We start from the raw sequence: 70,468 nt of genomic DNA on the forward strand, positions 1-70,468 counted from the left end.
CTTAACGACTGAGCCATCACTCCAACCCACTGTTATATTTCTTTCTAGTCATTCCCATAGCAACTGTCAGCTGTCATAGCACCAGGTAGGGGGATCAGGAAGAATGGGACCTGCGCAATGCCTGGAGTCCTCGCTTTTTTGAACCTAGGACCTCTGGAAGGGCAGTCAGTGCTCTTGATGATCGATCTGCCTTTTCCGGCTCTGGAAAGTACATCTTTGTGAAAAGCAATTCCTAGAGTTTTGTTTCCAACCAACTTAAAATTCTGTGTTCCTTTAGCCTGTCATCCCTCACATTCTATTGTTCCCAGTGCACTGGATCCTGATTTGTACTTGTCTTTCAGAAGAGTGACTTTTGGGTAAAAAAGAAACCAGGGTGGGTCAGATGGCTTAGCAGGTAGATGCTGGCTGCCAAGCCTGAGAACCTGAGTTTGATCCCTGGTAGGAAACAGCTGGAAAGTTGTCTTCTAACCTCTTCAGGTCCACTGTGGGATGGCGTGCTGTGCACAGACACACACACACACACACACACAAAGCTAAAATGTAACAAAAATAAATAAACCCAAGGTTTAAAAAGAAAGATGAACTCTTTCTTTGTTGTTTCTTTTGATACAGGGTCTCACTATATGTAGCCCTGGCTGGCCGGAAACTCGCTGAGGGACTTTGGCGACCCAGTACCGCTCTCCTCCCACCTCCCCCACTGCTTCTCAGCCTTTTATTCTCCTTGGGTGATACAGGATGACTGTGGTCTAGAGACACATTGCTTTCTCACGCTTGGAAGGCCAGAACTCTGGTGGCATGAGTTCTACTAGAACCCCACAGACAAACAGTCTCTCCTGGAGGAGATCTTGTGAGGAACAGAATGTTCTGGAATCTTCCAATTCCCACCCAGAAGCAGGAGGGGAGTTTTCACAGATACATGAGGCAAGGACTTGATGGAGTGGGGGGTCAGCTCTGAGGGGTCTCGGAAGCTGTTTCCAGCCTCTCCCACCCCAGCCTCGAGCAGATGATGACTGCATTTCCTGTTTTCACCACCAGCTGCTCCTTCTTTCTTCCCGGATTCTGGATTCTTTGTATCCCATGCTTTCTTTGCTACTTTTCTTTCTTTTTTTTTAATATTTATTTATTATGTATACAATATTCTTTCTGTGCCAGAAGAAGGCACCAGACCTTGTTACAGATGGTTGTGAGCCACCATGTGGTTGCTGGGAATTGAACTCAGGTCCTTTAGAAGAGCAGGCAATGCTCTTAACTGCTGAGCCATCTCTCCAGCCCTCTCTGCTACTTTTCAATTTTCAGTCAGTTCAATTTTTGACATCTTAGGGTGAGGGGTAAATTGCCAGCTTCTTAACTGCTGGGAGAGAAACTTCCAGAACCAGCTGGCTTTGCCCATTCTTTCTGGGAAAATTTGACAGTTTGTCGTTTCCGGGGCATTTCTTTGGTTTTGTTTTTTTTTTTTTTTTTTTTTTTTTTTGTTTTTTTTTTTTGGTTTTTCGAGACAGGGTTTCTCTGTGGCTTTGGAGCCTGTCCTGGAACTAGCTCTTGTAGACCAGGCTGGTCTCGAACTCACAGAGATCAGCCTGCCTCTGCCTCCCGAGTGCTGGGATTAAAGGCGTGCGCCACCATCGCCAGGCTCCGGGGCATTTCTTAATTTTTCTAAATGTTCAAGTTTATGGGTATATGTTTATAGTATTCCTTATCCTTTTGTGGTCTTTGGGATATGTAACAGGGCCTTCTCTTTCTTGTCAATCATAATTTTTGTCTTTTTTTTTCTTGGACAGTTTTGCTTACCAGTTTCCCCCCAAAGAACTGTTTTTTAATTTTATTGATTAAATCATTGATCTTTCTAAAAACCTTGCCTTTTGGTTTCAGCTATTTCGGTTCTGTTTTTCTTACTGTGTGTGTGTGTGTGTGAAAGGTCTCAATATGTATTCCTAGCTGGCTGGCTTCAACTCACAGAGATCCATCTGTCTCTGCTTTGCAAGTGCTGGATTAAAGATGTGTGCCATCTTTTCAGATTTATTATGCCGATGTGCATGCGTGTGTGTTCATGTGCTTGCTTGAAACAAGTCTCACTAAATCGCTCTGACTAGTTTACAACTCACTATATAGACCAGCTTGTCCTCAAATGTATGGATGGTAGTGCGCGCCTTTAATCCCAGCACTCAGGAAGAAGAGGCCAACCAGGGGAGCCAGGGCTGTTACATAGGGATACCCTGTCTTGAATTTAAAAAAAAAAAATTGCAATCTTCTTCCCAAATGCCAGATAGATGCTTTGTTTGTTGTTTGTTTGTTTGGTTGTTTCCAGACAAGGTTTCTCTATAGTTTGGGGACTTGTCCTGGAACTAGCTCTTGTAGACCAGGCTGGCCTCAAACTCACAGAGATCCTCTTGCCTCTGCCTCCCAAGTGCTGGGATTAAAGGCCTGCGTAGCCACCACCCAGTTAAAGTCTTAAAAGTTTAAAGGACATATGACCATGAACGTGTCCCCTAGTTGGCAAGGCATCCTCTAGTCCATTTTGGAACGCTGTCCACTAAACACTCCTCTTGACTCTATCCTTCCAAGCTCCTACCCAGCCAGCATCTCCCAACCCCTGCATCTGTGGCTCACCAGCCCTTCCTTCCTCACCTCCTCTCAGCTGGCTGTCGGCCCGGGGACCTGGGAATGAAACAGCGTTCTGAGGTCACCATGTGGATTGCCAGCCCAGCAGGCTTTCCATGATGTCACTTGACTTTGCTGAACAAATGTCACTGCTTTTTTATGTTCCGGATGTTTCTCGATGAGTTCTAGTTTTCTGGTTTTGTTTTTTTTTTGTTTTGTTTTGCTTCGTTTTGTTTTTTGCTTGTATTTTATTTTGAGACAAGATATCATATAGCACAGACTAGCCTAAAACCCAGTTTTATAACAGAAGAAGGCCTTGAAGTGCTGGGATTGTAAGTGTGTCCCAGGGTCTGGTTTTTGTTTTTGTTTGTTTATTTGTTTGATTTTTTGAGACAGGGTTTCTCTGTGTTGCCCTGACTGTCCTGGAACTCTTCTGTAGACCATGCTGGCTTTGAATTTAGAGATCTGCCTGCCTCTACCCCCTGAGTGCTGGGACTAAAGGCGTGCATCATAGTGCCCATCCCAGGTCTGGTTTTTATGTCGTGCTGGGGATTGAACTCGAGGCTTTGTGTCAGAGAGACAAGTACTTTGTCAGCTACAACACGTCCCTAGTCTTGGGGTATTTCTGTTGTAGTTTTAGTATGCAGTTTTTTGAGACAGGGTTTATGTAGCCTAGCCTGTCGTTAAGTTTGCTACGTGGCAGAAGAGGACTTTGAGCTGATCCTTCTGCTACACACTGGGAATACCAGCTTGCATCATGAATTCTCTTTTCAGATCCTTACTCACGGCAGACTTTCCACGTCTGTCATTACTAGCCCAACTCCTACGTGTCCCTCGGATGACAGATTAAATGTCTCTGCTGCCAAGGAGCCTGGCCTAATGCCAGCTTTCTGTGCTGTTACTCCCTCCCTCTCCTGTGTCGAGCACCTGACCCTCCTGCTCACCGCAGGTGCTGTGAGGGCCTGGGCCTTGCCTGTCGGCCTCTGCGTGAGCTCCTGGGCTTGCTAATGTGCTGTGGTCCACAGTTGGTCTCCTCCATGCATCTCTGATCTCATCGTGTCACTGCCATAGCAGCAAGAATCTGCAGCGAAGGCTCAGGGGTAAATTTCTTGCCCCGAGAACCCAAGGGCTTGTGTTTAATCTCCAGAACATAGAGGAGGTCAAAAGAGGGCATTGGATCCCCCTGAAAGTGGAGTTACAGATGGTCGTGAGCTGCCCTATGGGTGCTGGGATTTGAACCTAGGTCCTTGGAAGAGGGCCCAGTGTCCCTAACTGCTGAGCCATCTGCCCAGTGCCTCTTGCCATTCTTGATATTCTGGTTTCTTCAAACCTGACCTTGCTTTCCAAATCTTATATTAACTTCTCCAAGTAGGGTTTGCTTCTCCAGCCGAATCTTTTCTGTGCTTTCCTCTTTCTGCCCTTAGTTGAGCCATTTTCCTCTCTACCTGGCAGGGTACCCACCATCTGCTCTCCCTGACCCTTAAGACGAAACTCTTGTCAATATCCAGAATCTCTTCTTGACAAAGTCTCCCATTTCTGGACCTGGTGTACTTCAAGGATGTCTTAGTTGGTAACTAAGACAAAGTAGTCACTGTGATGAGACTCCTAGCAGAGGCAGAAAGTGTTTGTGGCTGCGTGGACCCATGCCCTAAGGTGGAACATCATGGTGACGGTATTGTGTGGCCAAAGAGTTTATTCACTATAGACACAAAGCAGAGAGCTGAGGAGAGACCTGGGGACCGAGTATAACCTTTGAAGCCCTCCTGCCCTCAAGAGACCCACTTCCCCCTTCTGGAGGTCACCTCCCAAAGTTTTCACAGCCTTTCAAGAGAGTGCCGCCCAAATAAGTATAAGCCAGTAGCTGGTAGCGTCAGACTAAAGAATTTCGTGATGTTCATGGTGATAATGGTAATGATGATGATGATGATGACAATGATAAAGGCTGCCACTGGTTTGGGGATGCACACCTGTAATCTCAGCATTCAGGAGGCAGAGGCAGGAGAACTGCCCCAAGTTTGAAGCCAACCTAGAATACATAGCAAGTTCCAGTCGGCTACATTGTGAGACACTGTTTCAAAAAGAGAAGCCTCATTGAAGATCTCATGACTGGTCTGGGACACAGAAAAATTGCGGCTTGGGTGCCCCACAGAACAACATGGATGTTGACAGAGCAATGGGACTGCTTTCAGAGTTGAGCTGAGAGCCCAAAGGTCGGACCGAGAGGCACAGCCTGTAACGTCAGTGCTTGGGAAACCGAAACAGCAGGAGTGCTGAGATTCTGAGGCCAGTCTGGACTATACGGTGACTTCCAGACCAGTCTGGGGGTACAAAGTGAGACCCTGTCTCAAGGAAACACCCGGAAGGCAGGCTTGGGGTATAGTTGGGAGGCAGAGCACGCTGGAGCCCCCTGCTTAAATCCCCAGCACTGCCTAAAAGAACAAAGCCACACAGAGACAGGAATTTGTGCCTGCTTATTCCCTGTGCTCAGCTAGAGGCTCTGGGCACGTTTGTGTCACGTCGACCCTCTCAGCTGCATGAGGTGATGAGGCTTAGCGTCTATCTCTCCTTTGCAGATGCTTTGACTGCGCTCAGAGAGAGGATGCATGTTCCAGCTCCCATTGGGTCACTAGGACCAGAGCATGATTGCTCCAATCTGATTTGATGGCGGTGTCCTCATTATGCCTTGACGGCCTGCCTCGTGGTCCACTTTACTGTTGTGGGATAATTCTTTGTAATTTACTAACTGCTGTTTCTGGGTCTTAGGTCTCTCTCAGGTTCGCTGCTTTCACGGAAAGCTCTGGAAAGTAGCCTTACGCCAAGAGCTCTTTTAACGTTTTATTCTGCACAGCGATACCGTTCCTAGGTGGAGTTATTTTGTGCTCACACCTCATTGCTATTGAGGTGGTGTTTATGAAAGGGCTAAGAAGATCAGCAGGACTGTGAGCTGGGGTTGTGGGTGAGGAACAGCTCGGGCAGAGAGCACTGGCCTTGTGTGGGTGAGGGCCCAGCTCTATCCCCAGCACTGTAAAACACACCACATAGGGATGTATATAGGGATATGAGCGCTGGAGGGATGGTTCAGGGGTCAGGAGCACTTGTGCTTTTCCAGAAGACGCAGGTTTGGCTCACAACACTCGCTCACAACTGTAATGAGTCTTTTTCTGTCCCTCCAGGCAGCTCCCAAATAATAGCAAGGATACTTAGTAATAATGGAAGACCAATATGTAGCTTAGACTTGTTCCTACCTAGTGCTTATAACTTAAATTAACTCATTTATATTCATCTATGCTCTACCATGTAGCATTAATTCTCTTCCGTCTTGTACCCTTGGTTTCCTCTCCGTGTCTCCTGGAGCTTCCTCCCAGAGTTCTCTCTCTACCCAGAAGTCCTGCCTATACCTCCTGCCTAGCTATTAGTTGTTCAACCTCTTTTTTTCCCCCTTTTGGTTTTTTGAGACTGGGTTTCTCTGTGTAACAGCTCTGGCTGTCCTTGAACTCATTTTGTAGATCACACTGGCCTTGAACCCACAGAGATCTGCCTGCCTCTGCCTCCTGAAAGTTGGAATTAAAGGCATGCATCACCACCACCCGGCTTGCTGTTCAGCTTTTTATTACACCAATCACAACAGTACATTTTCACAAAGTGTACAATTACCACACATTTCCTCCTTTCATTTAAATAAAAAGAAAAGGCTTTAACTCCAATACAGTAAAATTATGTAAAATAAGAACAATTATCAAGGGACTGGAGAGATGGCTCAGTGGTTAAGAGCAATTCCCAGCACCCACATGGCAACTAACAACTGTCTGTAATTCCAAGATCTGACACTCTCAAAAAGACCTATATTCAAGCAAAACACCAATGTATATGAAATAAGAATAAATAAATTAAAAAAGAAAAGAACAATTATCAAGTAAGAATTACATTCATAATATCTAGTCCATTTATATTTGTCAAATTTGGAGAAATTACTCTATTATCTTGATGAATCCAAAGTTTTTGGTTTTTTTTTTTTTTTTTTTTTCGAGACAGGGTTTCTCTGTAGCTTTGGTGTCTGTCCCGGAACTAGCTCTTGTAGACCAGGCTGGCCTCAAACTCCCAGAGATCCGCCTGCCTCTGCCTCACAAGTGCTGGGATTAAAGGCGTGCGCCACCACCGCCCAGCAAATCCAAAGTTTTATACCTAAACCATTTTCTGTCACAACTTGTATTATCGTCCTAAAAATATCTTTTTAGATCTTAAAATATCTTTTCTTAAGTAAGCAACTTAAGCTTTTGTGTTTCTCAACCTTATAAATTTTAAATCTCTTATGTAAGTTTTTTTTTAAATTTTGGTAACAAGAAAAACTATATATTATCTAGTCTTCTAGTCTTCAATCCCCATCAGTGATCCAAGAAGGATACGTTACCTGAGTAAGGAGGAAGGGCAGAACAAACAACTTCCAAATCTATAGAAATGGCAGGAACATCTATCTGCCTGGGCAGTCACCTCAGTGTTTCTCTGCATCACTGGGGCATCCATCTTTAGCCTATAAGCCTAGAATATCTGACAGACTTTTCCATGAAGTGGTACTTTTGAAGGACTGTCTTATCTTGTCTTGGGCAAAATTTGGCAGTTGCCTTCTTTTGTGTCCTACTTGTCCAGTTTGGACAGCATGCTGTCAACTGTCAAGGCAAGGGCAGTTTCTTGACCAGTGGCTACCTTTGCCACAAAGAAAGCAAACTCCAGGGCTGGAGAGATGGCTCAGAGGTTAAGAGCATTGCCTGCTCTTCCAAAGGTCCTGAGCTCAATTCCCAGCAACCACAAGGTCGCCCATAACCTTCTGTAGTGGGATCTGGTGCCCTCTTCTGGCCTACGAGCATACACACAGACAGAATATTGTATACATAATAAATAAATATTTAAAAAAAATAAAAAATAATTTAAAAAAAAGAAAGCAAACTCCAAGCTGGGTGGTGGCTTTAATCCCAGCACTTGGGAGGCAGAGGCAGGAGGATCTCTGTGAGTTCAAGGCCAACCTGGTCAACAAGAGCTAGTTCCAGGACAGGCTCCAAAGCTACAGAGAGGGCTGGAGAGATGGCTCAGAGGTTAAGAGCATTGCCTGCTCTTCCAAAGGTCCTGAGTTCAATTCCCAGCAACCACATGGTGGCTCACAACCATCTGTAATGAGGTCTGGTGCCCTCTTCTGGCCTGCAGACATACACACAGACAGAATATTGTATACATAATAAATAAATAAAAAAAAAAAAGCTACAGAGAAATCCTGTCTCAAAAAAAAAAAAAAAAAAGGCAAACTCCATGCGGAGGTTCTTCAATGCCAGGAGCAGATGTTTCTCACTATCATGAAAAGTTTTATGTTATTAAAACATTATAAATGCCATAATTTGTAGGTATCTGAAGTGTTTGAAGACCATCTTGATGTGGGTTCTCCTCTGTATGCTGTGAATATCATTGGTTAATAAAGGAACTGCTTTAGGCCTGTAGCAGAGCTATAGGGGAACAGAGCTAGGTGGGGAAAGCTAAATGAAATGCTGGGAGAAAGGAGGCAGAGTCAGGGAGAAAGGAGGCAGAGTCAGGGAGAAAGGAGGCAGAGTCAGGGAGAAAGGAGGCAGAGTCAGGGAGAAAGGAGGCAGAGTCAGGGAGAAGCCATGGAGCCCCGCTGGAGCCAGACAGAACTTTACCCAGTAAGTCACAGCCATGTGGTGATATACAGATTACTAGAAATGGGTCAAATTAAAATGTAAGAGCTTGCCGATAAGAAGTTAGAGCTAATAGGCCAAGCAGTGTTTTAAATAATATAGTTTCTGTGTGTTTATTTCAGTTCTGGGCAGCTGAGACAAACAAGCAGCCTTCCTCCAACAAATTGGTACCCAAAGTGGTGGACTAAATCTGTGTAAAACCTGAGAAAGCTTAAAAAGGAATTCTAGACACAAAAGAACAGAGTTAAACATGATTTGGTAGTGGCATTTGCTTGGGTAGGTGATGGAGGAAGGTCATTGGTTAATTAATAAAGAAACTGCTTGGCCCTGATAGGTTAAAACATAGGTGGGTGGAGTAAACAGAATAGAATGCTGGGAGGAAGAGGAAGTGAGGTAAGACGCCTCAGACAGACGCCATTTCCTCTTCTCTCTGGGGCAGACGTGATGAAGCAAGCGGCCAGGTCAGACATGCTAAATCTTTCCTGGTAAGACTGGTGCTACACAGATTATTAGGGATGGGTTGATCGGGATATGAGAATTAGCCAGCAATGGCTAGAGCTAATGGGCCAAGCAGTGTTTAAATGAATACAGTTTGTGTGTTGTTATTATGGGCATAAGCTAGCCAGGCGGCTGGGAGCAGGGCGGCAGGAACCCATCCTGCAGCTCATTCAACAGGTAGGCTCTGTTTGCTAGCAGAGGCATGGTTCCTTTAAAAGAGGTCTTCCTGATTCAGTGGTAGCCGGGAAAAAAAGCCACACTGTTTAAAAATGCTGGTCTTCTGGGCTGTGCTGTCAGCAAGAACTCTGGCTCTTTCAGGAGGCCGAGCATTAAATGAGTTTTGTAAGCAGTGTGTTACAAACTGCTTAGTGGCTCAAAATAGACTCGCTGCATGCTTGGAACTGGCACGGTGTGGGTAGCTCAGATGCACTGAATGGACTTCCTCCACCACGTCGGACTGGATGGAACAAGCAGGCCAGCCACATATACCCTACTACTAATGGTGCAGCTTAAGTTTTTAAGAAGTGCTTAGCATTTTAAGAAACACTTCTGGTCAGAAAATAATTACAGATATGCAATAAAGACAAATCCATATTTTTAAAAAAAGGCCTCTAAATGGGTCACAGTGTTAGATAAATGTACATAGGCTCGAGAAAGAGAAGAAAAAGAGTATAGAGAGTTGGAAAAGAAGTAAATGGTTTAAAAAAATGCTGGGCGGTGGTGGCACACACCTTTAATCCTAGCACTTTGTAGGCAAAGGCAGGCAAATCGCTGTGAGTTTGAGGCCAGCCTGGTCTACAAGAGCTAGATCTAGGACAGGCTCCAAAACTACAGAGAAACCCTGTCTCTAAATACCCAAAATAAATGAATAAATAAATAAATAAATAATAAATCAAAGTCTTTAAAGAGACAGGGTACAGATAGTCATAGATTAAAGAAAGAAATAATAATAAACCACATAAAGATGGAAAATACACAGAGAATCTGGATTATGTATATTATTGTGTTGTCTTTGAATTTTTTGACTGTGAAGGAGCTAAATAACCAACATATATATTTTAAAGGTATCTTGATTTCAGAATTTGAGTCTAAGGATATGTTGCTTTGGAAAAGAGGTTCTTCTTTTGTTTCTACAGAAGATAAGAACTTGTGGATTAATTTCAGACTAATATGCTTTGATGAACTAAGATACCCTGAAAGGTTCCTGTGAACACCCCAAAAATTACTTTTCTCACCAAACAGCAGGAAGCAGTTTGAAGAAAACTATGCCCATATTCCCAAATATTGTTTATAAATGTTTACATTTAATGGGGGTTATACCATAGAGATTTGCATTGGTATGGATCTTGTTTTATTGATACAAAATAAGGTCAATTTTTTTTTTTTTTGGTTTTTCGAGACAGGGTTTCTCTGTGGCTTTGGAGCCTGTCCTGGAACTAGCTCTGTAGACCAGGCTGGTCTTGAACTCAGAGATCTGCCTGTCTCTGCCTCCCGAGTGCTGGGATTAAAGGCATGCACCACCATCGCCCGGCTGAGGTCAATTTTGTTATACTGTGTATATATACTGTGTATATATAGTTCTGCTCTTGATTAAGGTATTGTGTTTGTCCAGTTCATTTAAAAATGTAATATAGAATTAAGAAATATAGGTTAATAGATAGTCATCTATAATAGTCAAAGCTTGTGGTCATGTTAGATTTTCTAGATATATAGAGATATAGTTCACTTAGGTATTTTTCAAATCTTTCAGAGCCCTTCAGAATATAGCATTTAAAATGCTTAAATTATTAACTTAAGACTTTTCATGACAATGAGACACATCTGCTTCTGGCAGCAGCAATTACTTCAAGAGGAAGATGGGCATCGAAGAGGCTCCTTATGGAGTCTGTTAGCCATTTGAGCAAGAAACTGTTCTTGCCTGGACTGTTTGATGAACTGGACATGCAAAACCCACAGAGAACTGAACTTTCCTAAAGAAGGTAAGACATCCTTTGGGGTTCCTGCTTCATAAGCGTCTGCCAGACATTCTGCAGGACATAGAAGAAAGTGACTGACAAGCCGGGCGATGGTGGCACACGCCTTTAATCCCAGAACTCGGAAGGCAGAGGCAGGCGGATCTCTGGGAGTTCGAGACCAGCCTGGTCTACAGAGCTAGTTCCAGGATAAGCTCCAAAGCCACAGAGAAACCCTGTCTCAAAAAACAAAAAACAAACAAAAAAAAATAGTGACTGACAAACTGCCAATATAAGTGGAACTATCTTTGAAATTTCCTGCTTCAATGAAAAGTCTGGGATACTATGGGCCTGTAGGCTGAAGATGGATGTCCCAACGGTATAGAAGAACTTTGAGTGACTGTCCAGGAAGTGAGATGTCTCTGTTAATTCTAGAGTTTTAGAAGTTTCTTACAATCCACTTCCTGTTTACTTAGGTAATATTATATACTTCTGGAGTCTTTGACAGAGTTGAAAATTTTATAGTTATAGTTTACCTTAGTTATGATAAAAGATAAAGTAGATATAAATATTGTAATTCTTGCTTGATACCTATTTTGTTATATGTAATTTTACTATGTTAAAGTTAAAGCCTTTTTTTTTTCACTTAAACAGAAAAGGGGAGGTGATGTGGAATTCCCCTCTGTATGCTGTGAATAACATTGGTTAATAAAGAAACTGCTTTGGGCCTATAGCAGAGCTATAGGGGAACAGAGCTAGGTGGGGAAAGCTAAACAGAATGCTGGGAGAAAGGAGGAGGAATCAGAGAGAAGCCATATAGCCCAGCCAGAGACAGATGGAACTTTACCCTGTAAGCCACAGCCATGTGGCAATACATAGATTACTAGAAATGGGTTAAATTCAGATATAAAAGTTAGCAAATAAGAAGCTAGAGCTAATGGGCCAACGAGTGATTTAATTAATACAGTTTCTGTTTGATTATTTCGGTTCTGGCTGGCTGGGACAAACAAGCGGCCCTTCTCCAACACCACCTATTTAAAATATATCTCTGAATGACCTTGAAAATATATCTAACATAAATACAAGTTTGATTGTTATATATGACTAACTACTATCCTGCTTTTCTTATTTATCCTAAACAGTTTTTAATAATAGTTTCAAAGGACTACAACTTTACATTACATTTTAAAATGGGCTGCATAGATACAATAGCTTAACCAAAAATAGAAACACATATACAGTTTTGTCATATATAACAAAAATAACCTTAAATTTGTATCAATATACAAAAATCTATACCTACATCCATACAATATATAAAAGTAGTCGCACACACCTTTAATCCCAGCTCTTGGGAAGCAAAGGCAGGTGAATTTCTGTGAGTTTGAGGCCAGCCTGGTCTACAGAAAGAGTTCCAGGATAGGCTCCAAATCTACACAGAGAAATCCTTGGAAAACAAAACAAAACAAAAATTCATACTAATATAAAATATTTGAGACTAGTAGTTGTTTAGTTCAAAAGTAGACTCAATAATCTACCCTTTATTATTTCTATACTGTATCCCCTTCTTTTCCCCTCAGAAAGCAATCCCTGAATTTAATTTCCCTTGCTCAGCTTTTTTCCTGACCATGACCAACAACTTGTAATCAACACCCCTAAACGATGATAAACATCTACAACCCCCCAAATGACCAAAACCACCCATCCAACCTCTTGGGGATGTGGGAATTGTGTTCTTTAAATTGCTTCCTGCTGTCTGAGGGTGACAACATCTTTAGGGGACCCTGAGAAGGTTGGAATAATGGTCAAGTCATGGGAGAGCTAGCTGTATTATTTTTTTGTTTGGTCTCTGTGTGACAGGAAAGTGTAGAGTTTATCTGAAGTCTTGGCTGGTTAGTCTGAGGCTGACCCATCTTAGCTGGCAGCTGTGAAGTTGTTCCGGATGCAGAATTTAGAGGGAACTGCAATAGAAGCATTCGGAGAGGTTGAATCACTTGGGCTACTTGTGTTTTACTGGCCACTGGTCCTGTTTTTCTGAAAACACAAATTTAAAGGTAAAACATATATCTGCAACACAAGTATGGAATATTTGGTATGCATAAGTCAGTTAAAGATTATTTTTTTTTATTCTGTGTTTGAGCAGGTAAAAGGCACCTGTTAACTTTATCAATCCATTTGGATTTCATAACCAAACTGGAATATAAATCTCTATCCATATCCATCCATGAAAGGATGGCATGTGTTAATAAGTCATGAGGACTCTGTAGATTTATCATGTCTCATCCAGTCTCAGAGCTGTTCCCATGTAGAGAGATCATCATACACATCACCTGTCCTATAGTCTTTCGGGGCTTTTCCCCCCACATCTGCAGCCAAGATCTTCAGCAGGTCTCCCCTGACTAAATCTTATTTAATTTCGAAGAGAATCATAATGTTCTGTTTCCTGTGAAAATAAAGGCATAACCTCTCCCTCAATGCAACATATTTCTGACCTCCACTCTGAAGTTAAGACATTCTGAAACTATATAGGTTGGGTGGCTTCAGCAGCTCCTTTCATAGCCCAGTGTCTCCTAGAAGCTGCTGTTTGCTCATCAGCATTCAAAAACATTCAGTCAATAAAGCAACATACAGGATCCAGATGCCCTGTGTATTTTCCATCTTTGTATAGCTTTTTTCTTTTATATTATCTGCTCTCTCTCTCTCTCTTTCTCTCTCTCTCTCTCTCTCTCTTTTTACAGGGTGGCTTTGGTGCCTCTCCGGGAGCTAGCTCTTGTAAACCAGGTTGGCCTCGAACTCACAGAGATCCACTTGCCTCTGCCTCCCAAGTACTGGGATTAAAGGTGTGTGCCAACACTGCCCGGCTTTTTTGCTTTTTTTTTTCTTTTCTTTTCTTTTTTTTTTTCTTTTTTCTTTTTCAAGACAGGGTTTCTCTGTAGCTTTGGAACCTGTCCTGGAACTAGCTCTGTAGACCTGGCTGGCCTCCACTTGCTCTCTCTCTTTAAAGACTTTAGTTTATTATTCTTAAACTATTTTTTATGACTGTTTATACCCATTTTTTCACTACATTTGTCTAAAGGATTTCTCAGTCTGAACCGTTTTACTGCGCATGTGCATCCTTTTCTGACCACGTGAGTCAAGCCTTAAACCTGCTCTCGCCAGCACGCGGTGCTGCCTGGGTTAATCCCTAACACCTGCATAAAAAGATGGGCATGGTTCGAGACCAGCCTGGTCTACAAGTGCTAGTTCCAGGACAGGCTCCAAAACCACAGAGAAACCCTGTCTCGAAAAACCAAAAAAAAAAAAAAAAAAAAAAAAAAAAGATGGGCATGGTGGCACATGCCACATGCTTGTAATCCCAGCATACACTGGGGCTTGGGGTGCGGGAGAGAAAAAGGCAGGTAGACCCTGGAGCTCACTGGCTAATCAGCTTAGCAGAATTGGTGAGCTCTGGGTCCTAGTGAGAGTCTCTGACTCAGAAGCCACGACACAGCCTTTTTGTTTGTGTGTGTTCCTGCACAGACACACAGACTGTACACTCCCATCCTAGACACAGCAAAAACAAAAAATGAGAGGCCAGCTCCTGAGGAGCAGCACCTAAGGCCGCCACCTTTGCAGGTGTGCACTCCCCAGCACCATCACACACAATTGCACAACCACACACAGGCAAATAGAAAAAATAAGATGAATTGAAAGGTAAAGAAAAATGGTAGTGATTTATTTGAGGAAGGGAAGGGCTGGGCAGGGCGGGGCAGGGTGGGGGATGTGGGAGAGGCAGGAAATGAAAGTTCACAGGTCCCTAGGGCCTGTGCCAACCTTGGAAATCAATCTCAGAGGATTCTCAGGGCCTTTGAGATTTCCCTGGGCTGGCAAGACACCGAGCCTGATGACCCTAGGTCAATGCCCAGAAGCCACAGAGTGAACGGAAAGAGCTGACTCTGACTCCTACTGATGCTCACTGGACTCCACTGGTCTTCTGTCCTCCATCCACTCTTGGACCATGGCACCTGCGCAGTGACAACCCTACCATCATCTCGGGCCCAAATAAATAAAGAAATCAGTGTAATACTGCTTCTGAGATGGGATCTCAGTATGTAGACCAGTCTGGCCTTGAACTCTGAGATCTGACTCCCTCTGCCTTCTGAGTGAATAAATGTATTATTATTATTATTTTATTATTTATTATTATTTTTTAAAGCACTCTGAAGCTGAGGCCAACCTGGTCTTCAGAGTGAGTTCCAGGACAGCCAGGGCTGTTACACAGAGAAACCCTGTACTGAAAAAAATGAAAGAAAGGAAGGAAGGAAGGAAGGAAGGAAGGAAGGAAAAGGTTTTCTAGTATCAGGTCATGTGTGAGGGTCAAGGTAGAAGAGGGAGTGAACTGGCTGTGGCCCAGCATCTCCCAATTTGATGACGCTCGCCATTCCAAATGCCCCATCTGCTTTCAAGAAAGGCTGGTAATTAATTAAAGCAAGCAATTAGCTAAAACAAGCTTTTTAATTGGTGTACATAGACTTCCTCCCGGTAAGGTGGGGTTCTAGAGGTCAGCGTCTGATGTGAGGAAAACAAGGTTTTTATAGCTCAGGGGTGGGGGTTCCTGAATGGGGGAATGGAAGGCAGAATAGGCAGGGTTTCAGGAGCAGAACATAGGAGTAACAAGTTAGCTATAAGGACCTCCTGGAACAAAGACCTGGGTTTGTAACAACAGGTAGACTCATGGCAAAGTAGCCATAACAACCCTTTTGAAACAAAGGTAGGCTTGTAAAATGGTTATTAACTTTTTCAAACAAAGACATGGTTGCCATTCCTGGAACAGGCAATATAGAACCATTTGTAGTTAAGATTACAGATGGGGCATAGCCTAATCCTTGGGAAATAGGTTTTATCTATTATTTACGTTTTAATAAATAAAGCTTGCCTGAAGATCAGAGGGCAAAGCAGTCACACTAGACAGCCATATAAGACAGAGAGTGGTGGCACACACCTTTAATCCCAGGACTCAGAGACAGAGACAGACGGATCTCTGTGAGTTCAAGGCCACCCTGGGCTACACAAGATTGAATCTGTTTAAAAGAGAAACAGAGCTCACACAAAGGTGATCCCAGCACTTGCAGCACTAGGGAAGTAGAGACAGAAGTGATATGGCTGGGCAGAGAGAGGAATATAAGGGGAAAGAGACAGGAACTCAGTGGAGTGTGGAGTCTGAGGTTGGAGCAGAGCATTGCCGGATCTCCCCTTTGTTTGTCTGAGCCTTGGTAGAGGTAAGGTCTCTCTAGTGGCTTGGCTGCTTTGCTTTTCTAATCTTCAGCTTGAACCCCAGTCTCTCTCTCTCTGGGTTTTTATTGTTTGTGCCATAAGGTTTTATCATAAGCAGGAATAAACTACTTTGTCTTTACTATAAGGTTTTCAAGGCTAAGATGGAGGCAGGTGATTCTCTGAGTTCGAGGCCAGCCGGGCTACACAGAGAAACCCTGTCTTTTTTTTTTTTAAATATTTATTTATTTATTATGTATACAATGTTCTGTCTGTGTGTATGTCTGCAGGCCAGAAGAGGGCACCAGACCTCATTCCAGATGGTTGTGAGCCACCATGTGGTTGCTGGGAATTGAACTCAGGACCTTTGGAAGAGCAGGCAATGCTCTTAACCACTGAGCCATCTCTCCAGCCCCCAACCCTGTCTTGAAAAATAAAAACACAGTGAAGTAACCCAGAGACACAAAGACAAATATAATATATACTCACTCGTAAGTGACTTTAGACATTAAGCAAAGAGAAACCAGCATACAGTTCTCAATCCCAGAGAACCTAGACAACACAGAGGACCCTAAGAGAGACATACATGGATCTAAGCTACATGGGAAATAGAAAAAGACAAGATCTCCTGAGTAAATTGCCAGTGTGGGGACCATGGAAGAGGGTAGAAGGGGAGGGCAGAGGAAGGAAGGGGAGTGGAGAAAAATATATAGCTCAATAAAAACAATAATAAAAAAGAAAAACAAACAAAAATTGGAGGGGGGGGGGGGGGTCCAGGACAGTGATTGAACGGAACAGGACTTGCTTGGCATACACAAGGCTGTAGGGGCTGTTCTCAGCACCATGACAAAAAAGTATTTGAAAGTCATCTTTGATGGGACTCATCCACCTGTAACCCCAGTGCTCAGAGGCAGGGGGATTCAGGAGTTCGAGATTGTCCTGAGCTAGAGAGTAAATTTGAGGCCATCCTGGGGCTATAAGAAACACAGACCCTGCTGAGTAGTGGTGGTGCATACCTTTAATCCTATTAAGGAGGCAGAGGCAGGCGGATCTCTGAGTTTGAGGCCAACCTGGTCTATAAGAGTGAGTTCCAGGACAGGCTCCAAAATCTACACAGAGAAACCCTGTTTTGAAAAACAAAAGAAGAGGAAGAAAAAGAAGGAGGAGGAAGAGGAGAAGGAGGAGGAAGAGGAGGAGGAGGAGGAGGAGGAGGAGGAGGAGGAGGAGGAGGAGGGAGGGAAGTCCAATTTCAAATGTAAAAATTACAAATAAACAGGAAAAAAAATTGAAGAGTTGTCTGAACTTTTTTTTTATTTATTTATTATGTGTACAGCATTCCTTCCATGTGTGCCCGCAAGGCAGAAGGGGGTGCCAGGTCTCTGAACTTTGAAGGGCAAGAATTTCCCCAAGTCAAGGTGGCTGTCCTTTCTTAATCTGGTTGGTTCCTCCCTCAGGAGCGTGGAAAGACGTGTAAGAATAGGCCCAGCAGGAAATCCAGGCCCTAAGTGCTGCTGGGTAGCCCTGGGCTGCACAGTTTGCAAGTGGGAGGGCCTGGGAACGTGCTGGGCTTCAAACCTCCAGGGCAAGCCTAGCCCCGTGGGGGTTGTGCAGCTGGTGTGAATAGGAAGCGGGCTTTGGGGATGGCTCTCCTAGGAGCCCAGTTAGCACCCAGATCTTTGGCTCCAGCCGGCCTGGAAGGGGTCAATTCAGGGTAGTCAGCTAGTAAATATAGACCCAGGGAAGGAAGCCAGGAGGTTCTGCCCGACAATGACCTCTTCCTGAAGGCTGAGGAGGGTAGGGAGGTCTTTCCAGGGTAGCCAACACCCTGGTCCAGGAGCATCCTAAAACTGCAGGAAGCGTGGGCTAGGGGTGGGGTCGGGGACGGACTTTAAAGGGGATCGGAGTGAGGGTTAATAGAAAGTTGCTCAAGAGATGTTCTGGGATGAGACATGAGGGCGAGGGAGAGAGGCTGCGCTCATGGGCAGCGGCTGGAAAGCTAACTTCCTCTCTTGGCCTCAGTGTCCTTCGGTGACTGCCCTCAAAGGCTCCATCCAGCTTTTGGATTTAGGACACAGAGGGAGGAGTTACGAGTGCAAAGGGCAGGGTCTTCCGACAGCCCCTTTCCGCACCAGAAGATGAAGGTTGTACAGAGTTCAAATTCATCTCTGAATTCTGCAGTCACCCAAGAGGAACCGCCCCTCCTCGTGCTTAGGGCCACGCCCAGCATGATTCTAGTGTCCCGAATGGCTGAAGTCCTACACGGGTTCCACCTAATGCCATTTGGTCCAGTCAAGACCTCTGAGGCACCCCCAGTTCTGAGACAACTTCAAGAGAGACATCCCCTTAACATAGACGTATTTATTGGCAAAACCTATTCCCAAGCACGGCGGGGAAGGGCACTGGCGGAGTGGGCGGCACAACCCCTCTCTTTGGCAATGTTCAAGAAGCAGGGCAAGGCAGGAGGGGGCAGGGGCGTGACCATCGGCGCGGCAGCACCAGCAGCTCCCCACAAGACGGGGTCTGTGCTCAGCGAGTGCTTTCTTTCCTTATACTGTGTCAGTCAATCCTGGCAACTCCCCTACAAAGTAGGTACCATTCTGATCCTCGGTTCTCGGATGAGGAAACAAGCCCAGTGTGGTGATGGGGGCTGGAGGCAGGAACGGTTTCCAGAGACCCCTGAGAATCTTCAATGTGTGCTGGGAGGCAGGTATGGGTTTTCAGAGACCCCTGAGAATCTTCCATTGGGGCCTCTTGCTGACTGTTCTCTCAGATTTTTCTGTTTCATTTCTTACAATTTTGGTTCTTTCAACTCTTTTTTTAAAAAATATTTTTGTTTTGTAAAAAAATAGATCTTTATGCATGTCCGGAGCAAGCCACTGTCTCCTACTCTAATAGGTAAAACCTTGGGTTTCCCCCAAGATTCAGTTTAGTTGGGGTTGGACACAGCAGGTCTCTCACGGTGGCTGGGAACATGGACAAAACCAAAGCACAGAAGAAGCACTTAGAAAATACAGTTAGCCAGGCAGTGGTGGTGCACGCCTTTAATCCCAGCACTCAGGAGGCAGAGGTAAGATCTCTGTGAGTTTGAAGTCAATCTGGTCTACAGAGTGGGTTCCAGGACAGCCAGGGCTGCACAGAGAAACCCTGTCTCGAAAACAAAACAAAACAAAACGAAACAAAAAACAACCCACGCCCACCCAAAAAAGGAAAAAAACAACAAAAAATACTAATAAAAGAAAATACAGTTAATAAATTATAATCCTCCCGTCCTCCCTCCATCCCCATCCAAGTCCAGAGCAGACTTGTGTATGACCCCACAACGAGGTAGGGGCTTGACCTCGTCCTCTCTGTGCACTCCAGGTTCAGGGTCCTAAGTAGGTAGCTATGGAATGAATGAATGAACGAACGAATGAATGAATGAATGAGTGTCTGGCGGGTGGGAACAAGCACTTAGGAATCCGAGCCCCAGTCCCTCACTTGGTCCTTACTCTCACCAGGATGCCTCTCTGGGTGTAGAGGAGAGGGTCTTGGCGTGGGGCTGGGGCAGAGAAGGGAAGGGAGGAAGTCGTCAGGGGTATTTTTGAGCAGGGAAGGAGGATGCGTGGAAGATGGAGGACAGAGCCGTGCCCTCCAGGTCAGGAGGCCGTGGCTCAAGTCCCACTGTGTAGTCCAGAGGCTGTGTGACCTCAGGCAGGCTCAGAAAACGAGGACAGCTGTTGAATGGTCCTTTCACATTTGCCACTGGTCCTCAGATACCATGTGGTTATGTGGGCATTATTAACATGGTATACATTTTATAGAGCAGGAAGCAGAGGCCAGAGAGGTCAAGGGGCTTACATAAGGCCACGCAGCTAGCAGGGACTTGAAAACTGCCCTCTGTATCTCCCCTTTGCTATTTATAACTATGCCGTGAAGAGAGGAGGCTCAGACTTAACTTTTCCAGCATGGAACCCATAGAGTCTCGAGAGACTGTGACCCCAACTCCCTGACGTGGCTTCTGGTCATCTTTGGTCAGAAAGTCCAGTGTGCCTTAGGTAGAGTGTTACCTAGACAACCCTTCTTCCTTCCCCACCCATAAATGCTCTTCCTGGGAGGGTGGGAAAGTGGAAAGGTTGGGGGCCTGGGCTGCCCCTCACACAGGCATGGGCACTTCGTCATATTCATCCAGACCTTCCTCCTCATCAAAGGTCGCTTTGGCATCGTCACCATCCAGCTAGAGGGGTGGGAGGGAGAAGGCGTGAGAGACTGGACAGGATGAGACTTTCTGGGACTTCAGAGGCATGTCTGGAGTTAGGAATCAGCCCGGACAAGTCTTATGCCGTCCCTACAGTGTAGGGTTGGTCTGGAGGAGTGGCTTACATAGGACAGGTGGCCACTGCAGGGTGTGGTGAAGAGGACCTGCAGAAAGGTGGGCAGGGGATCCCCTCACCCTGCAGCCCCGGCCCCGCACTGCACGTCCCTAATGCCTTTAGGGATAGCAGGACTGTCTGCCCACTAGGGCATGTGGAGCACACCCTGTGCGCCTCATAATACTTTCCACCTGTCATTATTCCTCCCTGCGCTCGTGAGGCACAGAGAAATGAGGTCACTTGCTCACATACGAGGACACGGCAGACCAAGACTGAGACAAAGGCCCTGGACACAGACTTTTTTTTTCTTTCTTAAGACGGGGTCTTATGTAACTCGGGCTGGCTTTGAACTGTGTGGCCAAAGATGACCTAGAATTTCTGATTCCCTTGTCTCTACCTCCCTAGTGCTGCGTTTAGAGGCGTGTGCCTTCATATACAGTTTCTGTGGTGCAGGATTCCGTGCATGGGAGGTAAGTCTTCTACCAGCTGAACTACATCTCTATGCCCAAACCCACAGCTCTCCACTGTCTCCCAGTCCAAGATGTGCCCTCCACACTATCGGACTTTCTGCTGTGCCCCTCCATCCCCTGTCCTCCCGTCCAGGGCCCCCACGACTCACACACTGGAGTTCCAGCCCACTGAAGATGAGGGGCAGCAGGAAGCGACGCAGAGGCACAGTGAGGATGAGGACAAAGGGCAGGGCCAGAGAGGCAGGGGTGGACTTGACCACCCACAGCGCTGCCAGGCAGATGATCTGGATGACCGTGAAGAGGTGCATGCGCCAGGTCTTCACCTGTGGGGAAGCCAAGGTCAGTGGCTGCCGTCTTCTGACACTCCTGCCTCACCCTGGCTGTACGGCTTCAAAGCCACGTACCCTCTTGACAAAGGGGACATCGGGGTGGTACTTGGGTGGCTTGAACAGAAGTAAGATGCGGTCAAAGAGCTGGATGCCACTGAGGGATGTGACTCCCATGTACAGGAAGATGCCGAACAACACCGCCAGGGGGATGCGGGACAGGATGGGCTCCATTAGGATGGACAGACCTGTGTGGAGAGACACTCTCTTAGTTCAGGTCTCTCAAGGACCAGCACTAACAGGGTTTAGCTCATATTTGGGACTGACCATGAAACCACAGTGCCATGACCCTTTTCTGCAATAGCTGTTTATAGGCTCAGCGGTGAACAACTTCTAACACTATGCTTCCAAAGGGTCATACTCCTGCCTTCCACCCGCTCCCGGAGCCTAGTGGGGGCAGTCACAGTGGTCAGAGGAACCTGTCTTTCTCCTCCGTACAGAGTGCCTCCATCATCCTCTACAGAAGGAAAGAGAAGGGGAAGGAATCTTTGGATCTCCCCATCAGTGGCTACAGCGCTGTTCACCCTACTGGACTCAGCTGCTCTAGAACCCTCTAGAGTTCAGAGACTCTCCGCTTTCCTTTAGACTGGGCCGTGAGGTCAGCCCTAGAACAACTGATCTGTGCAGATAGGGAAACTGAGGCCTAGAGGCCAGGGAAGTTACCCAGCCATCAGCAGGGCAGGGGAAAACCCCATAGTCTATTACATTTCTTTTGGTTACACTTGTGGAGGCAGGGGTGGAGGAGGAGGCAGGGGTGGAGGAGGCAGGGGTGGAGGAGGAGGCAGGGGTGGAGGAGGAGGCAGGCTCTGATCTGGAAAGCCCAGCAGTGCAGTCCTGCCCTACACAAACACCCATCACAGTGTCCCAGGGCCCTTGAGCCTCCTCACTTCTGCTAGAGCCCCTCCTGAGTAACGGGGGCTGGGGAGGCATGAGCAACTGGTGTGTAGGGACCCGGATACGGAGTAGATGGGATGGAAGTTCTGTCCCCAGTCCCAAGAGAGGGAGTCAGGATTGGACAGGGAAAGATGGTAGAGGTGGGACCCCTAAGTGGGAGGAGCTCCCCAACCCTAAGACCAGGGGCTAGGAGGGAGTGGAGCAGGGAGGCAGGGGCATGGCCAGTCTCACTTACCCACAAGCACAGAGACCAGAAGCCCACTGATCCGCTGCTCCTTGACCTCTTGGACCTGAGCTGCAGCCCCTGGACCACTGGCTTTCCCCATGACTGTGAGGGCGTTAGCGTGGGTAACAGAACGCACAGTGGTGGCACTGAGCCAGGGCATCCCAAAGAGGGCAGCCACCCCACCCATGCCAACGACCAGCAGCAGGTCCAGGTGGAAGCCGGATCCCTTGATCATCTTGCGCTCTGGTTTGCTGACAATCAGCCTAGGGTGGAAGGAAGTCTGGTCAGCTGGGACCGCCTTAGGCCCCTTTTACTGTCTCCACACTGGTGTCCCTCTGAGCCTTTTGGATTTCTGTTCCCATTTCCCTTTGATTTCCTGGCTCCCTCCCTCTGGTTATTTGAGAATTCAGACATTGAGGGCTAGAAGTCTTCGGAACACCCTTAGGCATTCTTGCCCAAGTTGAGAACCTTGCCTGTTTAGGCTCCTCCCAACATCCAGCAGCTCAACTCATAGCTCACATGGTCTTCAAATGATGCCACCCCAGAGGCCACAAAACTTGGACTTGCCTCTGCTGGTCCATCCCTCTCATCAGCTAGCAGAGGACCACTGACCAGTCTCCTGTTGGCCCAGAGCCTGCTCCCCTCCCTGCCTCCAGCCCTACCTGGCCAAGTCTCTATCTTTGTTCTTACGTGGTGATCTGAGACTCAAGGAATATGAGGATGAAGACGAGCAGGGCAGGCAGGGCAGAAGCAAACATCATCCACAAGGGAAACTTGCCATACAGACCCAGAGGGTGGATGACCCAGCCCCGGGCAGAGGCATTGGACACTTTGAGGCCATCAGGGACTGAGAGTTTCTGTGAGAGGAGACAGTTGGTGAGAATGTGGGGCCGTGTAGATAGGGAGAGGTGGGGCTTGGGAATTCAAGGGCCTGGGGCAGAGTTGGGTTGAAGTGCTCAAGGACTTGCTTATATTGAACATTTACTCTGCTCCAAGCTACTTCTCTAAGCCCTTGTGTGTATCTTTTCATCTCAGTATTACAGATGAGGAAACAAGAGCTGAAAGGTTGTTATAGCTTGCCCCAAGCTGCACAAAGACCTGCCCAGCCTAAAGGCATTCTATCCTACTGCCCTGGGCAAAGGCATAAGAAGGGCAGTGTGGCCTGGGCTCTTGCTTGGGCTAGCATGGTCCTGAGGGGCTAGTGGAAGACCAAGGATGGTCTACCTGGCAGGGCATGGGGAGGGAAAGGAAGTGAAGGTTTAGGGCAGCATGGCAGAGGATGAGGAGGAGTGACCTGGGTGTAAGTGTCCTTGATGAAGGAATCCACCACGACCATTATCAGGATGGAGATGGGGACCCCGAAGTCCCCGATGACTCTACGCAGCTGTGGGCAGATGAAGCAACCAGTTGTGTCCATATCCTAAGTCCTACCCATTTTCCTTCCCATCCCACCTCTACCAGGGATTATGCTCAATCCAAGGGGTCCATCAAGAACTAATGACGGTCCTTACTCCAACTATCCCCGCCTTCCCTTTTCCTCTGCCCACTCCCTGCCCTGACTCCACTCTTCATCCCTCTCCCAAAAACTCTCTGTCTCTGGTTCCCTGCTGGATCTTGGTGCTGAGCAGAGATGGCATTGCCTGCAACATGAACTCTGATTCAGCAGAGGGTCGCTGAGCCCTGGTATTGGGAATGGAGAGTTGGGGTAGGAAGCGGAGCCAAGGGTACTGGAGAAGCTAGGGGTTGGTGAAGGTGAGGATAGGGGTGCACTGACCTTGCCAGGGAAGTAGGTGCTGTTCTTGAACTTTCGCAGCATCATGGCAAGTAAGAAGGTACCAGCCATGAGCACAAGGGAGAGGAGGGCTGTGTTGGGCACGGGACCCAGAGGTTTGGGCTTCATCACAACAGGGGTATAAATCTGTTGTAGCGGGTAGTCCTGGAAAATCTGTAACAGAAAAACAAAGCGTTGGGTTCCCTCCCAAGACTTGGCTTGAACTAGACAGTATCAGATAAGTTGACTGGGCACAATCATCCATCTGTCTTTACATCCATCCATTCATCCACACATCTAGACATCCGTCTACCCATCTAGTGCCCACACAACCGTCATCCACCCATCATCCATCCACCCATGCATCCATCCATCTGTCTGCCTTCTTCCTCACCTGACATATTAACCAGTTTGGTTTTCATGGATGAAGAACAAGTTAGCATGTGTGGAAAGGGTAGAAGGAGCAATAAGCATGTGTGTATGGGTACAAGCATCCAGCTTTGTTTGGAATGTGAGAAGGCTGGGAGACAGCAATAAGTCACAAAAAGAGCTTAGGGAGTTGGTGACAGCAACAGCATTTGCCTAGCATGCAAGAGGTTTGATCCCCAGCACAATAAACAAGCAAATAAATAGGCCACCTTTTTGTTTGCTTGTTTGTTTTGTTTTTTTCGAGACAGGGTAGCTTTGGTTGTCCTGTGTAGCTTTGGTTGTCCTGGAACTCACTCTGTAGACCAGGCTGGCCTTGAACTCACAGAGATCCTCCTACCTCTGCCTTTGAGTGCTGGGATTAAAGGCGTGCGCCAGCACCAACACCAGCTGAGGTTACCCTTTTTTTCATAGATAGTGCAGATGTGGAGGCAGGTGAAACTTTTGGAGGAGGGGGCAAACGAAGGAGGCAGAGGCCCTGTGGGGTTATGGAGGTCAAGTGCAAGAGAGGAAAGCCTAGAGCGTCCACTGTCTCACTAGGCATGATTTCCCAGGCTGTCCTACACATAGTGGCCACTAGTCATATGCTGTGTAGTCATGAATATGGACAAGTTTATATACGGGTGTCTTCCCTTATACAATTCCCCCTGCCAAATCATAGCGTGAACACTGAGTCACCAGCCTTTACAGGGTCTTTTTTTTTTTTTGGTTTTTTCGAGACAGGGTTTCTCTGTGGCTTTGCTTTGGAGCCTGTCCTGGAACTAGCTCTGTAGACCAGGCTGGTCTCGAACTCACAGAGATCCGCCTGCCTCTGCCTCCCGAGTGCTGGGATTAAAGGCGTGCGCCACCACTGCTCGGCCTTTACAGGGTCTTAAGCAACCCTACTGCATAGTCCTAAGTGAACCCAGGAACATACATGTGCCCGTGTTCGTGGTTTTGCATACAGGTGGAAACATGGCTACGGTCATGCTGAACAGACACATACGTGGCAACCCACATGCTGTGTGTGAGTGTGCAGCATTCCCCCTGGGCCCCACCTTGATCAGCTTGGAGAAAGTCTCATAGATGAAGATGAGGGAGATGAGGAAGGAGAAGATCTCCTGGGTGTAGCGGGAGATGAATCGGACCAGAAAGCTGCCTTCGAAGGCCACCACCAACAACACCAACAGAATGAGCCAGAATCCGATCCAAGCGCGGCCCACGATATACTCCAGGTTGTTGTCTTCACAGAACTGCAGGCAGTCAGACAGAGGAATTTGGGTCAGACAGACCTAGGTTTAGCTACCTTGTGAGCATCAGACAGGTGGGCTAGGGTCAGCTACAGGGTTGGGGTCAGTGTGGGGCTACCGAGTAGAAGGCTTCCTCAAACACCAGCAGGGGTCCCGAGAAGCCAAGCACCAGCAGGGGCTGTGCCGCCAGGAGAGCAAAGAGAATGCCTTGTACTGCTGTGGAGATGAGCAGCTCCGAAACTCCCATCAGGTTCCGGGTCTTTTCTCCTGTGGGAAAAAGCCACACAAGGGTCCAGATGGGAGAAATTATTTCCAAGGAGCGAGAGTAAAATCACGGAGCTTGATGTGAGCGTACAGAGCATCAGATTGGGTCAGAGGTGGGGAGGCAAAGGTCAGAGGGTTAGAGGTGGATATTAGGGGGGAAACCATAATTGTCACTGACCCAGGAGGCCACCGAAGGTAACGGCAGGTGACAGGGCAGCAAAGTAGATGAAGATGACGGCAGCCAGGACCTGGGGGCTGAGCGCATCTGTGATGTCACTCAGATAGTAAGGATAACGGCGCCGGATGTCACGTATCAGGCCTCCAAAGATCCGGCCTGTTCGCTGTAGAGGGTCATCCACACCACCGGGGCCTCCTGGGCCCCCATTCAAGTCTGTTGTAGAGAATAGGAACATGGTCAGAGGGAGCAGTAGGAATGGCCGGGGTGACAGGGAAACTTGACCACAGGGACAGATGCTGGGGGTGTCTGATAGGAAAGGGGCACCGTGCTGGGGGTCCAGGGGTTCATGGGGCATCAGGAAGCCCTGTTGAGGACAGAACAGATACCTAGGGTCTTGTATAAGGCAGGGTCTGGCTTGGCGGCACTGGGCAGGTAGCGCCTTCTAAGCAGTTCCTTCTGCACGGGTACCAGGTTGAGCAGAGCTTGTTCTGAAGGGGCGTCGGTCGGTGGCAGTACCAGGCTACAGTCCAGGAAATCCTCCAAGGAGCTCACTAGTTCCCCTCGGCTCTGTGCCAGGTAGGCAGTTGTGCGGAACACCTACAGGCAGGAAAAAGGGTCCGGACACTGGGACTGTAGACAAGAGGCCCCAGGGGAGCAGTCAACCAAGTGATGCCTGCCTGTAGTCTAAGCACTCAGGAGGGGGAGATAGGAGGCCTGCCTTAAGTTTGAGGCCATCCTGGACTACATAGCAAGCTCCAGGCTAGCAAGAGCTACAAGGTAAGATCTTGTCTCAAAGACTTGAATGCTGGACATGTATAGTCAGGGACCAGTCACCAAAATCCTGGCTGTCATTGTAGGGTCTGGTTCTTTCTGTTCCCTCAGACCTCTAAGGACCAGCTTTAGGGAGACAGGCACCCTGGGTGGGGAAGGAGGAGTTAAAGTATCCCCGGAGGGCTAGGCACACCACACAGCAGGTTGGGCCAACACTGGTCACAGTGGGCCAGGCTGGACCGGAGTAGACTAGCCAGCCCAATGCAAGCCAGGATAAGACTGGACCAGCCAGGCCAGAAACAGGCAGAATTCAACCCAATGGATCCAAATAGTGAATTTAAAGTCAGCTAGGCCAGGTCAAAGGGGAGAGGTGTTTTCTTCTTCCTTCCCACCAGTTCCCTGGCAAAGCTCACTCTTTCTGTCATCAGGGTGGCTGCAGCCCGGCCCAGCTGGGTGTAGTTGACGTGGGGAGACTCGGGTCCCAGCAGAACAAAAAGGAAGCGCACAGGCTCTGGCAGCTCCAGGTCCTCCAGCTGCACAGCCTCCTTCAGCCTCACGAGGCCCAGGACAGACTTCTCCAGAAAGTTAGCACAGCCTGTGGGAGGCACCAGATGGTAAAGCCAGGTTTCTAGGACTCGGGAGGGAGCTGCCCAGGGCCTGAAGTGGGGGTCTGTGGAGGGGAAGAGCTCTTACCCACTAGGATCAGAGTGGTTTCTGAATCTGGGGGAATCTTCAGAATCCCAGATGGTGAGGATCCTTCTGGGTCCCCCTCTGCCTATGGGAAGGAAGGTGTGTAAGGGGGTCCTGAGGTCACAGGGAACCTAGGAGGCCTGAGCATCTGGCCTTTGCCTCTCCCAGCCCCTCTCACTCCCAACCTCATTCTGGCCTCACCTGTCCACAGTACAGCTTGGTCTCCAGGGATGGTTCCTGGGGAAGGAGGGGCTCAGAAGGGCCTCCAGAGCGGGTCAGGACGGCAGGCTTCACGCCCTCCAGAGCCTTTAGGTCCTCAGCACGGCTGCGGACCACACAGGTGACATGAGCAGAGTGAGCAATGCGGGCTGAATTTTCCATAAAGGGAGACTAGGCTGGGCGGGACAAAGGTGAACACCCAGTGGAATTTCCCAGGGACCACCCTAGAGAGACCCTAGAGAAGGAAAATAAGAGCCTCCTCTTACAGGACAGTGTGGATGGAGGTAGGTGGCCCTGTCTAGGATGTCTAGGTGGGAACAGGAACGGGCAGAAGGGGCCTCAAGACCATGCTCTCTCTGTAAGTGTGAACTTGAAGTCATGGTCTCCATTTGGGGGTGTCAGATGGATGTAGAAACTATGGTGGAGGAAGAGTCCCTTCTTTCTGCTGGGGTGGGGTTCATCTGGAGTTGAGGAATGGTAGGACGACTTTGGGGTAGAGGGCGGGGAGGAGCCCCTGGGATGGGAAGGCCAGGCAGGTCCCGGCAGGCAGGCGAGCACCTGCGTTTGAGCAGCAGAGCCCGGAGCAGCTCGTCTCGGTCCTGAGGCCGAATCTGGTCATCAAAGATGAAGCTGTCTAGGAGCTTATTGGCCACCCCAGCCAGGGATGTCTCTGCCAGGTCCAGGAGGACGGTGCCTGCAGGCAGCAGAGGGTGAGCTGAATGGCTGGGCAGTGCGGCCCCAGCAAGCTTCCTGTGCAGCAGCCACAGAGGGCCCGGCAGGACTTACCTTTAGAGAAGACTTTCTGCAGTTCGAGAAGGCTCCAGAAGGTGAGGTAAGACAGATGTGGGCGGCCCCACACACCATCCTCTCGTAGGTTTTCCTCCAGCCCTATCCAGTGCGCTGCCTCCACCCACTGTAGCTCCTGGTTCCTCTGGTCCATCATCAGTTCCTGCAGCTCCACATAGACCTGAGGCCCACAGCCTGAGTTAGTCCATCAGGCCCCAGGCAAGCCCATGGGGAAACAACCGGAAGCTTGGATCCTGAGGGCACTTAGCTCTAAGCTAGGCTTAGAAAAGGCACTGGACCCTGAAAGGATCAGGACAGATCTGCTCGGGGCATAGGAAGATCTGCTCGGGGCATAGGGAGATGTGCAAGACCTGGGGGTCTGGCCCACCCCGCTGGATCCATGTCTCATCCTCCTCAGTAAGCCATTACCACAGTTCAGAAGAGGCATGAACCTCTGGACCAAGAGATGTCCCAAGCAGCCATTTGGTCGGAAAACTGTGGCCTGGTGACTGAGGCAGAAGGGGCTCGGGAAGTCATTGGGATCAGTCTCCTGCCTCTAAGAGACTCGGGAAGTCACTGGGATCAGTCTCCTGTCTCTAAGAGATTTGGGAAGTCATTGGGATCAGTCTCCTGTCTCTAAGAGACTCGGGAAGTCATTGGGATCAGTCTCCTGCCTCTAAGAGACTCGGGAAGTCACTGGGATCAGTCTCCTGTCTCTAAGAGATTTGGGAAGTCATTGGGATCAGTCTCCTGTCTCTAAGAGACTCGGGAAGTCATTGGGATCAGTCTCCTGCCTCTAAGAGACTCGGGAAGTCACTGGGATCAGTCTCCTGTCTCTAAGAGATTTGGGAAGTCATTGGGATCAGTCTCCTGTCTCTAAGAGACTCGGGAAGTCATTGGGATCAGTCTCCTGCCTCTAAGAGACTCGGGAAGTCACTGGGATCAGTCTCCTGTCTCTAAGAGATTTGGGAAGTCATTGGGATCAGTCTCCTGTCTCTAAGAGACTCGGGAAGTCATTGGGATCCGTCTCCTGTCTCTAAGAGAGTCGTATTGCCCTGGATCAGACACAGTTTAGGGACCCAAATTCTTTCTCTCTCTCTCTCTCTCTCTCTCTCTCTCTCTCTCTCTCTCTTTCTTTCTTTCTTTTTCCAAGACAGGGTTTCTCTGTGTTGCTTTGGAGCCTGTCCTGGAACTAGCTCTTGCAGATCAAGCTGGCCTCGAACTCACAGAGATCCGCCTGCCTCCCGAGTGCTGGGATCACATCCTGGCCGGGACCCAATTTCTTAACCAGCTAGGCAGTCTGGTACTCAGTGGGGACTTGGATGCTGGGGCAGAGGAGAATGTGCCCTTGATTCTATATTTCCCCGGTGAGTATGTAGCCCAGCTAGGCCTTGAAGCCCTGCTTGGTCCTCAGCAGTAAGCGGTCTGTCCAGGGAATTCAGAAAGGGCCATTTCCCCGTTAGCGAGCATGCCCCTTTCCCATCCACTGGTGTCCAAGGATGACCCCTCCATCCTGCTTGTCGGGGGAGGGTCTCCTCCAGCCCAATTCTCTTCCTATCCCTTTTCATGGGATGTGATGGATCTCAAGGCAACTTGAGAAAGGCTGGAGTCTGGGTCCTCACCTGACTGGAGCTTTGGCGTGATGTGGAGGTGGTGGTTGGGACGTAGTCTGTGGCTGTCGGCTCTGTGGGAAGAGCTAAAAAACCCAGGGTTAGTTAGCGCTGCCTCTGGTACAGCCTCTCACTCGGGCCCTGCTGTACTACTTCTAGGGAGCCAAAGGAACCCAGACACATCCTTCCACTGCCCCTGGGCTAGGATCCCTGCCCAACCCCACATCCACGCCTGTTCTGGGCCAGCTTGGATCTGCCACTCTCCATCTGAGCCTTCCTGAGGAACGCTGAGTTTATTGTCCAAGCCCCTAGCCTGACCCCTCCTCAGTGAGGATCAGGAGAGTCCCAAGTCACAGTATTCAAAATCATCCTAGCATCCCCCCACCCCACATCTGGGACCAGACTTCCTTGCCTCTGCCCACCCGCTCAGCTAACCTGCCAGCTGGTAGCCATTTACCCCACAGGACCCAGATGAGGTGGGCCCCTTATATTGTCCTCATTTCCCAAGGGGGCCTCTTAACTTCAAATCTAATCACTTGCACTTAAACCCTGTTGACAGTAAACAGGTCCCCGCCTCAGGCTCCCCACCTAAGACCTTGGTTAGGCCAAGGAAGGTGGTGTGAACTCCTGGGGTCCCCACAGTTCTCTCTCATTTCTCAGGGTCTCCAGCTGTCTAGACAGAATGAAGCTTCAGCAACAGACATGCGGCTTGTCCTCCATGCTGATGTGGGACAGACAGGGTAGCCACTGGGTTTGTGTCCTTGTCCCAGACATACCTGGCTGCCCTGTCACATGTGAAAGGAGCCCAACCACCCCAGTCACCTCCTGTGATCATTTCAAACAAAACATTGTTTAACCTTCAATCAGCCAGGATTGTGGGGAGAACTGGCACCAGGGCTGGGGCTGTGGAGCCGGGAAGGACTGGGTCCCTACTGTCCCTAGGGGAAGGCAAGGGATGGCTCTCACCTTCTGGCTCCTGCATCTGGGTCACAGGGATGTCGAGGTCTCTGTATGCTATCTGTTCTATGACCTCCTCCAATTCGTCTTCGCTGTCCTGATCTGGGATCTCCAGTACTTCCTCATGGTCCTGTGGGAAAGGGCCATCATGGTTGGGTTAAGTGGCTACCCAAGTCCCCTGAGGAGCAGCTCAGATTGGCTTCTGGAGATGAAGGAAGGAGCCCTGCACAGATCAACAGACACTTACCTGCACGTCCCCCATGATGCTGTCCTCAGTGTCCAGTCGTCCCCGGCTGTCTGAGCCCCCAGCATAACCCGCACCTCAGGTCCCTGAAAGAGGGGTGTAGGCTAAATGACGCAGTCATATCACCCTCAATTGGCCTCCTGCTGCTTCTGGGTGCCCCTAAGGGAGCTGACTTTTAGTGTTAGGAGAGCCCTGGGGATAGGAGATGGATCAGATGGAGGCAGAGGACATGGAGGAAGACATTGAGTTTGTAGGTGTATGGATATGTGGGCTGAAAGACAGGCGGCATCAGCATGGCTGCCTTCTTCTTCGTGCATTTGAGACAAGTTAAGTGGCGTGATGTCTAGCTCCAACCTGTGTCTGCCAGGCCTTACCGAACTTCTTTTTCTGAGTCCCAAGGACTCAGCTAACTCCCAGGACATGGCCTGTCCCTTCTTCAGGGGACTTGTCTCCCCTGAGAGTCTCCACAATATAGTCTCTTCTAGAATTGGCTGCTTCTGCCTGTACAACAGGTTGCAGTGTCCTCGGGAGGGGCCCACAGATCCTGAAGGACGTGAGCCTGCTTTCTCCTCTCCATGTGGGGCTGGAGAGATGGCTCAGAGGTTAGGAGCACTGACTGTTCTTCCAGAGGTTCTGAGTTCAATTCCTAGCAACCACATGGCGCCGCCTCTCCATTTAAACCCTACCTCCCTGGCTTGTTTAATCCCCTATCTATTGTTTACACATTCATCACCCACTCTGAGACACACTTTCCATCTTTCTTTTATCTCAGTTCCAGTATCACCCTTTCCAAGGCCTTCCTTAACCACCCTGCCAGTCCCTGACCCAGTCGGGCATGGTTTCTTCATTGATTTGTGTACAATTAATTTTCTGACACGTCCTTTGGAAAGGAGGACACTTGCAGGTAAAGTCTTCATGGAGTCCGACACCTAACTGGCATCCTATGTCACAGACCAAGCCACAGAACCTTGGCCTCCATTTTCTCAAGACAAAAGTGTATCCACACCAGGATGTGGGGATGGTCATCTAATGTGTCAATTTGTATGTGGGGGGACTTTCGTTCTCCTCTCACTCACTGTCACCTAGAACATTGGGGTGACCAGCATTTGGGTGGGGTCATCAGGTGTAGCCGCTCAGCTGAGCACAAGAGGCTCAGTTAAGCATGTCTTTGCTCTTAAGATGACTTAAGTGGTTTCTACATGGATGGAGCTTAAGAGGCCCCTTGTGCTGGACGCTGCAGAGAGCGTTATAGGAGGAAGAGGAGGACTCAGGTGCAGGGCACAGAGACCTCAGGAGGGGTCTCAAGAGCTGGGCAAAGATGGCCAGTCTGGGCGTGAGGAGTAGGCTAGGACAGAGAGATGGGGTGGGGGAGGACAAAGGAGGGCAGGGTGCAGCAAGCAGAGGGGCGACAAGTGGAGGGCAGGGGACAGGGCACAGGCAGCAGAAGATGGAAGGGCAGAGGATGGGATCCAAGGGTCAGAGGCAGAGGGGTGAAGCGGGGAGAGCAGGAGGGTGGAAGTAGAGTCATGCAGTCATGCAAGGAGGCTTGCAAGGGTCTAGGGCAGGGCGTACATTTAGAAAGAATCATACAGAGAACTTTCTGGGTCTTGTACAGTCCTGAGGTTCTGAGGGGGAGAGGCACTGTCAAGTCCTTGGGAGTGGCAAGTGACAGCCACGAAAGAGTTCTCAAGTCCAAGAATGGGACATCCTCTGCTAGGACTTTGTCCTTGGTAGCCCTGGCTATCCACCGTTCCCCTTTCTCCTTGCTGTCTTTTCCATCTTCCTTTCCCAAAACCCCCCACCCTGTTCCTCTATTCTGTCTTCATTTTTCTCTTTTCCTTCTCTGGACCTACCCACACTGCTTTCTGGTTGGGCCTCAGATCCTGAGGTACCAAAAATCCCACTATGGGGCTGGCACTGAGGCCTTGCTTCTCCTGAGGGACAAGATGGCATAGCCAGGGATCCAGAGTTCCAGGCTTGCCTCCCTGACCGTGACCGAACCAAACGCCTTGGGCAGCTCTCAGGTATCTGTGGTCACCCATCTGTTAGATGCCAACTTCTGGGAACTCAGTCAGAGAGAAGAGAAGGATCAGGAGGGGCCTGGAGCTCAGCTGAGCCTTGAAAGGTGCCCCAGGACCCAGGTTGTCGCCTGTTGTCCCGGCCCTGTTAGCGCTGCCCCACTCTGCCTGCAACTGATAAGAGCCTGGCCTCCAGCCAGCAGTGTCTAGGTCTGGAAGCACCCCAAACACCTGGAGGGCCAGCCGTCAGCTGGGTCAGATAAGGGAAGAGTGGGGACATCTGGAGCCCAGGAGGTAGAGCCCACCAGCTGAGAAGGCACAGGCGGGAGGGGGACGGATGACAGAGCCAGTTCCCTGGTGGCACAAGACTACACCTCACAAGCAGCTGTGATGCCCCATCTCTCTCCCAGCCCCCAGCACACTCTGCTAAGCGGAATCCAGTAACGGCAGCGGCAGCGTTTGACAAAGCCAAGGTTCAGAGGAGTTCATCTACTTCAGTGGCACGGGATGTTGGCATAAGAGGCAGGATGAAACCTGGCCTGCAGCTCCACGAACTTCTCCCTCTGAGAACCTCCGAGCTGCCTCCCAGAGTTAGAACTTAAGACACAGACTCTGTCGTCAGACCACCTGTGTTCATTATTTAATCTCGGCCATGCAATTTAAGGTAACTGAGCCTCAGGCTTCTGTTTTTGTTTTTTGTTTTTGTTTTTTTTTCATCTGTAAAATAAAACTGGTAAGAGTGATTCCTATGTGATAGGCCCTTTGTGCAGACTAAGTCCATGCAGAGAACGCATGGCCTGTGCCTGGCACACAGTCTGTCACCTGCCACAGCCATCCGGGTCAGGCTGGGTATCGTCACCCTCCCTGATTTGCCTCCAGCTCCTATAGAATTAGCTTGAGCTAAGAGGCTGCCGACTCTCAGTGGAGAGGGGCTTTTTCTTTCCCTTTCAATACTCTCTGAGATGGGGGCAGTGCCAAGCTCCCAAGTAGACCCCTAGAAGTGTCCCATATGGAAATCAATGTTGGCTGGTATATGGTCTCCCAGGTGAGAGATGGGGTGGCCTGAGAATGCCCCACATTTGAAGGAAAGAAGGGCCTGGGAGGAGTGAGGCCTGAGTCCATGGGACTCGTGGGGCTGGGAGATAGAAAGCAGGTAGAACCCGTGGTGGAATGTCTCAGCTCTGCTCCCAACATGCTCTCCGACCACACACACACCGCTCTGTATGGAAACTGCCCTCATCCTGCCACTGGTTCACTGAGGGACTACTTGCACATGGTCGCATTGCCATCCCACCCACCTGCACCTCCTTGGAGGTTAAGGGTCATACCCCTTGGACACAGATTTAAGCTGACCACCTGCACAAACCCTCAGGACAGATGCCTAAGGACCACCCAGCCACTCCCTGCCCTGCCCTGCCCACCTGCTCAGGAGCCTTGGGGGTCCTTCGTGAGGTCCTGCCGCCGCTGGTGCCCTGTGCGACTGGCTGAGCTCCCAACCGCTCTAACAGCACCGGCAGGTGCCCTGGGGGAGGCTCCCAAACCCCTGACTCATGCCCTTGCCTCCTAATCTGCCCGCCCCACAGCCGGGAGCCCCTTCCCACCCCACCCCCTTGCCCCGCTCCAACTGGGTGCCCCATAAACAGAGTTATCTCTCACCCACATCTGGGCAGCTGTGCATCAGGCATACCCCACCCAGCCTGGCCAGCTCCTAAGGCCTTTGGGCCCTTCTGGCCCCTGGGGATCCCTCTGCATCTGCCTTCATGGACTGAGGCTTGAGAGCTGAGTTCTCGGGACTTCTGGGGCTCTGGCAGGTAGTCACTGGCCCCTGGACACACGTCTGCCCAGCCTCTGTCCACTCTTCACTCTGGCCAGGTCTTCTCTGGCCCCAAGTCTCAGGGCATCTCTTCTACCCATGTCTTCCCTCAAGACTGGCTTTTCCTTGGCAGCCTCCCAAGGCACCTGTCATGGGACTCCATTGAGTCTCTTCTTCTGGTCTCTGACTAGAGTACCTTAGCTAGGTACTTCCTCAGACCCCACTGGCTCCTGAGAGCTGGCCTCTAGGAGCCACGGCCCTAACCGTCAACCTGAAACAATGTCCGGTCGAGAAAACAACTGTCCCCACATGAGCCCTAGCTCACAAAGCGTCAATGTCTGGGCACACTGGCTCCTCTGTGGCAGCCCAGCCCAGGCCCCTAGGCAGAGCAACTGCATTCTTGGCCCCCGCGCTCTCCTCCCATCCCATCGCCAACGGGGCTGTTCTCTCCCTCGTTGAGGCACCTATCTCTGACTGACAGGTGGGTCCCACTGGGGGTGGGGGAATGAAGACCAAGTGGGCTACTGTGGACCTGGGGGACGGGAATGCTCTGCCTGGCTCCTTCACTGACTGACTGGCTGTGAGAGTCACCACAGCCTCCTGGTCTCTTGGAGCCTTGGTTTCCTCTTCTACCAAGAGACATTCCCAGGAGCGGGGCTGGAGCTCAGTTGGTAGAGTGCTTGTATAGTCTGCAGCAAACCCTGCTTTAGATCTCAACAATGCATAGAACTGGGTGGGGCGGACTCGCTGTACTCCCAACACTCAGGAGGTGTTCTCCCAGACAGAACTCTACAGCGGAGGCACGTGGATCAGAAGTTCAAGGTCATCCTCGGCTAGGTACTCACTTAGTTCAAAGCCAGTCTGGGACACTTGAGGAGAGAAAGAGCCTGTGAATGAGAGTGAGCACTCAAGTCTCCCCTGCCCCCACACACGCACAGACCAAGTTCAGGCTCCAACAATAGAAAATTTTAGAGCCCGCCAAATTTAGCTTATCAACTTGTCTCGACCACGAACTTGTGCTGGCTGAATCCCTGCAGACCTAAAGGGACAGAGTCCTCTAAAGTAGAAGGCCTCTGTTTCAGGGGCTGTGCTGGGGGTTCAGCTGAAGTCATGCTCAATTTTCTCAAGTGCCCTGTGCAGAGGAAGTACCTAAATTGACAGAGAGGGGATGTGGCTTCCTGTAAGCAAAATGACCAGGGGACAGTACTTCTCCATGCTGGGCACCAAGTCTTTGTGAGCTCATGAAGCCCTCAGGGTGAGGGGCTTTTCATGCAGCTTTTATTTATTTGTTTTCTCTCTCTCTCCTTTATTCTTTTTATTTATTTTTTCCTGGGTGTGGTGGCACATGCCTTTAAACCCAGCACCTAGGGGCTGGAGAGATGGCTCAGCGGTTAAGAGCACTGACTGCTCTTCCAGAGGACCCGGGTTCGATTCCCAGCACCCACATGGCAGCTCACAACTGTCTGAAAATGCAGTTCCATGAGATCTGACACCTTCACACCAACGAACATAATAAAGTTAAGTAAATAAAAAAAAAAAGTTTAAACCCAGCACCTAAGAGGCAGAGGCAGGTAGGTGGATTTCTGTGAGTTCAAGCCTGGCCTGGTCTACATACTGTTTCAGGAGAGCCAGAGATTTGTAGAGAGATCCAGTCTCAAATTTTTTTGTTTGCTTTTTAAATACAGGATTTCCCACAGTTCAGGCTTGTCTTACACTTGCTATGAAGCTGAGGATAACCTTGAACTTCTGCTTCTCTGTTCTGAACTACGGATCTGCAGTGCCGTGCCCGTGCCCACTTTATTCCGTGCTGGGGATCAACTCAGGCTTTGTGTGTGTTGGGCAACACTAGCAACTGCACCGCATTCCTCAGCCCACTGTTAGTTAGCCTTTCACAGGAAGCCTCCCAGCTCAGACCTCGCTGTCTGCCTCACCAGGCAGGAGAGGGGCTTCTTGACATGAGGCGACCTGCACCTCATAGAGGGGTGAAGAGGAGGAGTAGGGTATTTGCCTGGGGCTGTGATTATTGAGAATGGTGTCCCTTAATAACCTCATGGCCCCTCGTCCACGCCCTGCTGTCCCAGGAGAGCCACTGACTTTCTGTGGAAGAAACTACTTCCCCATAGACAAGGGACCCAGATTCCCATTATCCCTCCATTCAAGGGGAGTCTCCCACAGTCCAGCTTCTAGAAACTGTTGGGACAGGAAGTTCTGCCACTTTGCTGTGTGGCTGCATCCTTTCTCTGGTCATTCCTTTCTTCTGTGGACTGTTGGGACCAAATGGGAGTGACAGATGGCTGGGAGTTTGAAGATACAGTCCCCTTTGGATGCAGGGTGGGGCTGAGTTGAGGAGGAGGGTTACTGAGCCTGGACTGTCTCCTGGGTAGGTGGTTGCTTGAATTGGGTCCTCAGAACATCCATCCTTAGGAACTCGCATCTAGTGGGGTAGATGATAGCAACCCACAATAACCACAAAGTCTGAAGGCGAGAGTGTGGTAAAGAGCAGGGGAACCAGCTCGCCTTTTAATCCCAGCACTCAGGATACAGAGGCAGGTGGATCTCTGTGAGTTCGAGGCCAGTCTGGCCTACAAAGCGAGTTCCAGTATAGCCAGAGCTGTTACACAGAGAAATCTTGTTGAAAAAAAAAAGTGGGAACTGAGGGGGTTGGAGAGATGGCTCAGTGGGTAAGAGCAGTGACTGCTTTTCCAGAGGACCTGAGTCCAGTTCAATTCCCAGCACTCACATGACAGCTCACAACTGTCTGTAATTCCAGTTCCAGAGAACCAGACACCCATGGCAAAACACCAATGCTCATAAAATAAAAATAAGTAAATTCAATTTAAAAAAGAGTGGGGACTGAGGAGACAGCACTAGAAAGTCCTAGTCATCCCCAGGGAGTAATCTGAGCTGAACCTTGAAGTATTTTAGGGGAAGAGAGCTAGGAATGGGGTTGGGGGGGGGGCAGAGGAGAAGAAGGGCAGTCACAGGGAGCACACAGAGGAAGATGGGGGATGCACATACAGTTACGGCTCCAACACTCTTGAGGGAGCATAGTAAGGAGTGGGAGGTAGCACAGGGACTAGAAAAGCCACTCTTTCTCTGGGTGCCCTCATCTGCCTGGCCAGCACCCTTAGCTGGGCCTTGGGACTGAAAGGAGAGGACTCTCCTAGGTGGGGTAGCAGGGCCAGGTCTGTGAGGATAGCTGGCGTTAGGCCTCCTTTTAGAATATACACACAAGGGGTTGCTCTTCAGGTCCAGAGAGGTGGGCATGGTGCTACTGCTTGCCCCAGGTGACAGGTAAGGGCTTGGCTGGCTCGGGAAGGGGTCTCCCAAAATACAGTATCTTCTTGAGGAGCCCTTGGACTCTGGACTCTCCATCAGATATGTGCTCTCCTGAGAATATTCTCTGCTTTCTTGATTTCTGGGCCTTTCATGACCCTTTGCTTGTCCTGAGACACCCTTCATCCCCAGTCCCAAACCCACTGAGCTGTGACCTTCAAGGATCAATGCTTGTACTCCTGACTCTGTCCTGAGATTAGGGTGGGGGGAGGGGATCAGCTCAGAGGTACTAGATGTCCTCACACCTCACCGCTCCCTGCTGTGGCAGGTCTTCCACGCCTGACTCCTCTCCACCGACCAGAAGACCCAAGGACAGAAACCATCGGTCTCAGGACCTTCGCTCTGTCCCAAAGCACCATGGTTTGTTTTTTAATGATTTATTTTTATTTTATGTGCATTGGTATTTTGCCTACATGTATGTCTGTGTGTGAGTGTCAGATGTTGGAGTTACAGACAGTTGTGAGCTGCCATGTGGTTGCTGGGAATTGAACCCAGGTCCTCTAGAAGAGCAGTCAGTGCCCTTAACCACTGAACCATCTCTCCAACCCTTGTTATTGTTTTTTGAGACAAGGTCTTACTCCATAGCTTCGTGCCCTTGGTCCTCCTGCTTTGGCCTCCCAGGCACTGGGACCCCAGATGTACACCTGGCTTCATAGTCCCTGTGTTTGTGGATTTGAATGGGATCTGGGCAAAGCTGGGTCTCTAATCACACCGCCAAAGTGTAGTAGAGACAGCAGTGCTTGGGAAAGGTCATAGGAATACATAGTGACAGTCTTTTTATTTCTAATCATTTCTTTTGGTTTGTTGGTTGGTTAGTTTGTTTGTTTTACAAGACAGGGTTTCTCTGTGTAGCCCTGGCTGTCCTGGAACTCCCTGTAGACCAGGCTAGCCTTGTGTTCTGACTCAGTTCTGAGACAGTCAAGGCTACACAGAGAAACCCTGTTTTGAAAAAAAAAAAAGAAAAAGAAGAAAAAGAAAAACGACATGTCAATCATGTACTGCTCCTGTGTGTCAGGTCCTGGCTCCCATTCATGACTCAGGCCTTAGTTCCCTTTAGCCTCCTTTAGCCTCTCAACTGGACACAATCCCATGCCTCTGTGGCCGTGACAAGGAGAAGCAAGATGGATTGTATATGAGCAAAACCCCAAACTCTTTGTGGCTTAAACAAGACAGAAGTTTATCTCTCTCTGCTGACACAGAAGCCTGGAGGTAGGAGGTCCCAGAATGCAATGGAGCTCTGTAGGTCTTTCTGCCCATCGTCCGTCATCTTTAGCAAGTAGCTTTTCCCTTTTGGTCCAGCATGGCTGCTTGAGCTTTAGCTGTCCCTTCTGCGTGCAGTGAGCTCTCTTCTGAAGACATGTCCGGAGACCAAGACTTAGTTACATGGCTGCAGTCAGCTGGAAAGCAGTCTGGGTGGCGTAGTCTCCGTTCTTGAAAGTATTGTGTCCAGGGTTCTACCACACAGGAAGAAGAGGAGAATAGACTTGAGAGAGCATTAAGTCACTCAGCCCGAGTCCTGTCACCATCACCCTCTACCCCTGCTAACACATCTTACCCAGGGGATCCTCTCTTGTTGAATAGCTTGTTTATGATTATCTTTGCCAGTAAAACAGAAGCCAGGCTTGGGGAGTTGGCTCAGGCATTAAGGTGCCTCCTGTGTAAGTAAGCATGAGGACCTGAACTCTCAGGTCCTCAGCAGGAAGAGACAGGGAAACCCCTGAACTTGCTGGCCTGCAAGTCTAGCCAACTGGCAAGTTCTGGTTCAATGTCTCCGCAAACCTAAGGTGAAGGGACTGGCAAGATGGCCCAATGGATAATCCCAGCATTTGGGAAGCAGAATTGGGGGAATCTTTGTATTCAAGGTCAGCTGGTCTATGTAGCAAGTTTTGGACCCACAGATACCTAGTGACCCTGAGTCAAAAAACGAACTTAAAAATCAATAAGCTGGGTGGTGGTGGTGGTGGTGTGTACCTTTAATCCCAGCACTCGGGAGGCAGAGGCAGGAGGATCTCTGTGAGTTTGAGGCCAGCCTGGTCTACAAGAGCTAGTTTCAGGACAGGCTCTAAAACTACAGAGAAACTCTGTTTCGAAAAACCAAAAATAAATAAATAGATGAATAGATAGATAGATAAATAAATAAATAAATGAGGTGGAGAACAACTGAGAAGACACATATCATTGTCTGGCCTATACACACACTACATATACACGCTACACACACCTACACACTCAGCACATGCACACACTACTACATACTATACATATACACAGAAAACAAAGAATAAACCCCTTGAGAGTAGGGTTTTTGGAGACTTTTCTATCACTGGGTCTCGAGTGCCAGCAAAAGGTAGTCCCAGCTATTCGCGAGGCCTGGGTAGGAGCGTGATCAGCAGTCTAGGGTACACAGTAAGACTCTCTCAAAAAAGAAAAGTCCTGAATTTTTATTGAATAATGATTGACTGCCGGAAATTATGGCCTAGAGCAGTGGTTCTCAACCTTCCTAATGCTGTGTCCCTTTAATACAGTTCCTCATGGTGTGCTGGCCCCCAAGCATAAATTTGTTTTCATTGCTACTTCATAACTGTGATTTTGCTATGGTCATGAATCGTAATGTAAATGTCTGTGTTTTCTGATGGTCTTTGGCGACCACGTGAAAAGGTCATTCGACCCCAAGGGGGTCAGGACCCACAGGCTGAGGACCTCTGGTCTAGAGCCATTCTTATTCCTACACAGCTAATAGGGACAGGAGATTCAGAGGCTAATTTGTAACCACAGTCGCCAGAGGAACTTGCCGAAGGCCATACAGTTGGCAATGGAAGTCTAAATTCAAAGGGTCCCTTGAGCGTCTCACTTCACAGGCGGGCTCTGCTCTCCCAGCTCTACCCAGGTTCAAGCCAGGGAAAGATTGCCAGCGAGCCTGTTGGTGCCATAGCTGGGAAATTCCATTCCAAGTTCCCATTTCTTCCAAGCCTCTAACAGGGTAAACGTGAGCCCTGGTTGTTCTGGAACAACTCGGTAGCCTTCAGACAGACAGATCAGTGGGTGAGAGAGGTCAGAAGGAATCCACCCGTGAACTACGTCCTTCCGGGACCTATGCCTTGGGCAAGGTGTGACCTTCAGATTGTGTTTTCCCTTCCGGACAAAGAGAACAGTCTAACTCGTCAGGTTTCCCTCATTGCCTTGGCTTCTAGGAAACCTAGTTTGAAGGAAATACCCACAGGCGGTTCCAGCCTCCGATTAGAGCTATTTCCAAGGGCCTTGAGCAGATCAGGGGCAGGTCAAGAAGCATTTTCTCTCCTTTAATTTAACTGTTAGGCAGCACCTACTGTGTGCAGGGCCTTGTGGAAACGCGGCCAGTTAGTCGCTGTTGTTAATTCCCAATGCTGGAAGAAGCCTGGGTGCAGAAAGGCGCAGTAACTTCCTCAGGTCCAGTGATTTAAATACCGTGTACATTGGCCCACAGGAAGCAGAGGGCTAAAGCTTGGGCTGTGAACCTGGAGAGAAAGTCCTCCAGGAAGTCGCTCTTACTTGGCGGGGCACACAAGGGGACGGGCGCCTGAGACAGGCAGCGCGGCGCAGCAGGGCGGGGCGGGGCGGGAATGGTGTCTGGGCTGCTGGCACAGGCTCCGAGTGCTTGAAAGAGTTCCGATAGACCCTACCTCTTTTGCCCACTTCACAGGGTCTGTGCACAAGTGCTGCCGTAAGGTAGCCCACGTTTTCTAGACGGGACGCCTACGGGGGCGGGGCGAGGACGAAGTGGGTGAAATGCTGTAACCTCGTCCCCAGCTGGTGAGCATCGCTGCCGGGAAGCCGGTCCCCGTCCTTCCCGTCCGTCCGAAGTCCACTGACCCTCCACCTCTCCGCCCTGCCAGCGACTCCCTTCGGCCTCCACCTCAGCGTTAACTTCAGTTCCTCCTCCCAGCCTAGCCTCCTAACTCTGAAGTTGCCCCTGATCTAGCCCTGTCCTAAGTATTCTCCTTCCTCTGGCTTCGCTTTCAGCTAAGCTCCCTTCTGCAACTTTGCGACTTGGTGCCAATGTTCTTCATCCTTTTCTAGATCCTCAGGCCTGTTGGTCTCATCTCTCTTCCCAGGACGCAGTGGGAGAGACACGGGGTGTGGCAGGAGCCGGTGCTGGATTCCCTCAGCCCCTGCTCCCTGGAAATCCTGGCTGCCCGTTCTTCTTTCGGGAGGTTGCTGTCAGGGGAGGGAGGGCTATCAAAGGGGTCATTCTGACCTTCCTGTGTGACACGGTGCTCGCGGTGAAGAGGGGGCTCCTTACTACCTGCTGAGCTTTTTATTTAAAACCAAAAAACTGGCTAGGGGAACTGAAGGGATGGCTCCGAGAAACACCCCTGATGCCAAGCCTATGAGCTGAGTTTCATCACAGATAGCTGGGACCCACATGGTAGAAGGAGGAATCCCTCTCCACGGGTGTTCCTTTGACCTCCTCATGGGAGCATACACACACAGAGTAAAATAATATTTTTTTTTTGTAAAAGGGTTGCTGGAGGTGTAGCTTAGTGCTTATAAACATGTATGGAACCCTGGGATTCACGCCCTGGGATCCACCCCCTGCACGGCATAAACTTGGTGCAGTGGCCCACACAGGAGGATCAGAACTTTATCTTTCTTCTTGGCTGTGCAGAGAATTGGAAGCCAACCTACAATACAGAAGAATTTGTCTTGAAAAACAAACAGAAAACCTGGTGTGGTAGTGCTCACTTTTCATACCAGCACTCAGTGGGCAGAGGCAGGCAAGATCTCTGAGAGTTTGAGGCCAGCCTGGTCTACAAAGCGAGTTCCAGAACAGTCAGGCCTACATAGTAAGACCCTGTCTCAAAGCAACAAAACTTAAACTCCCTTGCTGTTGAAAGTTAGTCTTACACACAGAAAGACAATTATCATATGTACTCACTCATAGGTGGTTTTTAAACATAAAGCAAAGAAAGCCAGCCTACAAACCACAGTCCCAGAGAACTTAGACAACAATGCGGACACTAAGAGAGACTTACATAGATATAATCTACATGGGAAGTAGAAAGTAGAAAAAGACAAGATCTCCTGAGTAAATTGGGAGCATGGGGATTTGAGGGGAGGATTGAAGGGGGGAGAGGAGAGGCAGGGAGAAGAGCAGAGAAAAATGTAGAGCTCAATAAATACCAATAAAAAAAATCAACAAAAAAAGAAAGTTAGTCTTACAAACACACACTGACAGAATATATATATGAGAGAAAAAGAAAACATTTAAACCAAAATAGCAGTTGGTATTGACATCACTGTGATTGGGCCTTGGAAGCTGGCAAAAGGGTATGTATCTGATACATCCCATTTCCTAGTGAACATCTGTGGAAGGGAAGAGACAGCCGCTGGACACCTGAGGGCAGAGGGAAGGCTTGTGTGACGTGCCTCCTCTATCTTCTCCCTGCCCTTCCTGGGATCCCCTAGGTTCCCTGTCTGTGACTGATCCCACCTCTGTCTGTCCTGATCTCCCCCTCCTAGCCCACAGGGACCCTTTCCTTGCTGAGAAAATTCTCTCCCTGCCTCTGTTGGTGAGGAAAACAGAGTTTCTCCTAGAAAAGGGCCACACCCTGACACAAGGGGCAGCCCCTCCCTTCAGACCAGCTGCAGCCTCTTGGTCCCTCCTATCTGCTGAGCCAGATGTTTGGGGCCCTCCACCTGACAGCTGATGGCAGTCTGTCACAGGACCCAGGCCTATGGGTGTGTCCCATGCCATGCATATGTCTAGGGGAATGTGGCTTTGATCCACCTTGGCTTCCCCCTAGTTGTGTGGTCTTAACTGAGTTTCTAGAAGTCTCTGAAGGTTCAAGTTCAGGAGGTTGTGAGGTAGAAGGACAAAGCCTAGGAGGCCCTTGGCACATAGGAGCTTGGTGGAAGGCAGGAGTGCCATTTCAGGAGAAAACCTCAGTTGGTACCAGGGTCTCCTGTTCGCCCTGAGACCAGTGGCCCTGGCTGCCTTCATGACACTCCCAGCACAGGGAGTTGGAGACATCCTCAGGCCTGGTTGGTGGGGCAGGAGCTGGGGGATGAGGGCTCAGCTCCTCCACCCAGGCAGCTCCTCCGTTGTGGAGTGTCTCAAACAGGAGCCTTGAGCTGTGCCCATCTCAGTCGGACTGCTGGGTCCCAGTTCTCACAGAGGAAACCTCAGAACCTTCTTCCTTCATGAACAAGAGACCAAGCCAACTGGGCTTAGTGACTCAGCTGTCCCTCGAAGGGCGGAAAGAAAAAGAGGCCTCCAGGTCCAAACTTCCCTCCTTTCAAGCTCTTGGTTTGTTTTTGAACAGTCCATAGGGCAGCCAATCAGAACTGAGAATTCAGGCTTCTGAATTCCCTGGTTGACCGCAGCTGCTGGTTCCGGACCAGTGGAGCTGGGAAGCCCTGGGTAGGGAGGCGAGCGTTGATGGGCATGGGGGGGAAGCGTGGGAGGTTGCGGGGGGAGGGGCGCTCCTCTTTAAGACCACAGGCTGTCAGCGACCAGACTTGAGGTGTTGTTTCAGGCTGATAACAGCCTGACAGAAGTGGGGGAAAGGCATCCCGTCTGGCCTCAGGTTATGCTCTGGAAATGGGCTTGCCTAGCTCCCACTCTGTGAAGCCAGGGAGTCAGCGTCTTTATTCGCCCAGGTGTCAGTCTGCAAACACTGACTTCACTCCTGCTGGTCCGTGCTAGGAGTGGCAAGAAACGAAGACAAATCCCAAGCTAGGGTCCGGAATCTTGGGGGTTAGGAGAGCAGGAAAAACACACAGAAAGCCCAGAGCCCTTGGGAAACTCCTGGACCCAGAGCCCTGCAACGCTTTGATGATAATCCCCAAGGGTGAATGGGATTCCCCCTTGTGATTCATGGGATTCCCCCTTGTGATTCGGCAGAAAAGTAAACACCTAGCGAAGCACCACAGCGCACGCGCCACTGAGGACGGCCGAAAAGCCGGGTAACTCCACAGTGCCTTTGCCATCGCAGATGGGAGGGCTCAGAGAACAGCTCTGGAGAAGGACTACCAGCATCTGGCATGGACAGACACCTTCACCTTCCTCCTCCTCTGCCCAGCAGAGCCTGGCCTGTGCAGGACCCCCATGGATGCCCACCCACCCAAGGCTCTTCTCTGCTGGAGGTCATGGACCCCCAACAACTATGGCAGCATCCAGAGATGCTCTCCAACCGGTTCCCACCCAGAGGAAATGAAAGTGCCAGGAGTTAGTGCATTCGCTAACCCCAGACAGGACAGGACTCATTATCTGGTTAATCCCAGAAGTAAGAAAACTATCTCTGGGTGTGATGGCGCACACCTTTAATCCCAGCATTTGGGAGGCAGAGGCAGGTGGATATCTGTGAGTTTCAGGCCAGCCTGGTCGTTGTAGTGAATTTCAGGACAGTTAGGGCCACTTAAAGAGACCTTGTTTCCAAAACGAAACAAAAACCAAAACAAAAAAAAAAACCAATGATTTTTTTAATTTATAAAGTTAATAAACTGGAGATGAGAAATCAAGTTCAAGGATGTCAAATTGAAAGGCTCTCTCAATATTGTATTCCAGGGATACTGGTGTAATAAATTCTTCCCCTCCCCCAACCTAGAAAACCCCTCTGTAATTACATCACCTGACCTCCAGGGGGCCTAGGCTGTTTACTGCCCCTCTTTTCCCATCTTCCATAGAGAATGTCTAGTCTATCCCAGGCAAACAAAGGTCTGCCCTCCAATCGACACAGCTCAGCACCTCAGAGAGGAACGGTGAGCTTGCTCACTCGGGTCGCTGGCTCCACTCCTTTCTCCTCACACCATGAAGGTTATAGATAATCTGTTTACCAGCAGGTCCTGCACACATCCTGCAGCTCCCCTTTCTTTGTAGCCTTTGACGCTGGCGGCACTCGCGTCTTGGGAAAGTCTGCTCTGCGCTCTCCATGTTTTCCTCTCCATCTTCTTAGCTGTCTCCTCTTCCTCTTATCACCTCCTGTTACAATTTAAAAACGGCGGGAGAGAGAGTCCTGCCATGCAACAGAGCTCACACGGAGGAGTTTTTACTGGGGGAAAGGGAAGGTAAAGTGGGGTGGGGGAGGGGGAGACTAGCCCTGGGGACAGGAGTGACAGGAGAGGTGGGGGGGGGCGCATCCTGCCAAGACCCTAAGGGCCTGGCCAGTACAGATGCCTGACTATTAACACGTCCCCCATTATCCTCCTCCAAGTTCATCTTTGCTGAGTTATCTTCTCCCTCCACTCAGCGTGTTCATAACCTGACCTTCTGCGGTGTCCTTTCTCAGATGACTGGTCCACCCAAGTGGCTCAAGCTAGCACCGGCAGGTGTATGCTGCCATCCTCTCTGGCTGATCACTGCCAACACGCACTGACTTCCATGTACCTGGAGGACCTGGCCAGAACTGGTGCTTGTCACTTCCTGTCGATGTACATAGGTCAATGTTTACCCCCGTCCCCCCCCCCCCCAACTCTCTAACGTGGTTTGACTCTTCTTCATTGTTCCCTCCTTTCTTTATTAAGTTCCTGTGATTGGCACAGGCCACCACACAACGGAGTGCTCAATTAGTGTTTGTAGAATGTGCAGCAAAGTAAAGGTGACACAGAACAATGGCTCAGTTGGTAATGCGTTTGTCTTGCAAGCACGAAGCCATGAGTTCAAGCCCCGGAATCCATCTGTTAAAAAAAAGCTGGGAATGGTGGTGTGTGTCTGTAATCCTATTGCCATGAGACAGGCAAATGGATTCCTGGGGCTTGCTGACCAGACAACTTCTTAGCAAGTTCAAGGTCAATGAAACTGCCCCCCCCCAAGGTGATGGTGCATGAAGAACCAAACTCAGCGTTGTCCTCTAGAAGACAGGAAAATAGACACTGGCAGTTCTCGGTGGCTGAGATGAGGGCAATCTGAGCATCAAAACTGAAGATGAAATTACAGTAATATAGAAGTAGATCGATCTCAATTGAATGATCGCAACTGGCGTTATTTTCTATTCCAGCATCAAGCAACACCTCATCCCATAAAAGAGAATCAATCATGTGGCAGACAGCACAAAGGAAGTCGGTTTTATAGACGAGGGACTGAAGAAAGTTGAAGCAAAAGGGCAGGAAAGCACTTTGGCTATTTGAATGTGACTTTCTTTGCACAGGGGGGACATATAACGCGAGAGTGAATGAGAATGGCCCCCATAGGCTCGTGTGAGAATTAGGGGTGAGGTCTTATTGGAGGGTGTCACTGCGGTAGGCTGTGAGGCTTCAGAAGACTGGTGCCATTCCCAGTCTCTCTCTTTCTCTCTCTCTCTAAATTGTGGTTGTGTTTCATATGTGAGCGCTCAGCTGTTCTTGCGCTCCTGCTCCATGCCTTTCTTCTGCCATCATGGACTCTGACCTCTAAAACTGTGAGCCCAGTTAAATGCTTTCTTTTGTAAGTTGCCTCTGTCATGGCGTTTGTCACAGCAATAGAAAAGTTACCAATACAACATGTCTCAAAACAATCAGCTGGGTGGTGGTGGCACAGGCCTTTAATCCCAGCACTCAGGAGGCAGAGGCAGGCAGATCTCTGAGTGTGAGGCCAGCCTGGTCTACAGGGTGAGTTCCAGGACAGACAGAAAAATCTGCCTTGAAAAATCAGAAAACAAGCAAAGAAACCAAACAAGCAAATTATACAAAAACCGTGCATGATAGTCGTGCTGATTTGAAAGAAAATGATCCCCATAGGCTCATAGGGGTGGCACTATTAGGAGGTGTGGCCTTGGTGGAGTAGGTGTGGCTTTGGTGGAAGAAGTGTGTCGGGGGCAGGTTTTGAGGTCTCAGATGCTCAAGCTAGGCCAGTTGCTCAGGGTCTGTTCCTACTGCCTGCCAATCTGGATATAGAACTCTCAACTCCTTCTCCAGCACCATGTCTGCCTGTACACCAACATGCTTTCTGCCATGAAGAAAATGGACTAAACCTCTGTAGCTGTAAGCCATCCCCAATTAAATATTTTCCTTTGTAAGAATTGCTGTGGTCATGGTGTCTTCACAGAAGACATAACTAAGAGAATGGTACATGTCTTTAATCTCAGCACTTGGGAGGCAGAGGTGGATGGATCTCCAGCCAAGGCTACATAGTGAGAATCACACCACACCCTCCACTCCCCACTCCACCCCACACCCATTGTCCTCCCCCCCAAAATGAACACAAAGATTTTAACCAAAAGTACACAAAGCAGAGAGAAGAGACAATCTTCCTTGCAGAAAATTTTCAGATAATACATAGTGTCCCTCCGGGGTGGAGATCTTTAGGGACCCACTGTGTATAAAGTGGACGCTGGAAAGCTAGAAACATTGCTATAGTGGGACAAGCCTGAGCGAGCAAACTCACTCACCTTCAACAACCATAGACTGACTGGTCTGATTTCAGAGACTCACAACTGATCCCAGCACCAAGAATAAATGATAGTTGGATGCCCAGTTATATGTGGAGCTTCTACATCATTCTCTCCAAAGCTCAGGGACCATCAAAGGCAGAAAGAATGTAAAAACCAGAGGTGGGTGGTTAACCGAGGTTTCTGTCCTGCCCAGTCCTTCATCCGTTTAGTCCCAAATAAACACACAGGCCTACATTTATTATAAACAGATTGGCCTAGTATCTCAGGCTTTTTATTAACTCTTATAACTTATATTAACCCATTACTCTTGTCTGTGTTAGCCACGTGGCTTGGAACCTTTTTTGGCAAGACAGTCACATCTTGCTTGCTCTGTGTCTGGGTGACAACTGCAGACTGAAACCTCTCTCTTCCCAGAATTCTCACTGCCACCCTCTACTTCCTGCCTGGTCGCCCCACCTATGCTTCCTGCCTGGCTACGGGCCAATCAGCATTTATTTAAAATTCAAGTGACAGGATGCGGACCATTGTCCCACAGCAGTGGGTGGGCAGTGTGGAGGCTGACTGCCAGGCATGGCATGAGTGTACACTGATTTACAGCATCTGGGATGTTCTGCACAAGCTCTGTCATGACTGAGGCTGCCAGCCTCCTGTCAGTGAGTGACTCCTGGGGCCCTGTACTCCCTGAGGGTTTATATACAAATGTATACGCAGTCAGGTTGGTGGGGGAGGGAGAGACATATTTTCAGTGCTGTATCCACTGATAAGGTGTCTAAAATGCCTCTGAAAGCAACCTTCGTGAAGCTCCTTGGCTTGTGCGCTCTCTCTCTCTCTTTTTCTCTCTTCGTGAAGCTCCTCGGCTTGTGCTTTCTCTCTCTCTCTCTTACACACACACACACACACACACACACACACAAACTGAAAGTTGATATAGATATGAATAATTTGCATTGGTTTGGAGTTTGCTTTATTGATATAAGTTTAAGGTCAATCTTGTTATATGTATACTTCTGCTCTTGATTAAGGTATTGTGATTGTGCAGTTCATTTTAAAATGTAATGTGTAATTAGGAAATATAGGTTGTTAATCGATAATCATTGATAATAGTCAAGCTTGTAGTCATGTTAGTTAGATTTTCTAGATAAATAGAGATATATTTCAGTTAGATAGGCATTCTTCATATCTTTCAAAAACTACAGAATATGGCATTTAAAATGTTTTAATAACTTAGGACTTTTCATGACAATGAGACACATCTGCTCCTGGTAGCACCAAGCTACTTCAAGAGGAAGATGGGCATCGAAGAGGCTCCTCATGGAGTTTGCTAGCCATTTGAGCAAGAAACTGCTCTTGCCTGGACTGCTTCACTGGACATGCAGGACCCACAGAGAGATGACCGCTGAACTTGCCTAAAGGTGAGATGGTTCTTCGGGGTTCCTGCTTCATGAGTCTGTGAGACATTCTACAGGACACAGAAGAAAATGACTGAACTGTCTTTAAAATTTCCTGCTTCATGGAAAAGTCTGCTGATTACTATGGGCCTGTAGGCTGAAGATGGATGCCCCAATGGTACAGAAAAACTGGGTTCAGGAAGCAAGATGTCTCTGTCATTTTGGAAGTTGTTTACTTCTCGTTTACTTAGGTAATATTATATCCTTCTGGAGTCTTTGATGGAGTTGAAGAATAGATAGATAGTTATAGTTTCCCATTGTTACGATAAAAGATAAATTAGATCTAAGTATTGTAACTGTAATTCTTGCTTGATACTTGTTATATGTAATTTTACTATGTTAAAGCCTTTCTTTTTTGTTTAAACAGAAAAGGGGAAATGGTGTAGGAGGTCCTTCTCGTGTTGCTTTCATTGGTTAATAAAGAAACTGCTTTGGGCCTGGTGATAGGGCAGAACTTAGGTAGGCGGGAAGACAGAAATGAATGCTGGGAAGAAGGGCAGACAGAGAGCTGCCATGGAGACGCCAGGTCAGACATGCTAAATCTTTCCCCGTAAACCACGACCTCATGGTGAAAACAGATTAATAGAAATAGGTTAAATAAAAATGTAAGAGTTAGCCAATAGGAGGCTAGAGCTAATGGCCAAGCAGTGTTTTAATTGATACAGTTTTTGTGTGATTATTTTGGGGGTTAAGTTAGCCAGGTGGCTGGGAAGAACAAGCAGCCTGCTCCTCCTATTACAGAAAGTAGTAGGGGTACCAGTGGAAAGAGAAAGGGGATCAGTTGGAGGGGGAGGGGTGCTAGGGGAAAAACAGTGGGAGACTAAAATAGAAAGATATTTTGTGAACTGCTGGAGACTAACTTAGGGTTCAGGTCCCAAAAAGGATGCGTGGAGTGGGGGTGGGGGTACTGACATGATCTGAGGTGAATCCAGATGGCTGGCTGAGTGCTCATTGAAAAAAGAATACACATTTTATACTCCCTAGTTGCACATAGGATTAAACGAGAGAAAGGGCACGAGGGAGCTGGGGTGTGGCTTAAGATCAGGGGTTGAGCATTGACCTTGACAAGTTAGTAGGTGTCAATCATGTATCAATGAAGAGACACAAGAGACTGGTTTTAGCAAGCAGGAACTTTCTTCAATCCTGTGAAGGAATGGGAACTTAGGACTTTCCTGGGGGCACCAGACACTTTACTATAGAATATAGCAGCCTTTTTTTTTTTGTTGTTGTTGTTGTTGTTTTTGTTTTTCGAGACAGGGTTTCTCTGTGGCTTTGGAGCCTGTCCTGGAACTAGCTCTGTAGACCAGGCTGGTCTCGAACTCACAGAGATCCGCCTGCCTCTGCCTCCCGAGTGCTGGGATTAAAGGCGTGCGCCACCACAGCCCGGCTAATTTAGCAGCTTTTTATATGACTTAGTTTATCTAATTAGCTAAAGCTTACATGGGCGCAGACAAAGCTAGACAAATATTATTGTGAACCTGAGTAGACCTTAGGAATTTATAAATCTTAGGATTAAATATACCTTGAATTTCAAGTGTATGTTGCTTATCTAAATTTTCTGGTGTTATCTTGTATGGGAGTAGGCAGAGTTATTACACTATATGGTTCCATGATGGTGAGGTGGTGGGGACTTTTTTCCAATAATTTTATTTAGAGAGGCTGCCTTTGTTTTTGTTTCTGTTTTTGTTTTTAGAGACAGGGTTTCTCTGTGTAACAGTCCTGGCTGTCCCGAAACTCGCTCCTGTAGACCAGGCTGGCCTCAACCTCACAGAGATCCGCCTGCCTCTGCCTCCCAAGAGCTGGGTTTAAAGGCCTGCGCCACCACTGCCCGGCTCATGAGAGACTGCCATTTTATACATTTTCATTCTTCAAAGTCCAAACAAATTTAACAAAGGAAAAAGCTTATGGGAACTCACACGACACGTAGAGAGAACATTCAAAATGAAAGGGAAAAGGTGCTGGGGAATTGTGAACCACCAAGGTGAAATGTTGGAATGTTGACAAGCGGCAATAGTCCCCAGGCCATCCACGCCAGTAGTCTATGGCCACACCACCCTGAATGCGGGGTGATGACCTCAGATGCTAAGCAGGCTTGGGTCTGGCCAGTACTTGGATGGAAAATACATTATGTGCAAAAATATCACGCTAAACCCCATTATTACCTATGGTTAGTCTATGCTAATAAAACATTTAATGATTACATTGGTAGTATTTTATTAATACAATCTCATGACAGGAGGGCTCTGGACTGCTTCCCACAGCACCAACCTCAGTCTACTCCTGAGAGAAGCTGTTAATCCCACCAATTGAGAATAAGATCTCTAGCACAGCGTAAAGCCAAATTTGAAGCTAATTAATACTAGCCAGGTGGATGGGCTCTGGCCAGGTCCACACCCAGGTTCCCAGGAAATGGCCCAGAACTATAGCTTGCAGTGGCTTAAGAAGGAAACCCCATAATTCATTGCGTTTCTCATCAGGTCCAATCAGGGACAAGCATACATCCTGCCGTACCTCCACCTATATCCAATCAGGGGCAATCATACATTCTGCTGTACCTCCGGTGGCCTACATCCTGACATATTTTCTACCACATGTGACCGAGCACATTTGGTGCAGATGGGTCAAACAGACTTGTTTAGGGGAATGAAAAACACGTGTCTTTTTTCTCCCACAAGAAATAAATAGTCTCCAGCATTTCAGAAACTGTCTGTCCTTGAGTAAGAGGCTCGCCGATCGGACACATGTTTGTTTCATGAATCTCTAAAGCATAGTAATTAAAACTTAAAATGTAATTTGGCCCTCACAGTAAGCATCAGGCAGGTCCCACCCAAGTGCTGTCGTCAGTTTGATGTGTCTGGAACTCAGTTACTCAGTCCAACACCACCCAAGCATTGCTGGGAAGGTATCTTGGCACATGTGTGGTTAGCATCGACAGCCAGCTCACTTGAAGTAAAGAGAGCTAGCCCCAATGCTCTGGATGCTCCTTGCCCATCAGTGAAAAGGCTTCCCTTGGAGAAGAAGAAATTCTGCCATGGACTGTGACATCAGCTCCTGCCCCAGAGAGCCCAGCTTGCCTGCTGTCCTTTGGATTTTGTGCATTATCTAACGAGCTACCAGACTGAGTGAGGTGATTCATTGCCAATGAATTAGTCAATCCTGGTAGACAGATGATAGATAGATAGATAGATAGATAGATAGATAGATAGATACACAGACAGACAGACAGACAGACAGACAGATAGATGGATGGAGAGATAGATGGATGATGGATAGATAGATACACAGATAGACAGACAGACAGATAGACAGACAGATATACAGATAGATACATAGATAGATAGATAGATAGATAGATAGATAGATGATGGATAGATAGATACACAGATAGATAGACAGACAGACAAATAGATAGATACAAAGATAGATAGATAGATAGATAGATAGATAGATAGATGATGGATAGATAGATACATAGACAGACAGACAGAGAGATAGATGATGGAAAGATACATTCAGGGCCTGCAGAGACAGCTCAGTGGTTAAGAGTACTGGCTGCTCTTCCAGAGAACCCAGTATCCATTTACATCACCTACTTGGCGGCTCACAACTGCCTGTAACTCCAGCTCCAGGAGATCTGATGACTTGTTCTGGCCTCTGCGGGCGCTGGGCAGTGAGTTTGAGGTCAGCCTGGCCTACAGAACTAGTTCCAGGACAGCCAGGGCTACACAGAGAAACCCTGTCTCAAAACAACAACAAAATAAAGTGAGATACTGCTTCACAATTCCTAAAGTGACTATATGTATATGTGTATGTATATGTGGACTTGGACATGAACGTGAGTGTGTGTTTGTGTGTGTGTATGTGTGTGCGTGTGTTTGTGTGTGCGCATGCGCGTGAGTGTGTGGTGAGGTGACTCAGCAGGAAGAGGTGTTTGTGAGTAAGCCTGCCGCCTAAATTTGATTCCTGGATCCCACAGGGTAGCAGGAAAGAGCTGACTCACAAAACAAGAGCTCCTCTGATCTTCACCCCCACATCATGACAGTGTTTGTCTGCACCTGTGCCCTCACAAAAATAAAACAAAGCAAATAAACAATGTTTAAAAAGAGCTGAGTGTGGTATATGTTTGTAAACCCAGCACTCGGGTATTTGTACACTGTGTGAAGACATATTGGTTTACTAAAAAGCCGAGCAGCCAATAGCTAGGCAGGAATGGCTAGGTGGGACTTCCGGGAAAGAGAGGAACTCAGGGGAAAAAATCTAGGCATAAAAGTGAGACACTAAGGAAGTTGGATGCGTGTGAAAAGTCACGTGGCCAAACACAGATTGATAGAAACAGGTTAATTTAAGTTTTAAGAGCTAGTTGGGAACAAGCTTAAGCTCAGGCCAAGCTTTTATAATTAATAAGAAGTCTCTGTGTCATTACTGGGGAGCTTGCGAGACAAACAAACAAACAAACAAACAAAAAAGCAAGAAAGCTGACTACACTCAGGAAGATCAGGAATTCATGGTCATTTTCAGCTACACAGCAAGTCTGAGGCCAGTCTGGACTGCATCAAAAATCAAAGCAAGGCCATGTGTCATGGTCACATCTCCTTTCTGATCGTGAGTCAGTTCAGCGTGACGCTATCCCAGCTACCCCAGGAAGACCAGACTCTGGCAGATATGACACTGGCTGATTAAGCTCTCTTGTCCCTGTGGTTGCTCAATGTCCCTTAACGCTGTGGAATATGTGTGAAAATGTGATGCTCTCGTCGTTAATAAAAAGTTGATTGGTCGATAACTAGGCAGGATTTTTGGAGCAGAGAGAGTGCTGGGAAGAAGGGCGGAGTGTGAGAAGTCTCAAGCCAGATGTGGAAGAAGCAACATGGAAGTTGATAGATGAGCTAAATGAGCCTTGGGGCAGCATCTAGATTAATAGAAATGGCTTGATTTAACTTGTAAATCTGACTAGAAACAAACCTAAGCTATCTGCCAAGCATTTATAATTAATATTAAGTCTCTTGTGGTTATTTGGGAGTGACTGCCAGGACACGGAAAAGCTCCGCCTGTTCTGTGTAGACTTCTATTGGTGGGTACTGATGTCTGACACACAGATCTTCAGACCCTGCGCTAACGCTAATCCACCCATCCATTTGCTTGCTCTCCCCACACCAAGTCCCTTCTCTAGTCTCCTATTTTGTTCCTTCCCAGGAGACCAGCCACTGACTACCGTTTGCAGTCTGTGATCTGTCTGTCCTTGGCTCACTTTGTCCTTCTGCTCTGTGCTGATGACCAAGTACAATTGCTTGGGGTCCAGTCCCCCAGGGGATTTCTCCTCATCACTGCCTTTAGGGCAACCAACCCTTGACTGTGTCTGTGACGTGACTGGGGTCCTTTGTGGTCCACACCAAGTCTTTGAGCCTTTCTTTTTTTCTTTTCTTTTTTTTTCTTTTTTTGAGACAGGGTTTCTCTGTAGCTTCTTGTCCTTAACTCCCTCTGTAGACCAATACGGCCTCGAACTCACAAAGATTGGCCTGTCTCTGCCTCCCATGTGCTGTGGTTAAAAGTGTGTGCCACCACCACCTAGCATGGGTTTTAGTAATATATCAGGTATTTTCCTTCCTTCCTTTCTTCCTTCCTTCCTTCCTCCCTCCCTCCCTCCCTTCCTTCTTTTCTTTCTTTTGTTTGAAACAGGGACTTGCTATGCAGCTCAGACTAGCCTAACTCATGATGCTCTGCTTTACCTCCCACCAACCCCCCCCCCCACAGTGATGGGCTTATAGACATGGCCAATCACATTTTATCTACACCAGATTTTTTTTAAGTACTCTCCCACTGCTCCAGAGCCTTTAGGGATTGCCAGAAACTCCCCAAAGCATCGGTATGAGTCAAAGCTGGGTAGCATCTGCTGGGTTGTAAGGACTCGTGAGGCAGGGAAATTATATCGTGGAGTAGAGCTGAAAAACCCTCTTATTTGGGGCTCCAGTGCAAACCAGCAGCCTTGTGAGTCATCCAGTGACTAGCAGGACCTGTGTTGTCAAGTACAGCCCGTCCTAGCTCTGAGATCTGAAAGAGACGGCTAAACTTCCTTAGTGGCAGGAAGCCCATGGTGGGGCCAGGCCTTTGGAACCTACAACTTGCAAAGATCCACGAGTTTTTGCAGCAATACCTTCCCCTCTAGTGAGCAGAGTCCGGGTGAGAGCATCCAGAATGTCTCCCCCGGCCAGGTTTAATTTATGCATCACTGTTGGGTCCTCGGGGTCCTGCAAAGATGGGGACAGGCCACCAAAGTCTAATAAACCAGAAGCAAACTTTATTCCAGAAACCAGATTCCAGGAAAAAAATAAAATAAATAAAATAAAAAAGGTTTTTTTAATAATAAGGTTTTTTAATAAGCACAAAAAGCTTATCAGCTAGCTGAGACCATAGCCAAGGATGGACTTGTAGGGCTGTGGCAAAGGCTGGTTTTTGAACTCCTCCTTTTACAGCAAGCATTAGGCAATAACAAAAGAATTTTTACAATCTTAAGGTAAAACTCAGATACAAATTGTCCTTCTTTGCAATTTCCACTAACAGAGTTTTTCAGTTAAACTGGTGTTTGTTCTTAATCTATTGTCTTCCCTACTATTCCTCCATAGTGTTTACCAAGTCTCTGCACCTCCCCAGACACTGCCAGTTTCTCATAGCAGGGAAGAGTATGGGACAATATAAAACCAAAAAGTCAAAAGTCACGTACATCCCGTCATTTAAAAGTTTACTCAGCTCACATCAGTTTCTGGTCATGAGTAGCCGGGGGAGGGGGTGGTGGTATCTAAACGCTGACCCTCAGTTTGCAGAGCTGACCCTCAGTTTGTAGAGGGGTGTTCACTCTTGTAAACAGAGCTATCAGTTGTAAAGCCCAGTAACCCACTGTTAATAGTTCATCCTTAAGCTGCTGAGAAAGCTGCCGACAGCCTGCTCTCATTCTCCTAGGCTTACAACTTTATATTTCTTTATTTCTACATTCTTATTTCTGGAATCTACATTTCTATATTCTTACTCTTGGACCCTTCAATCATCATTAATACAGTGAACGAGGAAGATGACCCACGAACGACCAGAATGATCCAGATCCTCTTGGACTTCTTGGGGCAGAAAGCAGGAAAGCCCCGCCTTGCCTCCCCGACACCCCGGCACTGGGAAGTGACTGTGAAGTCCCCCTGGTGTCTGTCCCCAGGGAAAGAGAACTGCTTCTAATCTTTCATCACCAGATTAACAGCCCATTGCTAGTGAACCTGGCTCAGTGGTTCAGCTGGTGCTTCTGCCAGGCTGTGTTCACCTCATCTGCAGCCGTTTATCTGGTTTTCATAAAACCGAAAATGATGGATCAGTTCAACAGAGACCTTGTAGGCACCACCACTGCAGCGACCCCAACAGCAACAGTCACTGCCGTGACCCCAACAGCAACAATCACTGCCGTGACCCCAACAGCAACAGTCAGTCACTGCTGCCACGACCCCAACAGCAACAGTCAGTCACTGCTGCCACGACCCCAGCAGCAACAGTCACTGCTGCCATGACCCCAACGGCAACAGTCACTGCCGTGACCCCAACAGCAACAGTCACTGCCGTGACCCCAACAGCAACAGTCACTGCTGCCACGACCCCAACAGCAACAGTCACTGTCCTCCACAGGGTACCCAGGAGTTATTTCTGATGTACTGTTTTAGCAGGAGGGGCTGGTTTCCAGGTAACCTCTCCTACTATTTTTTTTTTCCAAGATAGGGTTTCTCTGTGTAGCCCTGACTGTCCTGGAACTTTCTCTGTAGACCAGGCTGGCCTCAAACTCCCATCCTGCCTCTGCTATCTGAGTGCTGAGATTAAAGACACACACCACCACTGTCCAGCTTACTCTTTTCTTTTAATTTAAAATTATATTTATTGGTGTATGTGGGAGGGGGAGGCATAAGCATGTCATCATATGTATGTGGAGGCCAAAAGATAATTTACACCATGTGGGTTCTGGGAACTGAACTCAGGTTGTCTCGCTTGGCAGCCAGCCCCTTTTATACTCTTATTTCAAGAAGCAAATGAGAAACGACTGGTAGCTGCTAAGTACATCAATTCCCATTATGTTCAAGAACCAAAGAGACACCCATCAGGGGAGTTCATTATCAGGTCCTCTCTGGTCACCTCCCTCTGCAGTATGTCTCCCTCTGCCAAGTGTCTGTGAAGGCATGCTGGTCCCTCTGCCTCAGGTTCTATACTTGAAACCTTGTAAGATCTGGATATTACCCTTGCACATTGTACAGCTGTTCAGATAATTGTGCCTTAGGAGAAGACTGGGGTGTGAGGAACTTAATATAGTGTTAGGAAAAGTTTCCAGACGGGAAGTAGCTTCCCCTTTAATCAATGGGCTATGAGTCTAGAACATGTCTTGGATCTGGCAACTATGTCAATTGTGGTTTCTTTGCAAGTGCCACCCTTTTGCTCTCTCCTGCTTGCCTACTTTGGATCATGTCAGGGAAAGGACCCCTTCCTTGGCAGTCCGTATGTCCAAGAATGCCAGGTCCTCGTGGTCATTCTGGCAGATTCCTATGAACGACCACACGTGTGTTTGTGATGACCACAGATGGTCATCTGGTCTCTGTTCTGAGTTTTCCTGTTGTATCCTCTAACTCTGGGAAGTTAGGTGTAGACGGAAGTTTCTGTCCCACCTGGTCCCGCAGCTGTTCAGTCCCAAAGAAGCCCACAGAGGCTTATATTAATTACAAACTGTTTGGACTATAAGCTTAGGTTTATTATTAACTAGCTCTTACAATTTAAATTAACCCATAATTCTTGTCTATGTTTAGCCATGTGGCTTGGTGTTCTCGGGAAGGCATTCTCAACTCGCTTCCTCTGTGTCTGGTTGGTGACTTTCCTCTTCCCAGAATTCTCTTAGTCTGGTCGTCCTGTCTATACTTCCTGCCTGGCTACTGGCCAATCAGTGCTTTATTAAACCCATATGAGTGACAAGTCTTTACAGTGTACAAGAGCATTATCAGCAGTCAGGTCCCCAGAACTCCCACAGCCATCAACTGTGACTGCAGAGGACCCAGCTACAACTGAGCCGAGGATGCCATTGCTGTGATGTCTTATGACTTTATTGAAGGGAGTATTTCTGGGCCCTTGTGAGGATCACAGTAGGGGTCTCTGATCTTATATGACACCAGTTCTACGGTCATGCCCACCTCTCTGTGTGTCCCCCTCCCCTGCAGAAGTTTCAATATTCCCAGCTCATTAACTACCACTCTTTCCCCCCACAAACTTTGACCATGCTGCCCAGTGACATTCAGCAGCTGGCTTCAAGGTGTCTTTGCCAGACCTGTAAAACATTATATCTAGACTTGGATGTGGTCATGTGTTCCCACATCAACCACATCTCTCTTATTCAGCCTTGTGTTCCAGCCACCTCCTGACAGCAGCCCAGCACTCCAAGGTTCTAACCAAGCATGCTCCCCTGATGTCTGCTGGGCTACTAGTCAGCACCTGTAGCCCTTCCGAAGAATGATTTCTGAGTTCCCACATCTGGGAAAGTTCTTCCACACCTGGTCCATGATAAGACTTGTGTTGTAATAGGAGCGGCGGGGCTGCATCCCCAGCACCTGGCCGCTTGCACGGCTAGCTTTATACCCGAAATAATTACACGGAAACTGTATTCTTTTAAACACTGCCTGGCCCATTAGTTCCAGCCTCTTATTGGCTAGCTCTACATATTGATCTAACCCATTTCTAATATTCTGTGTAGCACCACGAGCTGGTTTACCAGGAAAGATCTTTTTTTTTTTTTTTTTTTTTTGATTTTTCGAGACAGGGTTTCTCCGTAGCTTTTGGTTCCTGTCCTGGAACTAGCTCTTTTAGACCAGGCTGGCCTCGAACTCACAGAGATCCGCCTGCCTCTGCCTCCCGAGTGCTGGGATTAAAGGCGTGCGCCACCACCGCCCGGCACCAGGAAAGATCTTAACCTGCGTCTGTCTGGAGTGGGAGAATCATGGCGACTCACTGACTTGGCTTCTTTCTCCCAGCATTCTGTTCTGTCTACTCCGCCTACCTAATTTTCTGTCATATCAGGCCAAGCAGCTTTCTTTATTAGTTAACCAATGAAAGCAACAGATAAGATACAAGACCCACCTCCATCAGACTCGACCATAGTAATTGGTCTAGTACCACGAAGCCAGGGTCAGACCTTGAAAAGGGCAAGTATCATCTTGTGAGGTGATGGAGGAAGGTCATTGGTTAAATAAAAAGAAACTGCTTGGCCCTCATTGTTTAGAAGATAGGTGGGAGGAGTAAACAGAACAGAACGCTGGGAGGAAGAGGAAGTGAGCTCAGACTCCACAGCTCTCCTCTCGGGAGCAGACGCCTCAGAGAGACGCCATGCTCCCAGCTCCCAGGCAAACGCACACGATGAAGCTCGACCCAGGATGGACATAGGCTAGAATCTTCCCGGTAAGCGCACCTAGGGGCGCTACACAGATGATTAGAAATGGGCTAAATTAATATGTGAGAATTAGCCTAGAAGAGGCTAGATAGAAATGGGCCAAGCAGTGATGAAATGAATACAGTTTGTGTGTTGTTATTTCGGGCATAAGCTAGCCAGGCAACCGGGGTGCTGGGGACGCAGCCCCGCGGCCCTTATTACTACAGTGAGGCTTCTTCTGCCGAGGAGGAGGGGTCACCCTTTGACTTCAAGGATTAGGAATAAGCTTTCCCAAGTATCAGAATGTATAGTCCCATACCAGGTCTCAGAGTGGAGTCTTCCTCCTCCTCTTCCTCTTCCTCTTCCTCTCCCTCCTCCTCCTCCTCCTCCTCCTCCCCCTCTTCCTCCTCCATCCTTCTCCTCCTCCTTCTTCTTCTTTGGTTTTTTGAGACAGGATTTCTCAGTAGCTATGGAGCCAGTCCTGGAACTCACTCTGTAAAACGGGTTGGCCTCAAACTCACAGAGATTCTCCTGCCTCTGCCTCCCAGATTCTGGATTAAAGGTGTGTGCCACCACCACCCAGCTGAGTCCTGCTCCTTCTATTAGTAGCTCTGAGCTACTGGGCTCTCATACTTTCAAAATCAGATTGCAGGATTGATTTTCAGCCCATTCTACTTCCCTAGGTGTTGTTGCTGGTTGCTTTTTTTTTTTTTTTTTGGTTTTTCGAGACAGGGTTTCTCTGTGGCTTTGGAGCCTGTCCTGGAACTAGCTCTGTAGACCAGGCTGGGCTCGAACTCACAGAGATCCGCCTGCCTCTGCCTCCCGAGTGCTGGGATTAAAGGCATGCGCCACCATCGCCCGGCTTGTTGCTGGTTGCTTTATTTATTCTTTTCTCTTTTGGGGGCTGACACCCAGCTCCCTTATCCATCCACACAGAGACTTGTTACTTATAAACTCCCGGCCTTAGCTCGGCTTGTTTCTTGCCAGCTTTTCTTAAATTATCCCCAACTACCTTTTGCCTCTGGGCTTTTTCCTTTTCTTACTTCTGTATATCGTAATTTCACTCTTACTCCATGGGTATTAGGCTGGGTGGCTGACCCTCAACGTCCTTCTTTCCTTGTTCTATGTTATAGCTTGCTCCTCCCTTTTTATACTCTCTGCCTGCCAGCCCTTCTCTCCTGCCTATTGGCTGCTCAGCTCTTTATTAGACCATCAGGTGTTTTAGACAGGCAAAGAATCACAGCTTCACAGAGTTAAACAAATGCAGGATAAACAAAAGCAACACATCTTTACATCATTAAATGTTCTACAGCATAAACAAAAGTAACACATTTTAAAATAATATTCTAAAACTCATAGGTTGCAGGAGGTGTTTTTCCTTCAGTTTTTGCCATAGAGAACTCTAGCTTTTAGCTCTACCCCAGGTTTATATTTACTTGGCGGGAAGTCTTTTTCCCTTTTACATTTTGATGACAGCTAGCGCAACCAACTAATTCCATAATCGTTTTCCCCCCTTCATTTTATTATTTATCTATTTATTTTGGATCTTTCAAGATAGGGTTTCTCTGTGTAGGCCTGGGTGTCCTGGAACTTGCTTAATAGAGCAGGCTGGCCTTGAATTCAGAGAGATCTGCCTGCCTTTGCCTCCCAACTGCTGGGATTAAAGACTTGCAAGAATAGCACCTGGCCTCCATGATCTGTTTTAAAGACAAGTTCTCCCTATGCAATCCAAGATCCTTTTGTTTGCTGAGTGCTGAGGTTACAGAAATGGACTATACCATAGTATGCCCTGTTTTCTACATTTTTTATGACCACTGGTTACCCCTTATACTCAAATATTAGAGCAATTGCACAGGTGTTGCCTCTCTGTATCCATTCCAGCCCACCATAGGTTTCATTACTGACAGGTTACACACTCCAGTGGCATCAGTATCCCACTTATCCCAGCAATGGAATCCAGCTGCTGTATGGATGATGTGGGATACGCTCTATAATTTTGTTCTGGGGTCTTCTCCCTAGGACAACTTTGGATATCAAATGCTATTGTTTGGATTTCCTCCTAAAAGCAGTATCTGAGCTAAGGAGTCAAAGGCAAGTATTTATTTGCAAAGTGATGTTAGGAGCAGCTAGGAATGTGTCCTGGAAAGAAGAAATGGGTCCGAAAGAGTGTGTTATCAGAAAAGTTAAGAATGTGCTGAGCCATCACATCATAACTAGATCCTGTTACCAAAGACACCACCCAGTTTGGAGGTATGATGTAGAGAAATCAGTCCCCAGGCAATGGTGATGCATACCTTTCTTCAATCCCAGCAATCAGGAAGCAGAGGCAGGCAGATGTCTGAATTTGAGACCAGCCTGGTCTACAGTGTGAATTCTAGGACAGCCAGGGCTACAAAGAAAAACCTTGCTCAAAAACAAAACAAAACAAAACAAAACGAAAAAAGAACATCAGAAACCAATCTGGAATGTGTGTGGAAGTTTCTTCCCTACTGGCTAGCTTTAAGAGAGATGGAAAGTGTTATTTAGGACACGGGGAGGGCGCAGGGAGACCTCAGTGATCTTACCTGTGCTGGGCTCTGCAAGCTATCATAATAACCTGTTAGGCAAGAACCAACCAGTGTCTGCTTGGATCTGAGGCCTGCCCACAGGAGGGAACGCATGTCTGGTACTGTAAACCCATCTCACTGGCCATGAGAACTCAAATTCTGCAAGTATAAAGAGCTAGTTACCCAAATTGATAAATAAATATATAAATAAATATGTTGGCTAAGAGTGTAACAAAAATAAGTAATACAATAGAGGAAATGTATAAATAAATATGCCTTAATAAGGATTGCTGAGCACAGTGACCCATGCCTGTAATCCCAGCATTTGGGAGGTTGAAACAGGAAGATTGTAACTTGAGGCCAGTCTGGACTACATAAGACTCTATTTCTGAGAAGCAAGCTGAGAAGACATAAAAGAAGACACAAGGACCGCAGAAGCTATGGGAATACTTGGTTTTTGGTGTGATACATGCGAGGAGTGGCATTTACACATGTGTGCATGTGGAGATCAGGAGTGTTTTCTCAATCTTTTTCTCTTCTTCTTTTTCTTTTCTTTTCTTTTCTTTTTTTTAAAAAGAGGATCTGTCACTGAACCTGAAACTTTCCAGGAGTCATCCTGCCTCCATCTCCCCTCCCTTCACCAGCCCTGAGATTTGCACACTCTGCTAGCCCATTATTTTACTGAGTGCTGTGGATCTGAACATAAGTCCTCTTGTTTACAATAAGCCCTGTATGGACTGAGCCACCTCCCCAGTCCCCTGTGCAGGCTTTTTCTTGATAGTTTGTGTTCCACATTCTCTCTAAATATTAATTTTCCTCTCCCATTTGAAACAAGGTATTGGTGTTGATATTTATCTTTGGGCTGGTCCTGGAGCGTCATCAGCCCCACCGGGAGATGGGCGGTGTCACTGCTGGGGTTTGTATCTCCACTGTCTGCCAAAGCACCTGAACACCTCAACATCACCACATCCCAAAGGACAGTGGCATCTTGTCAGGCAGAGTCCTGAAATTGTTCTTGTTCCAACAGATACAGAAAGCTGCCTGGAGGCTGCGTGAAGAAAGCGCACAACTTGCCTCGGTGGCTTTCCCGTCTTCGTTCCAGATCTCTCTGATATATGACCGCATATGACCGTGTTATGACTTTGCTATCTAATTTCCCAGACTCCATCACTCTTTTTCTCTCAGATTCTGCTAAAGAGAGACACAAAAGGAGACCAGAAGGCAGGGGGAGAGGAGGATTAGTTGAGTTAGTTAGCTACTATTTGCTCTGTTTTCATAGTTACTTTGCCACTGGACGTAGTGTCCAGCCTTGAGCTTCCTTCTGTGCTCTGGGAACCATCAGAGAGGGTCTGAGAAGGAATGAGCAGTCTCCTGTGGTAGCTTCTCCTGAGCCTGCTTCTCAACTCTGCAGGGCTCCAACGGTAAAGTCCTCGATGTTGCCAGATATTTGATTGCACTGTGAGACCCCGAGACTGTGTTTGTAGGGTCCATGGGTCTACCCCTGCTCCTGGGGTTCATCTTGAGAACAGTTTCGGGTCAGTCAGCTAAAGCATTCAGTTTGTTCCTGTGCTCCCTCTGCCCTGCCTGGTGATTAGCTGTAGGGCATTGTTTACTCCATCTTGGGTATGGCAATTTCCCACCTGCCTGGAGGGAATTCCTTGTGCTAGGTATTTACAGCTGTTCCCAAGGTTGAATCTGCTGAGCGTGTGTTCTTTCAATCTCCAGGCCCTTACCCGGCTTGTGTGAGTTACGGTGGCATGCGAACTGTACTGAGAGGGTAACACAGACGCAGTTGTTACATGTGTTAATAAAATTAAACTTGGATGAGGGTGGAACCAGCAACTAGTTGACAAGAATTAGCTATAGAGAGTATGGAGGACCTAGAAGATGGAAAGACATACAGGAAGGAGTAGGGAGGTATACAGGCTTTTTATTTTAGGCTACCAACCAGCTCCCAAATCATGACACAGACTTATTGATTAATGCTTGGCTTTATCTTATGCTTGTCCCACCAGCTCTCATAACTTAACCTGTTTGTCTTCATCTACATTTGCCTCAGGGATTTTTACCTTTCTTTCTTTCTGTATGTTTATTTTCGCTGCTTCTTATGTCTGGCTGGCTGGTGACTGCCCAACTTCTGGCCCCAGGTGTATCCCTTTTTCTTTCTTATTCAATCCTCCTCTTCTTTGCCTAAATTTCTCCTCCTACTTATTCTCTCTCCCTGCCAGCCCTGCCTATTCCTCTCCTGCCTAGCTATTGGTCATTCAGCTTTTTAATTACACCAATCAGATGACGTAGGCAGACAAAGTGAAACAAATGCAATACATCTTTACACAGTTAAACAAAGGCAGCAGAAACAAATGTAACACGTCTTTATAGTATTAACAAAGTCAGCATAAACTAATATAACACTTCTTTTTTTTTTTTTTTAAATATTTATTTATTTATTTATTATGTATACAATATTCTGTCTGTGTGTATGTCTGCAGGCCAGAAGAGGGCGCCAGACCTCATTACAGATGGTTGTGAGCCACCATGTGGTTGCTGGGAATTGAACTCAGGACCTTTGGAAGAGCAGGCAATGCTCTTAACCACTGAGCCATCTCTCCAGTCCCTATAACACTTCTTTATAGCATTAACAAAGTCAGCATAATCTAATGTAACATATTTTTGCCCTGAACACTCCACAATGGAGAGGAACTTAGAGATTCTTGGGCCTTTTTGGTTGGGGAAAGGAGAGATGCCCCTTTGCTGGGTCTCAGGCCAAAAAGGAAGGCCAACTGGTTGCTTCTTGGCTTTTCTGGTCTAGCAGGTTTTCACCTCGATATCTGACTCCCCAGTATTCATTGGTAAATAGACAATTTAGATAAAAACACCACCTCTGCTCTTTCTCAGTCCTGGCTGCCATTTGTCACTACTACTTCTGTGTCGTCTCAACATTCTCTTCTCCTCGCTCTTTCAGTGTGCCAGCCCCTAAGGAATCAGTTTCCTGTACTTACAACCCCTCGACTGAGACACGCGATGTACTCTCTGTCTTAAACACAAGATTATCCTCATGGTAGAATGGATACACATGCCATAGACACACACTGAAATAACATATAAGAAAAACAAGTTTTCTAGAAAGAAAGAAAGAAAGAAAGAAAGAAAGAAAGAAAGAGAAAAGAAAGAGCCGGGCAGTGTTGGTGCACGCCTTTAATCCCAGCACTCAGGTGGCAGAGGCAGGCAGATCTCTGTGAGTTCAAGGCCAGCCTGGTCTACAAGAGCTAGTTCCAGGACAGGCTCAAAAGCTACAGAGAAACCCTGTCTTGAAAAACTTAAAAAAAAAAAAAAAAAAAAGAAAGAAAGAAAGAAAGACGAGTCTCCCAACTAATGTTGAAAGAAACAATCACTGACTGGGTGTGGTCACAGGCCTTCAACCCCAGCACTCAGGAGGCAGAGGCAGGCAGGGCCAAATAGTGAGGAGGAAGAAGAGGAGAAAGATGGGGAGGAGGGGAGGAAGTAGTCCCATCTTCATTCAGACCTTGCTTCAGCTCTATAAAGTTTCAACGCCGAGAATGTTATAGTGTTTTATTGTTGCACACATAGGTGATAAAAGTATAATAAAAAGGAAGGAAACAGTTATTGTAAGTCAGGATAGGATAAAGAACAAGCAGGTCCAAACAATACCGAGCTGGGAGGTGGCCAGTGGTACTCTCCTAGATGTGTGAGGCCCTGAGTTTAAATCACACCATTAGGGAAAACACCTTACCAGACATCTTCCTTATCAAGATGTGCTGCTACATAAAGGCAGGCATAGACCAATGGGCAAAACAGAGACCCCAGCTATAGACTCTTGGATATATGGCCAAATCATTTCGTGTGTGTATGACAAGACCAGTCAATAGGAGGAGAGACAGTACCTGACACTACTTCCAAAATTCACTTAAAGTGGAGGGCATGGTGGTGCACACCTTTGGTTACAGCACTCAGGAGGCAGAGGCGGTTGGAGAAATTTGGTCTACAAATGGACTTCCAGGCCAGTCAGAGCTATATAGTGAGACATTGTCTCAAAACCTAAACAAAACCCAAAACAATAAAACAAAACACAAAAACAGTCAAAGGTAATGCTTTCTAGGATTTGACACCAAAGACGCAGCCAACAAATGAAAAAAAAAACTTCATGGAAATTTGTTTTTTGAATTAAATGACAGTATCGATAATTTTAAAAGACAGCCTACAGAATGGGAGAAAATGGCGCAAATCCGATCTGATAAAGCATTGCTTTCCATAATGTATAGAGAAGTCTTATGCTGCACGTTAACTGGAGCAAACCAATTGATCACGAGCTTGTTCAAATCCTGGAGCTGGTTTATTCGGAACGAAGCCGGCGATCAGGATTATGAAGAACAGCATGGAAGACAACCGTAGCAGAGAAGCCAGAGACCTTCAGTCCAGCCCAATTTAAAATCTAACCATTTTTGACTGGGCCCGCCTGAGGGCTGCAGCAACGTAGGCAGCCAAAGGGTTAACCCTTAAATCTACTGGTCGTTGAGGTGGCTGCTACCGAGAACCAGGCCACCTAACTGCCAGTAACCCCAAATCCCTGTCCTGGGTGGTTCCAGATTCTGGACTCAGATGGTTTCCCTGGGTTCCCATCCTCCACCCACGGAGACACTGGCTTGCTGGCTACCGCAAACGAACACAACACCCCCACCCCGCTTTAGTATCTGGGTTACCACCTTAAGGCCTCCTACAAGTCTCTGAAAGTGGCCCAGGTCTGGCTGAGATGCCTGGGATGACTGGGTGGGGGGCAGGGCGGAAAAGGGTGCAGGCGGTGAGGGTCTCCATTCTTCAGGCTACGATGGGAGATCAGAAATAGACACCACAGACTGCAGGTTAGAAACAAGGGGAAAAAAACGTCAAAACTGAGACGCCAGGCGAGGATCCCCAGCCTTGAGTGTGGGGATTGGAGAATAGGGTCCTTTCCTACACAATCACTGTCTCTCCGGGGGACCCCCTCCGCTCCTTCTGGGACCTCAGTCCATCCCCTCCCCCGCAAATCCTGCGTCCTTTGCGGATTGGTCCCGGGCTGCTGGGGGGCGGGGCCCTGAGGCCCTGACGTCACCGACTGGAGGGGTGAGCGGGCGACTGGGGGAGGGGGTGACGAGCCCCGGCTCAGCACCTCGGAGAGCTCCCTCCCTGGCCTTGTTTTGCTTCGGAATCGCTGCCGGGGGAGGGAGCGAAGGGGCCGGGCACTAGGAGTCGAGGCCGAGGGATGGCAGTGAAGAGGCCGAAGGGCCCCGGGGGGCAGAGGGCCCAGCCGTGATCCTGCGAGGGGGCCGGGGCTCCGGGTGGGGTGGGGGGCAGCGGGTGGCGGCAGCAGTGGCCTCACATCTGAATGGAAGCGAGCTTTGTCCAGACCACCATGGCTCTGGGGCTGCCCTCCAAGAAAGCATCTTCCCGCAACGTGATCGTGGAGCGCAGGAACCTGATCACCGTGTGCAGGTGGGCGCCGCTGGCGGTCCGGGTGAGGTGGTTAGAGAGAGGGTTTGGGGAGGGCTGAGAAATCTAAGGGTTGAACATGCCTACGGGGATGCTCTACAACCGCTGAAAACGGCAGGCCAGCCAGACTTAGAAGGAACGCGCTCGCTATCCTTCCCAGGCCCGGAGCCTGGAGGCGGACTGGAATGCCGGCCCTTATTCCTCTTGACTAAGCCAGGCCTATGCCCGGCCTGTGATTTTGGGGGGGATGAGGAGAGTTTAATTGGCACTGCAGCTTCCTGTGAGAACCAGGAAGTGACATTGTGTGCGAGAGGAGGAGGGGGAGGATGGCTGGCTCTCTTCCTGGCAGTGGGGGCAGGGTGGGCAGAGGGGACTCAATGGAGTTGGGGGTGGATGTCCTCCAAGTCCCCTATTGCCACCCCTGTCATCTTGGCCTCTTGGGGTGGAGCTTTCCGAAGAGACTTTTCTAAGCTCAACCCTTCTTGAAGCAAGGATGGTGTTTCTGAGCAGTTGCAGCCTGTGGCAGGTTCAACTGGGCGCACAGCAAAGCCCCTGAATCCATCAGTGAAGGTCGAGGCACTACCTTGCTGTAGGAAGCATCCAGGGCCTCGCTGCAGAAGCCTGGGCCCCTGATTGCGAGTGGAGACTGGGAGCCCAGATCCCCAAATCTCGGAGGGTGGGGCTGTTGCAGGGCTGGGAAATTCTCAGCTTTCTTGGACACCAGGAAGTAACCCTTCCCACTTCAGTCCTGCAGTGACTCACCCTCCTTGCCCTGCTCTGAGGCCAGAAAGCTGCCAGCTGTGCAGGCTCTCTCCCAAGCCCCCACCTGTCCTTGCCTCTTCCTCTGGGATCTCCATGCCAGCTGCCTTGCCCACCTGCAGCCTCCACGCCCGCCATGGCCACCAAATGCTTGGATTATATTGCTCCTGGGTGCAAGGTTGACTGTCCTTCCGTGCCAATCCCACCTGCCTGCACATAAACCTCAGCATAACTTCTCTGCCCACCCGATGCCCCGTCTCCCAGCACCCAGAGCTCCTTTGGGTACCAGGGCACCGGCCCAGCCATGTTGCCTCTGTCTCAGAACCTCCCCTTCCCAGTGTCTCGAAAGTCCTGCACGCACCGGCCCTGTGTGATTGATGGTGGCTGGGCTGTGTGGATGGAAGGAGTATATCGGTGACCTAGCCCAGAGCACAGACACTGTCTCTGCCCTCCTTCCCCAAATCCTGTCAGGGTGGTGTCAGGAGATTTCTGCCCTTGGATCCACATGGGCCTAGGATCAAGTTTTTGCTTCAGTCCTTAGCTGTGCAACCTTGTGGAGGTTTCCTAACCACTCTGAGCCTTTGGTGCTTTATTTTAGATCTTAGATTTTTACATCTTAGATGTAAAAGCTTGTACCACAGAATGGGTCATGTTGTGCCAGTTCCTGGCACGCAGAAACAATTATCTCAATGACACTCTTCTTGTCCCTGCTGGCTCTTGGCCATCTAGGTGCATATTTTTCTTGCCTGCCAGAATAGCTGGGCTCTGAGTGTTTGGTGGTGGTGGGGTGGGTGGGAGGGAGCCACTTGGCCTAAGATGGAGAGACAGAGG

The 70,468-nt window shown here is 48.4% G+C and overlaps 2 protein-coding genes across 8 annotated transcripts in view; one reads left to right on the forward strand and one right to left on the reverse strand.

Moving 5' to 3' along the window:
• Positions 1 to 19,122: 19,122 nt before the first annotated feature.
• On the reverse strand, positions 19,123 to 34,963 carry Slc4a1 (solute carrier family 4 member 1 (Diego blood group)). Its single transcript, XM_041635932.1, has 20 exons — positions 34,907 to 34,963; positions 31,471 to 31,553; positions 31,233 to 31,353; positions 30,279 to 30,352; positions 28,657 to 28,837; positions 28,429 to 28,564; positions 27,853 to 27,976; positions 27,655 to 27,736; positions 27,375 to 27,556; positions 26,577 to 26,787; positions 26,191 to 26,403; positions 25,867 to 26,015; positions 25,557 to 25,751; positions 24,097 to 24,267; positions 23,617 to 23,706; positions 23,013 to 23,179; positions 22,332 to 22,585; positions 21,221 to 21,390; positions 20,966 to 21,139; positions 19,123 to 20,210 (listed from the first exon to the last, which is right to left on the reverse strand). Exons 2-20 carry the CDS (start codon positions 31,483 to 31,485, stop codon positions 20,130 to 20,132), a joined length of 2,790 nt encoding a protein of 929 aa, XP_041491866.1. The 5' UTR covers positions 31,486 to 31,553; positions 34,907 to 34,963; the 3' UTR covers positions 19,123 to 20,129.
• Positions 34,964 to 68,539: 33,576 nt separating this feature from the next.
• Positions 68,540 to 70,468, forward strand: part of Rundc3a (RUN domain containing 3A) — a 9,519-nt gene continuing 7,590 nt past the window's right edge. For 3 of the 7 annotated variants that reach the window (XM_041635977.1, XM_041635981.1, XM_041635982.1), the window contains exon 1: positions 68,541 to 68,881. In XM_041635977.1, the coding sequence (XP_041491911.1) occupies positions 68,775 to 68,881 (107 nt within the window). In that variant the 5' untranslated portion in view covers positions 68,541 to 68,774. Of the gene's footprint in view, positions 68,882 to 70,468 lie in introns of all 7 variants that reach the window. The other 4 variants (XM_041635978.1, XM_041635979.1, XM_041635980.1 and 1 more) reach the window with 2 other exon arrangements.

Source organism: Microtus oregoni, unplaced genomic scaffold (genome assembly GCF_018167655.1).
Source record: "Microtus oregoni isolate MIOR12 unplaced genomic scaffold, Mior012 000048F_ref0000485, whole genome shotgun sequence".
NCBI lineage: Eukaryota > Metazoa > Chordata > Mammalia > Rodentia > Cricetidae > Microtus > Microtus oregoni.

What these genes read in the sequence shown, in the direction of transcription:
- Slc4a1 (XM_041635932.1), bottom strand. An exon ending in AACCACTCTGATCCTAGTGG is followed by an intron (nt 27,557 to 27,654) that starts GTAAGAGCTCTT and finishes TGCCTCCCACAG; the next exon opens with GCTGTGCTAACTTTCTGGAG. An exon ending in TTGAGGAAGCCTTCTACTCG is followed by an intron (nt 25,752 to 25,866) that starts GTAGCCCCACAC and finishes GACTGCCTGCAG; the next exon opens with TTCTGTGAAGACAACAACCT.